A 64,522-nucleotide genomic window follows, 5' to 3' on the forward strand; every position below is an offset into this window, starting at 1 on the left:
TTGCCGAGTCTGTCCTGGCCCTGGGTATTCACTCTGAAGAGCGTTTATTTGAATCAGGTTTTGACATATTTGGTCTCTATTCTATGTAGGCTCAAAATGAACAATACAAGGAGATTCATTTTGTTCATCCATAGTTTCTAAACCGGAGGGGGTGTAGCTCAGTGGTAGAGCGCGTGCTTAGCATAGTTTCTAAACCTTTGGTAGTGGAAATGGTTTACTTGTGTAAAGAAAGTTAACAATACTAACAAAACTAATGGTAAAACACAGGGTGTTTGGATCCCAAGAAAACAGGAGTTTACTGTGGCCAGATGTCAGACTGACTGCACATAATCATTAGCTATAATTAACAATGCTTCCTCTGAAGACTGGGCTTCTGCTAAGATATATATATATATATATATATATTTTTTTTTTTTTTTTTTTTTTTTGAGACAGAGTTTTGCTCTGTCTCCCAGGCTGGAGTGCAGTGGTGCGATGTCAGCTCACTGCATCCTCCGCCTCCTGGGTTTAAGCAATTCTCTGCCTCAGCCTCCTGAGTAGCTGGGATTATAGGTGCCCACCACCACGCCCGGCTAATTTTTTTTTGTATTTTTAGTAGAGACAGGGTTTCACCACTTTGGCCAGGCTGATCTTGAACTCCTGACCTCGTGATCCACCCGCCTCAGCCTCCCAAAGTACTGGGATTGCAGGCGTGGGCCACTGTGCCCGGCCAAGATTTTATATATTATCAGTAGCTTGGGGTTTCCCCCTTTCTCTGACTTTCATTACTAAAGTCACCAAAAGGAACATTTACAACATTTTAAAAATAACAAGTTGCCCAGCATACTCCTATTTCCTCTAGTTTCAAACATAAAGGGGAACCCAGCCCAGACAAGAACAAGCCTTGCTGCATGCCTGCCAGCTCTTGCATCCTCCTTTTTATTCTGAGAGGTGCCAGCTCCAAACAAAGTTACAAGGTTAAGTGCAATGCCAAGTTCCTGACACAGCTAATCCCTGCTCAGTCTTCAAAAAATAGAGGTCTGTAATTCCTTTTTGAACATGCCTTCGAAGTGGAGGTCTTTGGCCATGAGCTCTTCTTCGACATCATCTAGTGCCCACTGGTGATCCGTCAGCTCCAAAGCTTCCCACTCTGTCTGTAATGGAAGAGAACACCCGGCAGGAAGAGGGAATTGTTACTGACAGCTGCGGCTAACCTTCAGTGACCACTTACTCTAGGCCAAAAGCTGGAGTGCGCTATCCACATGTATAAGCTCATTCAATCCTACAGGGGAAATGCTGCTACCCCCATCCTCCCCTCCCCCTCTTCGTGCCACCCCTCAATTTATAGATAAGGAGACTAAGGCTAAGAGGTCAAATAATTTGTTCAAGGCCACTGGCACTCGGAGCTAATGGAGCTGAGATTTAAATTTTGGTCTAACTGCAAAGTCCCCAGCGCTTAACCTGTCTATCAGCTCACGCTCACCAAGCACCTTTGTGCCCCACAGTACTCTTGAGGGATGTACAATAGACAAATTAGTGCTGATTTTCAGCTCTTTAATCAAGGGACTTGTCATATGGTTTAAATGGTGCATGGTCCACAATGCTTTGACATAAATGGCTGGGGTATTTTCAGTGGGCCTAAGAACACTTACTCCTTCCTTATGTCCAGATACACAATGGCACTTCATTACAGTTTGTGGGGAGTCCAGTAATTTTTAATCACTGGAATAAAGACTTTGATGGTGTGAACTAAAAAATGGTTTTGGCATATAATCATTTAGACGTAAACTAGTAATAGGTTGAGCAGAAATAAATTTGCAGAATTTTCCAAGAAATTACATTTCTCAAATATTCTATTAATCTGACTACTTTGCCTTAAATTAGTGAGTGTCTAAAAAATGCTTTATGAGGTGGGTGCAGTGGCACACATCTACAGTCCCAGCTACTCTGGAGGCTGAGGCTAAGGATAGCTTGAGTACAGGAGGTTGAGACTGCCCTGGACAACCTATCTTTAGATGAGCCTAGAGATAGTAAGACCTCGTCTTTAAAAATAAATTAAAAAAAAAAAAAAAAGCTTGCGAGGTGTGGTAGCTCACGCCTGTAATCCCAGCACTTTGGAACTCCCATCACTTGAGGATGGGAGTTCAAGACCAGCCTGGGCAACATAGTAAGATCCCATCTCTATACAAAATTAGTTGGGTGTGGTGGTGTGTGCCTGTAGTACTGGCTCCTCATGCACCAGTACTGAGGCTGAGGTGGGTGGAATGCTTAAGTCCAGGAGCTCAAGGCTGCAGTGAGCTAGGATTATACCACTGCACTCCAGCCTGGGTGACACAGTGAGACCCCAGATAGATAGACAGATAGATAGATAGATAGATAAAGTAAGCTTATTTAATGTGAAATACAAATGTTCGCTCATGAGTGGGTTTTTGAGATATAATTTACATGTCATAAAATTTACCCCTTTAATGTGTACAATTTAGTGATTTTTAGTATATTCGTTGTGTAACCACCACCACTAATATCTATATAATATCTAATAATAATTTTGTTATTATCTAATAACAAAAAGAAACCACATACCAAACAGTACACAGTTCCCATTATTCACCTCCCACAACCTCTGGCAACTACTACTTTATCTTCCATATCTTTTTTCACTTATTCTGGGCATATGTGGCCTTTTGTTATTTTCTTTCACTTAGCCTGTTTTCAGGGTTCTTCCCTGTTTAACATGATTCAGTATTCCACTCTTATTTATAGCTGAATAACACTCCATTGTATATATTCTACTGTATATACAACATACATTATATTCAAAAATATTCCATTGTTTATCCTTTCATTAGATGATGGGTATTTGGATTATGTCTACTTTTTGATTATTATGAATCATGCTCTGAACACATTCTCACATAAGTTTCTGTGTGGACATATGTTTTCAGTTCTCTTGAGTATTTACTTAAGAGTAAAACTGCTGGGTCATACAGTAATTATGTTTTAACTGTTTGAGGAATGGTGGAAAAACTGTTTTCCAAAGTGGCTGCACCATCATCAACAATAGGGTTCCAGTTTCTCCACATTCTTGCCAACATTTGTTATTGTTCATCTTTTTTTATTATAACCATCTGAGTGGGCACGAAGTGGTATCTCACTGTTTTTTTTGTTGTTGTTGTTTTGAGATGGAGTCTCGCTCTATCACCCAGGCTGGAGTGCAGTGGCACGATCTCGGCTTACTGGAACTTCCGCCTCCTGTGTTTAAGTGATTCTCCTGCCTCAGCCTCCTGAGTAACTGGGACTACAGGCACCTGCCACCACGCCAGGCTAATTTTTGTATTTTTAGTAGAGACGGGGTTTCACCATATTGACCAGGCTGATCTCAAACTCCTGACCTTGTGATCCGCCCACCTCGGCCTCCCAAAGTGCTGGGATTACAGGCGTGAGCCACAGTGCCTGGCCCTCTCACTGTTTTTTAGTTGTTTATTTTTTGAGACAGAGTGATCTCACTCTGTAGCCCAGGGTGGAGTGCAATGGTGCCATCTTGGCTCATTGTAACCCCTGCATCTGCAATGGTGCGATCTCCGCTCACTGCAATCTCTGCCTCCCGGGTTCAAGCGATTCTCATGCCTCAGCCTCCTGAGTGGCTGGGATTACAGGGGCGTGCCACCACGCCCAGCTAATTTTTGTATTTTTAGTAGAGACGGCATTTCATCATGTTGGCCAGGCTGGTCTCAAGCTCCTGACCTCAAATGATCTGCCTGTCTCGGACTCCCAAAGTGCTGGGATTACAGGTGAAAGCCACTGTGCCCAGCCACATTTATTTTTTTATTGTGGTAAAATATATGTAACATAACATACACCATTTTAACCATTTTAGATATAAAATTCAGTGGCATTAATGACATTCACAATGTATACCCATGTCTACTATCGTTTCCAAAGTTTTATGTCTCCTTAAACAGAAAATGCGCACAGTAAGCAACTACTCCCCACTGCCCCCATCCCATCCTCAGTCACCTCTAACCTACTTCCTTGTCTCTGTGAATTTTCCTATTCCAAATATTTTATATAAGTAAGATCATGCAATATTAAAGATTTGGGTCTTTGACCCATTTGATTTCTTTTTTCTTTTTGAGACAGGGTCTCGCTGTCACCCAAGTTGGTGTGCAGTGGCACAATCATAGCTCACTGCAGCCTCAAACTCCTCAGCTCAAGTGGTGCCCCCATCTATAGGCATGCACCACCACATCTAAGCTAACTTGAACCTAATTTTTTTTTTTCTTCTGCACTACCCATGCCTGTGGAACCATTTAGACTTAACTTTTGTACATGGTGTGAAATAGGTGCCCAGCTTCATTCTTTTGCATGTAGATATCCTTTTCCCAGCACCATTCATTGAATGGACACTATTCTTTCCCCACTGAATAGTCTCGGTACCCTCTTTGAAAGTCAATTGATGATAAATAGATGTGTTTATTTCTGAACTCTCCATTTTATTCCATTGACCTATATCTCTCTTTATGCCAGTTTTTATTTCTGTGCAGTTTTGATTACTACAGCTTTGTAATAGGCTTTAAAACCACAGCATCTAAGTTCTCCAATTTTGCCAACATTTTTGCCTATTTTGATTCCCTTGAATTTCCATGTGAACTTCAGGAGCAGCTTGTCAATTTCTGCAAGAAAGGCAGGTAAGATTTTGATAGTGATTGTGTTCAATCTGTGGATAAATTTGGAGAGTACTGCCATCTTAATAATATTAAGTCTTCCAATCTATGAACATGGATGTCTTTCCATTTATTTAAGTCTTTCATTTCTTTCAGCAATGTTTTGTAATTTTTCAGCATATCAGTTTAAATCTAACAAAAGGCCATTTCTTTTTTTTTTTGAGATGAAGTCTCGCTCTGTCACCAGGCTGGAGTCTAGTGGTGCAATCTTGGCTCACTGCAACCTCCACCTCTCAGGTTCAAGTGATTCTCCTGCCTCAGCCTCCCAAGTAGCTGGAACTATAGGCATGCGCCACCATGTCCAGCCAATTTTTATATTTTTAGTAGAGATGGGGTTTCACCATGTTGGCCAGGATGGTCTCGATCTCTCCACCTCGTGATCTGCCCGCCTCAGCCTCCCAAAGTGCTGGGATTACAGGCGTTAGCCACCATGCCCGGCCAAGGCCATTTCTTTTGTTAGATTTGCTTCTAAATATTTTATTCCTTTTGATACTATTATGAATAAAATTGTTTTACTTTCATTTCCAATTCTTCATTACCAGTATATAGAAGCACAATCGATTTTTGTATGTTGAACTTATTTATTAGCTCTGTTAGTTTTCTTGTGGATTGTTTAGGATGACCTATATACAACACCATGCCATTTGCAAACAGAGATAGTTTTACTTCCTTTCTAATCTGAATGACTTTTTATTTCTTTTTCTTGCCTAACTGCCCTGGCTAGTACATCCTGGACAATGCTGAATAGAAGTGGCAAGAACAGACATCCTTGTCTTGTTCTTGATCTTGAAGGGAAAGCTTTCAGTCTTTCACCATTGAGTATGATGTTAGCTGTGGGTCTGTCACAGATGCCCTTTATCAGGCTGAGAAACTTCTCTATTTGTTTTTGAGACAGAATCTTGGTCTGTCATCCAGGCTGGAGTGCAGTGGCACAATCTCAGCTCACTGCAGCCTCCGCATCCTGGGTTCCAGCGATTCTCCTGCCTCAGCCTTCTGGGTAGCTGGGATTATAGGCACATGCCTCCGTGCCCAGCTCATTTTTGTTTTGTTTCTTTCTTTTTTTTTTTTGAGATGGAGTTTTGCTTTTGTTACCCAGGCTGGAGTGCAATGGTGCAATCTCAGCTCACTGCAAACTCTGCCTCCTGAGTTCAAGCAATTCTCCTGTCTCAGCCTCCCAAGTAACTGGGATTACAGGTGCCCACCACCACGCCCAGTAAATTTTCTTTTGTATCTTTAGTAGAAAACGGGTTTTACCATGTTGGCCAGGCTGGTCTTGAACTCCTGAACTCAGCTGATACACTTGCCTTGGCCTCCCAAAGTGCTGGGATTACAGGTGTGAGTCACCACACCTGGCCCATTTTTGTATTTTTAATAGAGACAGGGTTTCACCATGTTGTCCAGGCTGGTGTCAAACTCCTGACTTCAGGTGACCCGCCGGCCTCGGCCTCCCAAAGTGCTGGGATTACAGGTGTGAGCCACTGTCCCTGGCCGGAACTTCCCTTCTCTTTCTAGTTTTTATCATGAAACACAGTGAGATTTTGTTCCACAAAAATCATGCTAAATTATGCAAATTCTAGAACCTTTTTGTGAAAACGCTCTTAGTATTGATTTTTTTTTTTTTTTTTTTTTTTTTTTTTGAGGCGGAGTCTCGCTCTGTCGCCCAGACTGGAGTGCAGTGGCGCAACCTCGGCTCACTGCAAGCTCCGCCTCCCGGGTTCACGCCATTCTCCTGCCTCAGCCTCCCGAGTAGCTGGGACTACAGGCGCCCGCCACCTCGCCCGGCTAGTTTTTTGTATTTTTAGTAGAGACGGGGTTTCACCATGTTAGCCAGGATGGTCTCGATCTCCTGACCTCGTGATCCGCCCGTCTCGGCCTCCCAAAGTGCTGGGATTACAGGCTTGAGCCACCGCGCCTGGCCTGATTTTTTTTTTTTTTGAGACAGAGTCTCGCTCTGTTGCCCAGGCTGGAGTGCAGTGGCGCAATCCCAGCTCACTGCAACCTCCGCCTCCTGGGTTCAAGCAATTCTCTTGCCTCAGCCTCCTGAGTAGCTGGGATTACAGGTGCCTGCCACCACGTCCAGCTAATTTTTTTTTGTATTTTTAGTAGAGACGGGGTTTCCCCAGGTTGGTCAGACTGGTCTTGAACCCCTGACCTCGTGATCCACCCGCCTTGGCCTCCCAAAGTGTTGGGATTACAGGCGTGAGCCACCGCGCCCAGCCAGTATTAATTTTTTTTAATGCAATTTATATCTGATATCTATGGGGTTCAAAAACGTTCAAATTATTCTAAATGTTTACCTAGCACCTCTGATTGGATTATTTTACGGCATCATTGATAGTGTGGATTAAATTCTGGTGAGCATTTAAAAACTGGTAAAAGTACTAAGAATTTCCAATTTACTCAATAGATGATTCTGTCTCAGGAAAAAGAGACGTGTAAACTATGTTTTTGCTAAGTTTAAATTAAAACGATGGAACCACACAACACTCCCTGCAAGGAAGCTATTTTTAAAATAGCTCTTGATAACACCTTTCAGAGCATTGCTGCGGCTTTGAATGGTGAATGGAGTGTACCTTGAAAGCTTTGTTTGTGTCTGCGGGCATGGCCATGGCTGCTCCCGTCATCTGCTCCTGCATCATTCGTGATTGGTCAGCGGCTGTAGCATAAGACACACGTACATGAGTGCCAGGACTCAGCAAGCACCCCAGGGGAAGAATGTGCTTAGATTAGAGAACTGGACTATAGCCTCACGACTGGCCCTGTCACCCACTAGCTATGTGACTCTAGGAAAGTCACTTTGTGTCTCCTGAAAAATGGGGATAGTAACAGCAAAAAAGAGATCACTAAAGGAAGCTCTAAACTTCATTTCAAATTTCAACAATAACAGGCACCAGTTACTGAGCAACTACTGTACGCCAAGTACTTTACTAAGTGGTTTGCATATTCTACCTCATCTGTTCCTAATAACCCTGCAAGTTAACTAATAAAGTCCTTATTTACAGATAAGCAAATAGAGAATTTGAAGTTAAGTAACTTGTTAAGTAACTTTTCTGAGGTCCCGGCCAGTAAACAAGAGAGCAAGGATTAGTACTGGCAAGGGCTCTAGTCAATGAAATGACTGACGCCGGGCGCGGTGGCTCAAGCCTGTAATCCCAGCACTTTGGGAGGCCGAGACGGGCGGATCACGAGGTCAGGAGATCGAGACCCTCCTGGCTAATACAGTGAAACCCCGTCTCTACTAAAAATACAAAAACTAGCCGGGCGAGGTGGCGGGCGCCTGTAGTCCCAGCTACTCGGGAGGCTGAGGCAGGAGAATGGCGTAAACCCGGGAGGCGGAGCTTGCAGTGAGCTGAGATCCGGCCACTGCACTCCAGCCTGGGCGACAGAGCGAGACTCCGCCTCAAAAAAAAAAAAAAAAAAAAAAAAAAAAAAAAGAAATGACTGACAAACCAGGCCTTCTTTAAGCTTTAGGTTCACAGGCTTACACTGCTGGTGCTGGATCCCTCACATGATGGTATCAGATTCTGGGGAATCAAATACTGTCCCAGTCATTGCCAGAGAGAATTGAGATCTTCAGTTTGACCCCTGGAATTTTTAAGAGTCTTTCAGAATACCTCAGAAACTGAAGGAAGGAAACATTTTATTTGACTATGGTAACAAACAGCATAACCTACAAGACTTTTCTGGCTCTAACATGGATGATTCATCTATGGAAGTATTTGGTTAGTAAACCTGACATGCTTCTTACCATTATCCTGGCCCAGAATCAGAGAGTAAATGCTCCGAAGCCCAAATACATTGAGGAAGTACCAGGATGCAGAACTCACCCTGGCAAAGTAAAAGGAAAATGGTGTGGTTAGTTATTATATCAGAGAGTAATGCAGTTCCCACTTCCCTACCACCCAAAGTTGTTCAGTGGTTGTAAAGAAGTCACCTTGGATGGGCTATATTCATCCAAAGCACAACCACAGAAGAAATACAAGTTGTTAAAGCAGTCTAAACAATACAGAACTATATTTTAAAAACTCCAAAGACGACTCCCATTCTGAATTCCATTCCTGAGAGGAAATCACAAGTGTTGGTGTGTTCCATACCTTTTTTTTTTGAGACGGAGTCTCGCTCTGTCACCCAGACTGGAGTGCAGTGGCACAATCTCGGCTCACTGCAACCTCTGCCACTGGGGTTCAAGAGATTCTCCTGCTTCAACCTCCTGAGTAGCTTGGACTACAGGCACACACCACCATGCCTGGCTAATTTTTGTATGTTTAGTAGAGACGGGGTCTCACCATGTTGGCCAAGCTGATGTCGAACTCCTGACCTCAAGTGACCTGCCCACCTCAGCTTCCCAAAGTGCTAGGATTACAGGCGTGAGCCACTGGGTGTGTTCCGTACTTACAAGAAGGGATGAGAGGTGGATTTCAGAAAACATAGTACCGAGGACTATAGCTACTGGGAGAGCCATTCCAAGTTTTGAACTATATCACTGAGGCTTCCTTTAGCTTATGTTTCCTACTCAACCTCCATAAAATAAATAGGCTTGCATATAGTAAAAGCTAAAACCAAAAGTGAGTATGGAAAATGATAAACGGAAAGATCCATAGTCATTCCAACAAGTGGGTCACATAAGGGCAAGAGTCTACTCTGGTTACTCCATAGGCTGCAGGTAAGTAAATGGCCTGTCGGAATACAATGTTGCTGATCTCACCACAGTGGTAATTGTACACTTGGGTTCCAGTCTCCCTTCTGTCCGTGGTATCATTTTAGTCACATGCCTCTCTGGATGCTGAGAAAAGATGAATAAGCTTTTCTCCAACCCGTGAAGTTTTTGTTTAGCCTAAGGAGACCGGAAGGTAAAAGTTGAATAGGCTCATGCTACTCATATAATGCACAGCTTTTCTTCTCTAGCAGAATTGTGCATGGCCCAGACTTCCCAGCCACTGGCCTGTCCTGCTCCTCCCACACATCCTAGAGGGCTCTGCTCAAACCAAGTAGTCAAGATGACCACTAGTAATCCCCATTTTGTCCATTATTCTTTTTCTCTGTTTTATGCCAGTCTTCGGGAAGCCACAGGCAAGAGTCTGGAGAGGCCACGTGAAGCAGCATTACTAGGTTCCAGGTACTGTAGCAGTAATTTCCTAAGAGCTTTTCAGATTTTAAGTTGTCTTATTCTGTCATTCAAAAAAAAATAGTGGTATTCAGAAGGAGAAATCTCTTTTTAAAAATTATAAAGAGTGGTAAATAACACATGGGTGCTGGATTTGGACAGACTGTCGTCAAATGTCAATTCCTACATAGGTTTCATAGGTTGCTATGAGGGTAAAATATGGAAAATGCTAAGCACAGTGACTAGAACTAATGAAAACTATTATCATTAATAGTAATGTACTTTGGAAAAAAAAATAATACAAACTTCCACTCTCATAAGCTCCAGGTATTACTAAAAATGATTGCATGGCCAGAACTCCTGGCTTAAACTTTTAACTTTCTGGGGGTTGATACATCCACCCCTGCATTTTTAAGCCCCCAATTGTGACAGAAAAGAGATGACACATTTTTTCCTTTTGCTAGACTTATGTAAAAGTTGCCATAAACCACCTATGACATTTTGAGTGGCGTTTCAAAGAAGAATAAAAAAAAAACTTTTGGCCGGGCGTGGTGGCTCACGTCTGTAATCCCAGTACTATGGGAGGCCGAGGCAGGTGGATCACTTGAGGTCAGTAGTTTGAGACCAGCCTGGCCAACATGGTGAAACACCGTCCCCACGAAAAATACAAAAATTACCCGGATGTGGTGGTGCATGCCTGTAATCCCAGGTACTCGGGAGGCTGAGGCAGGAGAATCACTTGAACCCAGGAGGCAGAGGTTGCAGTGATATCGCACCACTGTACTCCAGGCTGGATGACAAAGTGAGACTCAGTCTTGGAAAAAAAAAAAAAAAACCTTTAAAAACCGATTCCAATGAAGTACGCAAATTAGAAATCCTCAACTTTTTTTTTGTCTGAGATGGAGTCTCACTCTGTTGACCAGGCTGGAGTGCAGTGGCGCGATCTCAGCTCACTGCAAGCTCCGCCTCCTGGGTTCATGCCATTCCCCTGCCTCAGCCTCCTGAGTAGCTGGGACTACAGGCATCAGTCACCATGCCCAGCTAACTTTCTGTATTTTTCATAGAGACAGGATTTCACCATGTTAGCCAGGATGGTCTTGATCTGACCTTGTGATCCGCCCGACTTGGCCTCCCAAAGTGTTGGGATTACAGGTGTGAGCCACCGTACTCAGCCAGAAATCCTCATCTTTAAGGGGCACTGGTTATAGATTTTGGTTTGTGTGATTTTTGTTTACTTTTTTTTTTTTTCAGAGTTTCACTCTGTTGCCCAGGCTGGAGTGCAGTGGCCGATCTCCCCTCACTGTAAGCTCCGCCCACTGCAAACTCCGCCTCCCAGATTCACACCATTCTCTTGCCTCAGCCTCCTGAGTAGCTGGGACTACAGGCACCCACCATCATGTCCGGCTAATTTTTTGTATTTTTTTTTTTTTTGAGACGGAGTCTGCCTCTGTTGCCCAGGCTGGAGTGCAGTGGCCGGATCTCAGCTCACTGCAAGCTCCGCCTCCCGGGTTTACGCCATTCTCCTGCCTCAGCCTCCTGAGTAGCTGGGACTACAGGCGCCCGCCACCTCGCCTGGCTAGTTTTTTGTATTTTTTTTTTGGAAAGACGGGGTTTCACTGTGTTAGCCAGGATGGTCTCGATCTCCTGGCCTCGTGATCCGCCCGTCTCGGCCTCCCAAAGTGCTGGGATTACAGGCTTGAGCCACCGCGCCCGGCTTTTCTCTTTTTTTGAAACGGAGTCTTGCTCTGTCGCCTGGGCTGGAGTGCAGTGGCCGGATCTCAGCTCACTGCAAGCTCCGCCTCCCGGGTTCACGCCATTCTCCTGCCTCAGCCTCCCGAGTAGCTGGGACTACAGGCGCCCGCCACGTCGCACGGCTAGTTTTTTTTTTTTTTTTGTATTTTTAGTAGAGACGGGGTTTCACCATGTTAGCCAGGATGGTCTCGATCTCCTGACCTCGTGATCCGCCCGTCTCGGCCTCCCAAAGTGCTGGGATTACAGGCTTGAGCCACCGCGCCCGGCCGGTTTCACCATGTTAACCAGGATGGTCTAGATCTCCTGACTTCGTGATCTGCCCGCCTCCGTTTCCCAAAGTGCTGGGATTACAGGCGTGAGCCACTGCACCCCACCTGTTTTCGTTTTTTTGAGACAGGGTCTTACTCTGTTGCCCAGGCTGGTCTCAAACTCCTGGGCTCAAGTGATCCTCCCACCCTGGCCTCCCAAAGTGTGGTTTGTATTTTTACTAAACAAAAGAAAGTTCTTACCAGGATGCATCTAATGTGAGTAGCTCGATTCCTTGCTGTAACATAGGCTTAAAACGGAGGGTCAGTGGAAATGGGACCTTGGCTGCAGAGAAGAAAAAGTTCACAACCACTCTGAGCTGTTTTATTTTTAGAATAAGTGTGAATCTTTCCCAGAGGAGGTGGGAACTCTGTGCCACATAGCTTTTGGAAAACGACTTCCACAAGGAAATCTGTGGCAATTTCTGAAGAAAAGACAGTCAAAATGCTACTCTGCTCTAGTTTCCCTCAATAATACTTGCTTCTAGCTTACTGAAGAAGCAGAGACTCAAACTGAGCTGTGACCTGAAATTTGGAAAAAACTTGCACCAATCTGTTAAACTCTAAGTGGAATACAGAAGCATAGAACTATGTTACTAAGAAACCAAATGGATCAAAATCAAATCAACTTATAAACAAATAGAAAACTCACCCTAACACCTAGCAAATGAAGTCAAAATAGAAATATGCTTCCCTTTATCCTGCTCAACTAGAATACCATATTAGTTTTGGAAGCAAGCTAGCAAGTCACTTGCTTGAATCTAATCTGGCTAAAAAGCATCCACATCATGAACTTAGGAACATTTTTGGGCAAAAGCCATAAAAGTCATCACATAGTAAATTTTTTGTTCAAAGACTATAATCAGTTTACACAAGAAAACATATGACCTATGATATTAGTGTCTCAGTGGTACTTGAATTTCTCTGGGTAACATGAAGTCGACTGGGTCTGTAACTTACTTGTGACAAAGCCTGAGAATGTCATGTTGATCCATCCACCAATAAGAATCATAGGGAGTACATTTGTTACATTCCCTTTCATCATGTCTGTCAGCATAGTAGGATCTAAGACAAAAGCACAAATAAGAAACCACTAAGTTTTACCTCTGTTGCCAGGGACTTCCTCCTGATTTTCTGTAAATTTTTTTTTTTTTTTTTTTTTTTTTTTTGAGACGGAGTCTTGCTCTGTCCCCCGGGCTGGAGTGCAGTGGCCGGATCTCAGCTCACTGCAAGCTCCGCCTCCCGGGTTCCCGCCATTCTCCTGCCTCAGCCTCCTGAGTAGCTGGGACTATAGGCGCCCGCCACCTCGCCCGGCTAGTTTTTTGTATTTTTAGTAGAGACGGGGTTTCACCGTGTTAGCCAGGATGGTCTCGATCTCCTGACCTCGTGATTCGCCCGTCTAGGCCTCCCACAGTGCTGGGATTACAGGCTTGAGCCACCGCACCCGGCCTTTTTTTTTTTTTTTTTAAGACAGAGTCTCACTCTGGGGCCCAGGCTGGAGTGCAGTGGCATGATCTCAGCTCACTGCGAGCTCCGCCTCCTGGGTTCACCCCATTCTCCTGCCTCAGCCTCCCGAGTAGATGGGACTATAGGCACCTGCCACCACGCCCAGCTAATTTTTTGTATTTTTAGTAGAGACGGAGTTTCACCATGTTAGCCAGGATGTTCTCAATCTCCTGACCTCGTGGTCCACCCACCTCGGCCTCCCAAAAGTGCTGGGATTACAGGCGTAAGCCATTGCATCTGGCCCCGATTTTCTGTAAATTTTTAACGTACTTGATAATTAAAATAAGTTTATTGTAAAAAAAAAATCAAATGACATAAAAATGTATGATGTAGACAGTTCTTTTAAGCCCATTCTCTAAACACTTAACTATTTGTTGTATATCCTTCCATCTTTCTCTCTACATACACACATTACAAATTTTATGTATTTGTGTGTGTATATATATACACACACACATACACACACACACAAAACAGAGATACTATGCTACTACGCTTATTTTTAGTAATATATTGTGGATTGTATTTCCACACTGAATAGCTTCCTCTCAATATTTCCTTTTTTTTTTTTTTTTTTGAGATGGAGTCTTGCTCTGTTGCCCAGGCTGGGGTGCAGTGGCACGATCTCAGCTCACTGCAAGCTCCGCCTCGTGGGTTCATGTCATTCTCCTGCCTCAGCCTCCCAAGAAGCTGGGACTACAGGCGCCCACCACCACGCCCAGCTAGTTTTTTGTATTTTTAGTAGAGATGGGGTTTCACCATGTTAGCCATGATGGTGTCGATCTCCTGACCTCGTGTGATCTGCCCACTTTGGCCTCCCAAAGTGCTGGGATTACAGGGGTGAGCCACTGTGCTGGGCATTTTTGTTTGTTTATTTTGTTTTGCTTTTTGAGACATAGTCTCACTCTATCGCCCAGGCTGGAGTGCAGTGGCATGATCTCAGCTTACTGCAACCTCCGCCTCCCAGGTTCAAGTGAATCTCTTGCCTCAGTCTCCTAACTAGCTGGGATTACAGGCACACACCACCATGCCCAGTTAATTCTGTATTTTTAGTAGAGACGGGGTTTCACCAGACCAGGCTGGTCTTGAACTCCTGACTGACCTCAAGTGATCTGCCTGCCCTGGCCTCCCAAAGTGCTGGGATTACAGGTGTCAGTCACCGTACCCAGTCTCAATATTTTTAATGTCTGCATAGGATTTCACAGTGTGGTCACACCAATCACTTTTGAGTAGACCTATGGATTGTTTCCATTGTTTTTGCCAATAAATGATAAATGATGCTGCCGACAATTATCTTGCACATACATCTGCATGTTTTTGTGTTTCTGTAAGAGAACTTCTTAGAATTTCTAGGAAGTTCTAATAGAACCCCCTTCCTAGATGGTGGCAGGCACCTGTATTCCCAGCTACTCGAGAGGCTGAGGCAGGAGAATGGCGTGAACCCAGGAAGCAGAGCCTGCATTGAGCCGAGATCACCACCACTGCACTCCAGCCTGGGTGAGAGAATGAGACTCCCATCTCAAAAAAAAAAAAAAAAGATATCTTGTTTTAATTGGTATTCCATGGATTATTAGTGAGGTCAAGTAACTTCTCATATATTTAATGGTCTTTTGTTTCTTGTAAATTTTATTTAAAACTTGTTAAAAAATGAACTCCATACAACCTTAGTCACTCTTAAAAAAAAATTAATTATAATACCTTCCCTATGGGTTTAAAATAGCTGGCTATCTCACCTAAAGAAGTGAGTAGTACTAAAATGAGAGGAGAGTCAACACAAAACAACAAATTACTTTGTTTTCCTTTTTTTTTTTATTTTTATTTTTTGGAGACAGAGTCTTGCTCTATCACCAGGCTGGAGTGCAGTGATGGGACTTCGGCTCACTGCAACCTCCACCTCCTGGGTTCAAGCAATTCTCCTGACTCAGCCTGCGAAGTAGCTGGGACTATAGGCACCTGCCACCATGCCAGGCTAACTTTTGTATTTTTAGTAGAGACCGGGTTTCACCATGTAAACCAGGCTGGTCTCGAACTCCTGACCTCAGGCAATCCACCTGCCTTGGCCTCCCAAAATGCAAGGATTACAGGCATGAGCCACCATACTTGGCCTGTTTTACTTTTAACATGCTGTATTTTTCACATGACTGGGATCAGTGGAAGTAGAAAATGTTAGAGCCAAAACTGTAGGGTAGACCAAACAATCACATCTAACAACAAAATGGCACGTCTCGGAAGTAGCGCACTCTTCCTCATTTAGGCAGAAGCTGGGCAGCCATCTGTCGAAAGGGGATCCAGGCACTGGGTGAGAGCCAGGCTGGAATGCTTTTCCAACTGTGCTCCCTAGAACCCTGGGTCCTGAGAACAGCAATAAGGAGAGACCCAGGGACAACAGCTGTGGCCTCCCCACTCCATCAGCTGACAACTATTTTTTTTAATATACTTTATACATTAGGGTTCTCAGAAAATCTAACTGAAAAAGAGAATTCCACTTCCATAGATCCCTGTACTAGATGATTTCCAAGGTCTAAGATTACTATCTTCTGCAATTTAACATTTAAACAAAATGACACCCTCCCTGCCCTCTCTCCCACCCACCACACCCCACTCAATGACCTATGTTAAAAATCTTCCTTAAAGATGAGTGAAAGGAATAAACATACCAGTCATAGGAGAAGGCGGCACTACCTTCCGTTTAGTTTTTTTGAAAAATCCATCCTCTGGGTTGTTGAAGTAATATTTTCGTGTCAAGAAAGACTAGTAAGAAAAAAAAAAAAAAGCATTTTAAGTCTAAGAACTATGACACAGCAGATGGTCAAATTACTCCCCAGGGACTTAGTCAGACGACCTTTAGGATATGCTGTTCTGCTTAGAGCTCTCAGCCTACTTGGCAGGCGACCTGACACTTTAGACACTTTAGCTGAGTCACATTTAAAAACAACTTCCTAAGAAAGGTGAGGTCACCATGACAGCAAACACCACCAGGCCACAGCTTAATTACTAAGTTGCCAACCTTCAGCTTTCCCCAAAGTCCCCTTATAAAACATTCAGATATCTACTGCCCAACAGTGAATGGTCGAGCTTTTTAATGAAAGATAAATGAGTACCTGTTTGGGAATGTATTTTCCATTTTCCCTGAGGACTCTGCTTCGAATTAGGACTTGACTGAAAAATACAACCAACACAATGAGATTTTTAAAAGTGAAACACTAGAAGAAAATCGGAGAGTCAAGTAGAACAACTATTTAAACACAAGAGAGGGCCTATTTGGCAACAGCTCTGTGTGGAAACTTTCCAAAATACAAGTATCTTTGAAACCACCATAAACATATTTAACCTAACAATTAGGTTTTCAGAAAAGTATTTTTCAGAAGTGACTATGTTTCTGAACAAATAAATATTTCAGAGGAAGGTACATTTGGGACATTACATCCAGCTTTTGCTTATTTGATAATAAGCTAGGAAGACGCCTTCTCTGAGTGAAAAGAATAGCTGGACACTGCTCAGGAGATCTGGGGTCAGGACAAAGGGAGAAGAGTGAGGATAAAAGAAGGAATTTCTTATTACCTACAGAGAAATGAGAACAGGCCTTGAGAGGGTTGCTATCTGATGGACAAACAGAAATTCTACCTGGGAGTCAGACTGTTAGAAAGCTCTCAGTAAACATTTATTGAATAAATAAATGAAATTACTAGGGGAACTTAAATTAACTATTAGAGCCGTAGTTCATCATCAAATATTGTGCTAGGCCGGGTGTGGTGGCTCACGCCTCTAATCCCAGCACTTTGGAAGGCAAAGGCAGGTGGATCACTTATGCCCAGGAGTGTGAGACCAGCCTGGGCAACACAGCAAGACCCTGTCTCTAAAAAAAAAAAAAAAAAAAAAAAAAAAAAGAAATACAGAAATTAGCCAGGCTGGTGGCACGTGCCTGTAGTCCCAGCTACTCAGGAGGCTGAGGTAGAAGGCTCACCTGAGCCCCAGAGGCAGAGGTTGCAATGAGCTGAGATGAGATGGTGCCACTGCTCTGCAGCCTGGGGAACAGTTAAGACCCTACTTCCAAAAAAAAAAAAAAGAATATCGTGGTATGCAACAAATGAGTGTTGCTAAGACGCAAATGACAAATAAAACAGAGATCAAAATATTAATTTTTTCTAGGTACTCAAAAGTTCATTAAAGGAGGAAGAGATGAAAAGGCCCTTAAAGTAATGGAAATCTTCTTGAAACGTGAAAACAAATTATGGACAGAAATGAACATAATAAAACCTGTGCTTGGTAGGGGCTGGGCATGGTGGCTCACATCTATAATCCCAGCACTTTGGGAGGCCGAGACAGGCGGATCACGAGGTCAGGAGTTTGAGAGCAGCCTTGCCAACATGGTGAAACCCTGTCTCTACTAAAAATACAAAAATTAGCCAGGTGTGCTGGTCTGTGCCTGTAATCCCAGCTACTCGGGAGGCTGAGGCAGGAGAATCACTTGAACCTGGAACATGGGGGGGTGCAGTGAGCGTAGTCGACGCCATTGTACTCCAGCCTGGGGCGGGACTCCATCTCAAAACACAAACAAACAAAAAAACTGTGTTTGGCTTTCTCTCTCTACTCAATACAAACCACTTGTTCTAAGCAGTCAGTACCGCTGGGGTCTCCCTTTTCACACTACACATATTCTAGCTTCTCCACATGCTGGGAATGTTCCAGTGCCCTTTCCTTTCCAAGTTCTACACCATCATGCCTTAACACCTTTTTCAAACCTCAGCACCTCCACAAAGCTTTTCCCAATGTTTGGGGCCCTCATGGAATTCTCTCCACTTTCCTCCTGAGCTCATTATGCTATAAAGTTCTCTACTTTATCTACAGGGCTACAGAGGCAACATGTAATACATTCTGCTCCCTGGGTGCTAAAGATACTCAAAGTGTAGTCAATGTTCCAATGCTGGTCTGTGATAAGCACAGACATTGAGAGTAAGGATTTAGAGACTTTTATAATAATTTGACATTGTCACAACATCCAAATACATGATCAAAATATTTTATAAAAGTATTAGCCTACGAGAGATTAGAAATTTAAAAAACAAAAAACCCCAAAACTGGTCCTTCACCATTGACAGTCTAAGAAGCACTGGATCTAGAGTAATTGGTAAAAACTTAAGCTCTGGAGTTGAACACATGGGTTCAATCCCATCTCTGCCACTTATTAGCCATGGGATCTTGGGCAAGTCACTTAAATTCCCTAAGTCTCTATTCATATTCTGTACAAGGGTAGATTTATTCTTTCATTGAACAAATATTTCTTGAACTTCTAAGTGCCAGGTGACCTGAAGAACGGTGATCGAAATACACGTATCTTATGACGGTCAAAGTCTAGTGAGGGAGAAAAACATTAACCAAATAACCAGAGGAATAAATGTGAAATTCAATTATCGTGTCCTAGGAAGAGAGATGGATGGTATTGGAGGAGTGCATAAGCGGGAGGTGATGGAGTCTGGGAAGTCAAGATCTGAGAGATGGGTTTGCTGAGGATGTAGGATTAAGCTGGACTCTTCGGGATGAGTGAGGATTACCTTGGCAAAGTGCTGGTGTAAACAAAATGGGCAAAAGCCTCATAGAAGTAAACACTCTGCCTCTGAGGACCTGAGCAAAGGCCATATGACTGGGAGAAGGAGAAGTACAGAAAATGTGGTGAAAACAAGACTTCAGAGGTATGCAAGAGCCAGAATATACAAAATCATCTGGTCCCACTGCTTTTTTTTTTTTTTTTTTGAGACAGAGTCTTGCTCTGTCACCCAGGCTGGAGTGTAGTGGTGTGATCTCAGCTCACTGCATCCTCCACCTCCTGGGTTCAAGTGATTCTCCTGCCTTGTCCTCCCGAGTAGCTAGGGTTACAGGCACGCACCACCACACCCACCTAATTCATGTATTTTTAGTAGAGATGGGGTTTCACCATGTTGGCCAGGCTGGTCTCGAATTCCTGACATCAGATGATCTGCCTGTCTCGGCCTCTCAAAATGCTAGGATTACAGGCATGAAAAACCGTGCCCAGCCAGGTCCCACTGTATTTTATCATTGTCTTAAGAGCAAAAGGAAACTAATGAAGGATTTTTTTTTTTTGAGACAGGGTCTTACTTTGTTGTCCAGGCTGGAGTGCAATGGTACAATCTTGGCTCATGACAACCTTGACCTCCGGGGCTCAAGTGATCCTCCCATCTTAGCTTCCTGGGTAGCTAGGGCTACAGGCACACACCATGACACCTGGCAAACTTTTGTGTGTGTGTTTTTTTTTGTAGAGACGGGGTATCACTATGTTGCCCAGGCTGGTCTCTAACTCCTGGACTCCAGTAATCCATCTGCCTCAGCCTCCCAAAGTGCTGGGATTACAGGTGTGAGCCACCACACCCAGCCAAGTGGAGAATGTTAGGCTGAGTTCTTCATATATATGATCTTTTTTTTTTTTTGAGATGGAATCTCGCTCTGTCGCCCAAGCTGGAGTGCAGTGGCCGGATTTCAGCTCACTGCAAGCTCCGCCTCCCGGGTTCACGCCATTCTCCTGCCTCAGCCTCCCGAGTAGCTGGGACTACAGGCGCCTGCCACCTCGCCCAGCTAGTTTTTTTTGTATTTTTTAGTAGAGACAGGGTTTCACCGTGTTAGCCACGATGGTCTCGATCTCCTGGCCTCGTGATCCGCCCACCTCGGCCTCCCAAAGTGCTGGGATTACAGGCTTGAGCCGCCACGCCCAGCCCATATATATGATCTTATATGACTCTACCTGGTACATCCTAGGCACTAGATTAACAATGTCTACTATTTTTCCCTTTGCATATTTTATCACTTGAACAGAAGCTCTGAGAGCAGGGTTGTGACCTTGTCTTACACTGTACCCAATAGCATGCGGCAGAGTACAAGGCACATGGTAGGCCATCAAAAACCTTGTTCACAGCCAGGCGTGGTGGCTCTCGCCTGTAATCTCAATACTTCGGGAAGCTGAGGCGGGAGGATCGCTTGAGCCCTGGAGTTCGAGACCAGCCTAGGCAGCATAATGAGACCACTGTCTCCACAAAAAAATTTAAACATTAGCCAGGTGCAGTGGTGTGTGCCTGTAGTCCCAGCTACTCAGGAGGCTGAGGTGGGAGGATCACTTGACCCCAGGAGATCGAGGCTGAAGTGAGCCATGATCGCACCACTGTGATTGCAGCCTCAATCACTGCAGCCTCGACCTCTTTGGTCCACCCTGGGTGACAAAGCAAGACCCTGTCTCCAGAAAAATCAACGAGAAAACACTTATTCAGTCTACGATAACTCAAGACTTTCCCAGGCAGTGTAATCAAGAGGAATTCATCTAGATCTCCTACATTTACACTGCTGAACAATTTTGTAGAAATGAAGTTGAGTATCGTCACCCTGATGTATTTCAAGACCTAAATAAGCAATCGTAAATTATCCTGTATTTTCTAAACACTTGCTTTCTTAAGCTGAGATAAATAGCTATGTTCTCTGAAGTTAGAAAATTCTACAAGAAATTTTTAATTTTGTATTTTTATTTTCATGAATATCTAAAAATAAGTCTCTGTACTGTTATAAAGATAAAGCTTTGTAATTTGCAACTGAAGAACATCTTCTATTTATTTTGTTTTTTGCAGAAACAGGGTCTTACTATGTTGCCAGGTTGGTCTCAAATTCCTAGGCTCAAGGGATCCTCCCATCTCAGCCTCCCAAAGTGCTGGGATTATAGATATAAGCCATTGCACCAGGCCTGAAAGATATTTTCTTAGAATAAAACTTTAAAATCAGTACTTCTCAAACCAGAGTTCCACATTCTGAAGAATCAGTGTTTCTTCCTTTCCAAAAAGTCAGTAGAATATTTGTCAAGTCTGAGAACCATTTTTTACACATACTGTATCCCCAAACCTAGTCTAATATATTTTATTCATGTATTTTACAGCTTTCGCTTAAAACCTGTTAAAAAAAATTTTTTTTTTTTTGAGACATTGTCTCATCTCGCTCTGCCACCCAGGCTGGAGTACAGTGGCGTGATCTCGGCTCACTGAAACCTCTGCCTTCTTGGTTCAAGCGATTCTCCTGCCTCAGCCTGCAGAGAGCTGAGACTACAGGCGTGCATCACCACGCCCAGCTAATTTTTGTATTTTTAGGAGAGATGGGGTTTCGCCGTGCTGGCCAGCCTTGTCTCGAACTCCTGACCTCATGTGATCCACCTGTCTCGGTCTCCCAAAGTGCTGAGATTACAGGCTTGAGCCACCATGCCTGGTGCGAATGGAAATGTTCTTTTTTTGAGACATAGTCTTGCTATGTCGCCTAGGCTGGAGTGCAGTGGCACAATCTCGGCTCACTGCAACATATGCCTCCCAGTTCAAGCGATTCTCCTGCCTCAGCCTCCCGAGTAGCTGGGATTACAGGCGCATCCCACCATGCCCGGGTAATTTTTTGTATTTCTAGTAGAGACAGGTTTCACTGTATTAGCCAGGATGGTCTCAATCTCTTGACCTCGTGATCTGCCTGCCTCTGCCTCCTAAAGTGCTGGAATTACAGGCGTGAGCCACCGTGCCTGGCTGCTAATGGGCATTTATAGCATATTTAGAAAAATGTTTTATACCGCTGGGCACAGTGGTGCATGCCTATAATTCCAGCATTTTGGAAGGCTGAGATGGAAGGATCACTTGGACCAGGAGTTTGAGACCAGCTTGGGCAACAGAGGAGACCCCATCTTTGCAAAAAATTTAAAGATTAGCTGAGCGTGGTGGTACACGCTTATAGTCCCAGCTACTGGAGAGGCTGAGGGGGGAGGATCACTTGAGCCTGAGATGTTGAGGTTGCAGTAAGCCTTGACTGTGCCAGTGCTCTCCAGCCTGGGGGACACAGCAAGACTTGTCTCTTAAAAAAAAAAGTTTTACAACTAAAACACACCTTTTTCTTGGACTTAGGCTGGTTCAGAGTGTACAGCATTTTACAGAAGTCAAATGATGACTTGATGAGGCTGAGCCACTCCATGTAAGAGCCGGTATAATCCAGCTACCTCACTTAAGGGATGCAGCAATTATGAGCAGAGACATTGAGTTTTCTCTAGAGCGGTGGTTGGTTCCTCATGGGGGTGGTACTGCCCTCTAGGGGTACGTGTGGTAATCTGTGGATTTTTTTTTTTTTTTTTTTTTTTTTGAGACGGAGTCTTCCTGTCACCCAGGCTGGAGTGCAGTGCCAAGATCTCGGCTCTCTGTAATCTCCAGTCCTTAGGTTCATGTGATTCTCCTGCCTCAGCCTCCCGAGTAGTTGGGATTACAGGCACACGCCACCACACCCGGCTAATTTTTGTATTTTTAGTAGAGATGGGGTTTCACCATGTTGGCCAGGCTGGTCTCGAACCCCTGACCTTAAAAGATCTGCCCACCTCAGCCTCCCAAAGTGCTGGGATTACAAGCATGTGCCACTGTGCCCGGCTGTTACATTCCTTGTTACGGAAATGTTCTTGGCTGGGTGTGATGGCTCACACTTCGTCTCTACTAAAATACAAAAATTAGCTGGGCACGGTGGCGCATGCCTGTAATTGCAGACACTCAAGAGGCTGAGGCAGGAGAATCACTTCAGCTGGGGAGGCAGAGGTTTCAGTGAGCCAAGATTGTGCCACTGCATTCCAGCCTGGGCAACAGAGTGAGACTGGTCTCCAAAAAAAAACTAACTGTGAATTTCATTTTGGGGTTACAAAAGAGAGCTTCGGATCTGATATAATTCAGAACCATTGCTCTAATAGTGAACCATGGGCAGAAAATCGTGGTAGAGAATCTACGACAGCAGGAATCATGGTTCAAGAGGGTTTAAACTGGGAGTGAGACTGATCTGAGTTCAAGTACAGGCACAATATTTCCCTACTTTGGTTACTTTGGGAAGACTACTTAACTTTTCCAGGATCCCTTTTCTTCAATTGTAAAAATGTATTTAGGAGTATCTGCCTTAGCGCTAATTTAAGGCTAAAATAAGAAAAATTTATGTGCCAAAAAATGCTAAATGTCTGAGTTTTCTCTACTTTGTATTTTTTTTCTTTTTTTTGAGACGGAGTCTTGCTCTGTCGCCCAGTGGCGCCATCTCAGCTCACTGCAAGGGCCGCCTCCCGGGTTCACGCCATTCTCCTGCCTCAGCCTCCCAAGTAGCTGGGATTACAGGCACCTGCCACCACGCCCGGCTAATTTTTTTGTATTTTTAGTAGAGTCCGGGTTTCACCGTGTTAGCCAGGATTGTCTCAATCTCCTGACCTCGTGATCCACCTGCCTCGGCCTCCCAAAGTGCTGGGATTACAGATGTGAGCCACTGCACCCGGCCCACTTTGCATTTTTCTACAGCCTTTCTTTCTGTGATAAACAGACTTTTTTTTTTTTTTTTTTTTGAGATGGAGTCCTCCTATGTCACCAGGCCGGACTGCAGTGGCGTGATCACGGCTCACTGCAACCTCCGCCTCCTGGGTTCAAGTGATTCTCCTCCCTCAGCCTCCCGAGTAGCTGGGACTACAGGCACGTGCCAGCACGCCCAGCTAATTTTTGTATTTTTAGTTAAGACAGGGTTTCACCATGTTGGCCAGGATGGTCTTGATCTCTTGACCTTGTGATCTGCCTGCCTTGGCCTCTCAAAGTGTTGGGATTACAGGCGTGAGCCACCACACTCAAGCAGTAAGTTGACTTTTTTTTTTTTTTTTGAGACAGAGTCTTACTCTGTCATCCAGGCTGGAGTGCAGTGGCATGATCTCAGTTCACTGCAAGCTCTTGCCTCCTGGGTTCAAGGAATTCTACTGCCTCAGTCTCCTGAGTAGCTGGGACGACAGGCGCCCAGCATACCACGCCCAGCTAATTTTTTGTATTTTCAGTAGAAACATCCTAGCCAGGATGTTCTCAATCTCCTGAACTTATGATCCACCCACCTCTGCCTCCCAAAGTGCTGGGATTACAGGGGTGAGCCACCACAACACCCAGCCAGTAAGTTGACTTCTTAAGGTTCACTCCAGGGTGGGGTGCTGGCTCTGGTCAGTTCTAAAAGTAATGCTACAGAAAGATAGTGATCGCTGTGGTATAGTGGAAAAAGCCCAAGACCAGAAGGCTTGGTGTGAAGTCCTGAATGTCACCATGTGTGACCGTGGAACTTGTTAAAGCTTCAGTTTCTATAAAATGAGACAACAATAAGTACCTCATAGAGTTGTTTCGAGTTGTAAATAAGTTAATGAATACAAGTGCTTCGCATAGTGCCTGATAGAGTAAATGGTTACTATTCTTCTTGGCATAATTGGGAAATGTTACAGCAGTGCTTCCTAAATAAACTTCAGTCATTCTCATGCCATGGGTCAGAATTTTTGTCTAGCACTTGTATCATTACATATTTAATACTTTTTATATATCAACTTTTTCCCCATCTATATGATTTTAAAGGAATCTTTAAATTACTAGCAAATGGAAATACAGTATTGTCACAAAAAAGAAAGTAACTTAAAATAAGTACAGTAGAAACAAAACAACATTATTAAATTTTAACTAGATACTATTACCTATGGAAAGTTCTTAGCCTGAGGCTTACTCTCTTTATTAAAACAAGAAATTAATGTGAGAGGGGGGTGCTAAAGATATAGTAGCACTTACCTGAGATGATTTCTGAACGTAATCAGAACTGACTGAAAATTGCTTGTTTTTCTAAGAGACAATGTCTCCTTACGTTGCCCAGGCTGGTCTCCAACAATCCTCCTGCCTCAGCATCCCAAGTAGCTGGGAGAAAACTATTACTTTAATATGAAGGGGTACATGTCTAGATAACCATCTAAAATCATCTCAAATTCCTGTCTCTGTATATAAATATTGCAATGAGGGGCTGGGCGTGATGGCTCACAACTGTAATCCCAGCACTTTGGGAGGCCAAGGCAGGTGGATCACCTGAGGTCAAGAGTTCGAGAACAGCCTGGCCAAGATGGTGAAACCCTGTCTCTACAAAATACAAAAATTAGTCGGGTGTAGTGGTGTGGGCCTGTAATCCCAGCTACTCAGGAGGCTGAGGCAGGAGAATCGCTTGAACCTGGGAGACGGAGGTTGCAGCGAGCTGAGATAACGCCACCGCACTCCAGCCCGGGCCACGAGAGCGAAACTCTGTCTCAAAAATAAGTAAATATGTAGATAAATAAATAAATACTGCAATGAAATATGTGAAGAAGTTGCCTCCACTCTAGGGTGGAAATGATAACTACAATTCCTTACATCTCTAACAGCAGTTTTACAGACTGCAAAGAGCTTTGGTACTTAGCATCTCAGCTTACAGTCCCGCCAGGTCCGACTCCTGGTACAGTAATTTGGTAGAATGCAGATTATCACACTCACTTGACTGGATGTTACAAAGACTAAAAGCAGTAACGCACCTGGCACTCTTCTCAACGAAAGGGTAGGATGGGATAGTTCATAGGTAAACCCATCGAAGGTTGGCGACTAACGTAAAGGATTAACAGCACCGTTTTTTTCAAAACTCAATACGTCCTAGATCCTGTGCTAAGGGCTTTACAGACATCATCTAATTTGATTCCTACCTGTCTACGAAGCAGGTACTGTTATCATCCCCATTTCACAGAGGACAAAAGTGAAACACAGAGATAACGGGTAAGGTCATCCTGCCAGTGGGGACGCGACGTGAACCTAGGCAAATTGACACAACTCCTGCACTTTCTTGCCCAAGGTCACGGCGGTGTGAGGTAGGCAGGAGAAGGGAGGGCGCTGACCTGTCAGATACTTGTTCCTGGGTGAGCTTCTTGTCGCTCTGCAGCAGGATGGACACGTAGTGGCGGATCATGCCTACGAAGAAAGTGATGATAACGATGGGTAGAACCACCCAGAGGCGGATGTTAGAGTCGAGCAACAGTTCTGGCCCTGCCATCTTCACTGAAAGCTGGCTCCCAGTCGGGAATGGGCGAGCTTCTCTTCTCCAGGGCGCAGTTGCTTCTCTTCGACTTCGCCTCCGGGCCTTCTCACGACCCTTTGCCCCGGGATCCCAGCACTATCCTGCACCGGAAAGGCCAGCTTACTGCCTTCAGCTGGACTGCCCGGCCTTACACTTCCGGCGCGAAAGTTGACGTCACGACGTGGCGCGCCTCGGTGGCGTCAGAGCAGCGTCGGGCCTGGCGGGAAAATGGAAAACTACCCGCGGCGGGCCTTCGCCGTGGCTCACCCTTGTAATCCCAGCAGTTTGGGAGGCCGAGGCGGGCGGATCAGGAGGTCAGGAGATCGAGACCATCCTGGCTAACACGGCGAAACCCGTCTCTACTAAAAATACAAAAAAATTAGCCGGGCGAGGTGGCAGGCGCCTGTAGTCCCAGCTACTCGGGAGGCTGAGGCAGGAGAATGGCTTGAACCCGGAAGGCGGAGCTTGCAGTGAGCCGAGATTGCGCCACTGCACTCCAGGCTGGGCAGCAGAGCAACACTCCGTCTCAAAACAATAAATAAATAAATAAAAGAAAACTATGAGTGACGACCTCTTGGTGAGTAAGTGGAGCAGTGGTCATAGTCTCTCGAGGCCCCGCACCCTAATCTCTAGGCCCGGTCCGTGGTCGTAGTTCTTCTCTGAGACTCCGCGCCCGAAGCCTCGGTTTCCTCATCTGCCCTGAGATGGGATAATCCCCACAGGTATCTTTCTTCTGGGCTTGGTGGTATGCGCCTATCGTCCCAGCTACTGAGGAGGCGGGAGGATCACTTGAGCTCAGGAGGTCGAGTGTACAATGAGTCAATAATAGCACCACTGCACTGTAGCCTAGGCGACACAGCGAGAGAGACCGTGTCTCAAAAAGGGAGCGGAGGGCGGGGAGGTTGATAGTTCATTTATTGTTCTCGTCTACTCTATTAAAGCAGTTCTAACTTGATTTGTGTTGGTTTGTTTTTATTTTACTAGGTTTTTAGGGAACAGGTGGTGTTTGGTTACATAAACAAGTTATTTAGCGGTGATTTCTGAAATTTTGTTGCACCTATCACCTGAAGAGTGTATAGTGTACCCAATGTGTATTTTTTAATCCCTAAGGCCCCCAATTCTTTCCCTCGTGTCCCCAGAGTCCACTATATTATTCTTGTGGTGGTGGTGGTGGTTGTTTGAGATGGAGTCTCACTCTGTCACCCAGGCTGGAGTGCAGTGGCACAATCTTGGCTCACTGCAACCTCCACCTCCCAGGTTCAAGCGATTCTCCAGCCTCAGTCTCCCCAGTAGCTGGGATTACAGGCACCAGCCTCCACGCCCGGCTAATTTCTTTGTAGCTTAAGTAGAGAAGGGGTTTCACCATGTTGGCCAAGGAGGCGGGGGGTCCCGAACTCCTGACCTCAAGTGATCCACCCACCTTGGCCTGTCAAAGTGCTGGGGTTAACAGGTGAGAGCCACCACATCTGGCCCTTTATATCTTTTTTTTTTTTTTTTTTGAGATGGAGTTTGGCTTTTCTTGCCCAGTCTGGAATGCAGTGGCACAATCTTGGCTCACTGCAACCTCCGCCTCCCAGGTTCAAGCGATTCTCCTGCCTCACCCTCCCAAGCAGCTGGGTTTACAGGTGCGTGCAGGCATGCCTAGCTAATTTTTGTATTTTTAGTAGAGATGGGTTTCATCATGTTAGTCAGGCTGGTCTCAAATGCCTGACCTCCGGTAATCCACCCACCTCGGCCTCCCAAAGTGCTGGGATTTCAGGTGTGCCTGGCCTCAGTATGTCATTCTTTTTTTTTTTGAGACGGAGTCTCGCTCTGTCGCCCAGGCTGGGTGGGGCACAGTGGCCAGATCTCAGCTCACTGCAAGCTCTGCCTCCTGGGTTTACGCCATTCTCCTGCCTCAGCCTCCCGAGTAGCTGGGACTACAGGCACCCGCCACCTCGCCCGGCTAGCTTTTTGTATTTTTTGGTAGAGACAGGGTTTCACCGTATTAGCCAGGATGGTCTCGATCTCCTGACCTCGTGATATCACGCCACTACACTTCAGCTTGGACAACACAGCAGTGGCACGATCTCGGCTCACTGCAACACCTGCCTCCCAGTTCAAGTGATTCTCTTGCCTGAGCCTCCTGAGTAGCTGGGACTACTGGCGCGTGCCACCACACCCAGCTAATTTTGTCATTTTAGTAGAGACAGGGTTTCACCATGTTAGTCACGCTGGTCTTGAACTCCTGACCTCAGGTGATCTGCCTGTCTCAGCCTCCCAAAGTGCTGGGATTACAGGCGTGAGCCACCATGCCCAGCCAGGAATATACATCTTTCCAGTGATTCTAGTACGGTGATTTGCAGGCAACAGCTTGAGAGACACTGGCTAGTTTAGAATTTGGATGGAAAACATTTCCATGGGTTATTCTTGTTAGGCACTTGTTTGTTTGACTTTTAATTTTTTAGAGATGGGGATCAACTAGGTAATATTTTAATCTAATTTTATTCTCTGGGTTTAATGAAAGAGCTCAGGATTGAATCTGGTTTTCTTTTCTCTTTTTTTTTTTTTTTTTTGAGACGGCGTCTCGCTGTATCACCCAGGCTGGAGTGCAGTGGCACTATCAGAGCTCACTATAGCCTCAACCTCCTGGGTTCAAGTTATCCTTCCACCTTAGCCTCCTAAGTAGCTGGGACTACAGGTGCGCGTCTCCTCACCTAACTAATTTTTTGTGTGTGTGGAGATAGGGGGTCTTGCTTTATTGCCCGGGCTAGTCTTGAACTCCTGGTTTCAAGTGATCCTCCTGCCTTGGCCTCCTATATGCTGTGATTCCAGCGTAAGCCACCTTGCCTGGCCAGAAATCGCACATTTTGAATTCTTCAAATGCAAACTTAATAGGTGAAAATAATTCTATTTGTTGATATGAATTGTTTGTTTTGGAAGCCACTATTGCTGAAGATACTTTATTTCACTACAGCATCAATCCTAGTATAATTTTTAAGGAACACATCAGTTTTCCTCTCAGGATTATTATTCCTGGGTTTAAGTTTTCATTTTTCCTTTACTATTTGCCATATTCTTTAAAATTTTGCTAATTTTCAGAAACCAGGAAGCAACCACTTTCCTTCTCATATTCCTAATGAAGTTGAAGAAAATGACAGTGTCTCTAAAGCTTCTTAAGACATCAGGAATTATCCGTAAAACCAGAGAGAGAGTCAGAATCAACTAGGTAATATTTTAATCTAATTTTATTCTGTGGGTTTAATGAAAGAGCTTAAGATTGAATATGGGTTTTCTTTTCTTTCTTTTTTTTTTTTTTTGAGACGGAGTCTTGCTCTGTCGCCCAGGCTGGAGTGCAGTGGCGCTATCTCGGCTCACTGCAAGCTCCGCCTCCCGGGTTCACGCCATTCTCCTGCCTCTGCCTCCCAAGTAGCTGGGACTACAGGTGCCTGCCATCACACCCAGCTAATTTTTTTGTATTTTTAGTAGAGACGAGGTTTCACCGTGTTAGCCAGGATGGTCTCGATCTCCTGATCTCGTGATCCGCCTGCCTTGGCCTCCCAAAGTGCTGGGATTACAGGTGTGAGCCACTGCACCTGGCCAGTCATGGGTTTTCTAAACAGAGGCAATGAAGATTAGAAATGACAGGACCATCCATCTTGAGACAAAGTTGAAACTGCTTTTTAGAAAATGGTACAGCCAGGCCGCACGTGGTGGTTCACGCTTATAAATCCCAGCACTTTGGGAGGCCGAGGCAGGCAGATTGTCTGAACTCAGGAATCCCTGACCAACCTGGGCAACATGTCTCTACTAAAATACAAAAAATTAGCTCGGCGTGGCGGCATGCATCTGTAGTCCCAGCTACTCAGACGCCTGAGTCAGGAGAATTGCTTGAACCTGGGAGGCAGAGGTTGCAGTGAGCCAAGATCACGCCACTGCAATCCAGCCTAGCCGACAGAGTGAGACTCCATCTGAAAAAAAAAAAAGAAAAAGAAAATGGTATAGTCTTTGGTCCTCATTACTACCTGTTAAGTAAAGCATTTCTAATCCTTTTATTAGAAAAAATGTTATATACTATTATTTCTTTTGTGTTTTCTTAAATATCCAGAAAGCAACTATATCAGTGTCAGAGTAATTTCAAAAGAAAATTTATAGAGCCATATAAGATTGTGTTCTGGGAGAACAGATTATTCTAGCTTGCTAAGGTTATGGCAGGTCTTTTTTAGAGCACTTAGTGGCTATCTGCTATCAAAGCTAAGTCTTTTATGTAGGCTTAGAAGATTTGAGTCTGGGCCAGGCGCGGTGGCTCACGCCAATAATCCCAGCACTTTGGGAGGCTGAGGCAGGCGGATCATGAGGTCAGGATGTCGACACCATCCTGGATAATACAGTGAAACCCCGTCTCTACTAAAAATAGAAAAAAAGGCCGGGCGCGGTGGCTCAAGCCTGTAATCCCAGCACTTTGGGAGGCCGAGACGGGCGGATCACGAGGTCAGGAGATCGAGACCATCCTGGCTAACACGGTGAAACCCCGTCTCTACTAAAAACTACAAAAAACTAGCCGGGCGAGGTGGCCGGGCGAGGTGGCGGCGCCTGTAGTCCCAGCTACCCGGGAGGCTGAGGAAGGAGAATGGCGTGAACCCTGGAGGCGGAGCTTGCAGTGAGCTGAGATCCGGCCACAGCACTCCAGCCTGGGTGACAGAGCGAGACTCCGTCTCAAAAAAAAAAAAAGAAAGAAAAAAAAAAAGAAAAAAGAAAAAAAATTAGCCAGGCGTAGTGGCGGGTGCCAGTAGTAACAGCTACTTGGGAGGCTGAGGCAGGAGAATCGCTTGAACCCGGGAGGTGGAGGTTCCAGTAAGCCGAGATCGCGCCACTGCACTCCAGCCTAGGCGACAGAGCAAGTCACCATCTCAAAAAAAAAAAAAAAAAAAGATGTGGCTCTGAAATTGGGTTGAAAATATTTTTATTGGTTTTATCAGGAAGTAACTTGGGTTTTTAGAGAAGGAAAACTGTTGTAGGAGACTGGTGACCAGCTCTTCTTTTTTCTGCGTAGCTGTGGACCAAATAGCTTTCCAAAAGAAGCTCTTTCAGACCCTGAGGAGACACCCTTCCTATCCCAAAGTATGTATTTTTCCCCTGGTATTTTTGCTTGTGCCAGCATAACTCTAGAATTTGGAATTTAAGGACACTGGTATAAAGTTGAGTGGGCTAAAATGATTTTTAACAGCAAATATTAAACTAAAATATTTATTCTTTTTTATTTTTTTAAATCTCCTTAAGATAATAGAAGAATTTGTTAGTGGCCTGGAGTCTTATATTGAGGATGAAGACAGTTTCAGGAACTGCCTCTTGTCTTGTGAGCGTCTGCAGGATGAGGAAGCCAGGTGTGGAGAGGAGGCATGGAATCTTGCTGAAAGTCAGTCTGTTCCGCTAATTGCGTGGGGCTGGGGAGGGAGAGCACAGTTGTTTCAAATTTCATTTTTAGTGTAAGCTCTCTTTTCCTCAAAGTAAACCTAACTTTGAAATTCCTAAGCTTGTGGTTATGAGCCTAACAATCTGTTTTCTAGAGTGTGTTTCACCTGTGTTGACAGAATTTCTTTTTTTTCGTTGTTTGAGATGGAGTCTTGCTCTGTCACCCAGGCTGGAGTGCAGTAGTACAATCCTGGCTCACCGCAAGCTCCGCCTCCCAGGTTCGTGACATTCTTCTGCCTCAGCCTCCCAAGTAGCTGGGATTACAGGGGCCCGCTACTATGCCTGGCTATGTTTTTTTTTTTTTTTTGGTAGAGACGGTGTTTCACCGTGTTAGCCAGGATGGTCTTGATCTCCTGACCTCATGATCCACCCTCATGATCCAAAGTGCTGGGGTTACAGGCATGAGCAACCGCGCCCGTCCCCCAGAATTTCAAATCTCTACCTCTCCCTTGCTAAGAGCCATCTGCTCATTTCTGTATTTCTTGTATAACAGGATAGTTCCTCTTTAAAATTATGTATTTAACCAATTTTATTGAGAAAAGATGATAAAAGCATTAAAACAAGGAAAGCAAAGTGGAAGACAGATGTCTCTTTTTTTACAGTATGGGTGCATGTTATTCTAAGAGTCTCATCAAACTGCTTCTGGGGATTGACATACTACAGGTAGGACTGTCACTTTTTCTGTGAACATTTGATGGATGAGGTTTGTGGTGTATGCTCAAGTCTAAATGGCGGGAATATGGGATAGAGTAGGGTTAATCAGAGAATTGAGGTTTTTTTTTTTTTTTTTTTTTTGAGACGGAGTCTCGCTCTGTCGCCCAGGCTGGAGTGCTGTGGCCGGATCTCAGCTCACTGCAAGCTCCGCCTCCCGGGTTTAGGCCATTCTCCTGCCTCAGCCTCCCGAGTAGCTGGGACTACAGGCGCCTGCCACCTCGCCCGGCTAATTTTTTGTATTTTTAGTAGAGACGGGGTTTCACCGTGTTAGCCAGGATGGTCTCGATCTCCTGACCTCGTGATCCGCCCGTCTCGGCCTCCCAAAGTGCTGGGATTACAGGCTTGAGCCACTGCGCCTGGCCGAGAATTGAGGTTTGTAACAGCTTTAACACAGCTCTGTTGCTGTGATGAGTTTGGTAGGGTAATGTCTGTGTTTTAAAACTATGCTTATTAGCTTGGTTCATCCAGCGGTTGGTCCCATTTATTCCCTCTGCATCTGATTCCTTTTCTTTGTTTTTTTGAGACGGAGTTTCTCTCTTGTTGCCCAAGCTGGAGTGCAGTGGCGCAATCTCGGCTCACCACAACCTCTGCCTCCCAGGTTCAAGCAATTCTCCTGCCTCAGCCTCCTGAGTAGCTGGGATTATAGGCATGCACCACCACGCCCGGCTAATTTTGTATTTTTAGTAGGGACAGGGTTTCTCCATGTTGGTCAGGCTGGTCTCGAACTCCCAGCCTCAGGTGATCTGCCCACCTTGGCCTTCTAAAGTGTTGGCATTACAGGCGTAAGCCACCAGGTCCGGCCTGATTCCTCTTCTTAAATCTTCGTCCTGTGTACTCTGAGCACCTGGTAATCTATCATGTTCATATCTACATCATCTCCCATTTAGCTTTTTAGATGCTTATGTAACTTAATTTTGTCCTTTTTCTCCTTCTCTTTTAATATATTAAGTAGATAATACATTGATATGATTTGAATATCTCAAGTTATTCAAATATATATAGATCAGAAAACTTCCCTCCACACCCCATTCTCCATTTTTCCTCTTCTCTTGTCTCCTACTGTTAATCTTTTCACACTCTTTTCATTGGAAATCTTGAATATAATTTAGGTTTTTTTTTTTTTTGAGACAGAGTCTTGCTCTGTCGCCCACAGTGGCCGGATCTCAGCTCACTGCAAGCTCCACCTCCCGGGTTTACGCCATTCTCCTGCCTCAGCCTCCCGAGTAGCTGGGGCTACAGGCACCCGCCACCTCGCCTGGCTAGCTTTTTGTATTTTTTAGTAGAGATGGGGTTTCACTGTGTTAGCCAGGATGGTCTCGATCTGACCTCGTGATCCGCCCATCTTGGCCTCCCAGAGTGCTGGGATTACAGGCTTGAGCCACCGCTCTGGGCATAATTTAGTTATTTTAAGTCTAAGAGCTCCCTTATTCCTCTGGAGAGCTCCCCTTGCAACCTATTTGATAATCTTTTAAAGTCTGCATTTCATGGGTTAACAGCGTATTTAATAATATTTTGATTATCTGATTATTTTAACTTTGCCTTGATAACCATTTTCAGTTTTTCAGAAGACAGATTAAGTCTTTGTATTCCAGTAGCATATTCTAAAAATGAAGACATACTCATGTGAATATCCTTGTAATAAGATATCAACTTTACCAAAGTGTTTCCTCCAGGAGCTCTAGTTGGAAAGAGAATTATACATTTCTTTTTTCTTTTTTTTTGAGTCAGAGTCTCCTCTGTCACACAGGCTGGAGTGGAGTGGTGTGATCTCAGCTCCCTGCAACCTCTGCCTCCCACAGGTTCAAGCGATTCTCATGCCTCAGCCTCCCAAGTAGCTGGGATTATACATTTCTATTGTGTGTATATATATATATATTTTAGACGGAGTCTCGCTCTGCCGCCCAGGCTGGAGTGCAGTGGCACAATCTTGGCTCACTGAAACCTCTGCTTCCTGGGTTCACACCATTCTCCTGCCTCGGCCTCCAGAGTAGCTGGAACTACAGGCGCCCGCCACTATGCCCGGCTAATTTTTTGTATTTTTAGTAGAGACAGGGTTTCACCGTGTTAACCAGATGGTCTCGATATCCTGACATCATGCTCTGCCCACCTCAGCCTCCCAAAGTGCTGGGATTACAGGCGTGAGCCACCGCACCCTGCCTTGTATTGTGTATTTTCAGATCATCCCCTAACTCCCTATTTTAACCTCCCTTTTTTTTTTTTTTTTTTGAGACGGAGTCTCGCTCTGTCGCCCAGGCTGGAGTGCAGTGGCCGGATCTCAGCTCACTGCAAGCTCCGCCTCCCGGGTTTACGCCATTCTCCTGCCTCAGCCTCCTGAGTAGCTGGGACTACAGGCGCCCGCCACCTCGCCCAGCTAGTTTTTTGTATTTTTTAGTAGAGACGGGGTTTCACCGTGTTAGCCAGGATGGTCTCCGTCTCCTGACCTCGTGGTCCGCCCGTCTCGGCCTCCCAAAGTGCTGGGATTACAGGCTTGAGCCACCGTGCCCGGCCTTAACCTCCCTTTTTTAACCTGCCATTGTCAAAACCTTATTTGAGAAGATGCCAGAATATTTTTTTGAAAACATTCTGGAGTTATTATGGAATGTTCAAAGTATCCTGTTGTACTTAAGTTTCTCTCTGAAAAGTTTACTCTGAAAACTATTGGTTTCTCTAAAAGTCAATTTATCATGATGCTTCTTAAGTGACTACTAAAATTTTACTGGAGTGTCTTTGAAGTTTCATCTGTTAATATGACTTTGTAACAATAAATAGGATTACTGTTAAAAGTAACTGTTGGCCTGCTGTGGTGGCTGACACCTGTAATCCCAACAGTTTGAGAAGCCTAGGCAGGAGGATTGCTTGAGTCCAGGAATTCAAGACCAGCCGGGGCAATGTAGTGAGACCTTTTGTCTATTTAAAAACAGAAAAAAAAAAAAAGTTTTTTAAGTATCTATTGCTTATGCTCAGGGATAATCCCTAGTAGAAGGATACACAATATACTAGTAACAGTAGTTGTTTCCAAAGAGGGTAGCCAGTTGGTTGGAATCAGGTATTCTCTGAATACTTTTCTTTACCTTTTTAATTTTGTAGTGTATGTTGAGACAGAGTCTCACTCTGTCGCCCAGGCTGGAGTGCCATAGTATGATCACGGCTCACTGCGGCATCAACCACCCAGGCTTAAGTGATCCTCACACCTCAGCCCCATGAGTGCCTGGGACTACAGGTGCGTGCCACCCGATCTGGCTAATTTTCATGTTTTTTTGGTAGAGATGGGGTTTTGCCATGTTGTCCAGGCTGGTCTCAAAACTTCTAGGCTCAAGTGATCAACCTGCCTGAGCTTCTCATACTACTGGGATGTGGCCCTACCTGTTTTCTTTAATTACTATGTTACAAAAGAAATGAACAGCCTAATAGAAAAGTAGACAAAGGTCATTTGGTTGTGAACAGACAGTTTACAAAGAAGAAATACAAGAATATAAAATATTTAAAAAGTTCAATTTTGTTAGCAATCAAAGTCACAAATTTAAAACACTATATCAAAATAGTAAATAATAACTATTAAACAGTAAAATAAAGGCATTTTTTCCTACTCTCAAAGGGTCTCCTTGTTGATTGTAGTGAATAGGCATGCTCGTGCATTGCTAGTGAGCATATAAATTAGTTCAGGCATTGAGTCTGAAGAGCAATAGATTGTATGTGTCAAAAACCTTAGATTTTGCATACCCTTTAATCCTAATGTCATGTCTCCTAATTTATCCTAAGATAATAACTGTGAATGAAAATGAAATAACATTAGTTTAGTGCTTGCTTTGGCAGCATATATACTAAGATTGGAACAATACAGAGATTAGCATGGCCACTTTGCAAGGGTGACACGCAAATTTGTGAAGTGTTCCATGTATTGAAAAAAATTGGCCGGGCGCGGTGACTTACGCCTATAATCCCAGCACTTTGGGAGGCCGAGGTAGGTGGATCATGAGGTCAGGAGACCGAGACCATCCTGGCTAACACGGTGAAGCCCCAACTCTACTAAAAATACGAAAAATTATCCAGGTGTGGTGGCAGGCGCCTGTAGTCCTAGCTACTCCTGGAGGCTGAGGCAGGAGAATGGCGTGAACCCGGGAGGCAGAACTTGTAGTGACCCGAGATTGTGCCACTGCACTCTAGCCTGGGTGACAATGAGAGACTCCATTTCAAAAAAAAAGAAAAAGATTACTGTTTAAAATAAAGAAATGTAAATAATTGAGATTTTCAAAAAGGAATATTATATGCACATTAATAACTGTAAAAAGAAGTAGTTAGTATCATACATTTATTGAAAAAAACAAACCCAGGTTACACACAGCATTTATATTAGGTTGGTGCAAAAGTAATTGCGGTTTTTGCAATAAATAGTGCAGTTCAGTATTTTGTTAAAAAAAGAAGATACAGGCCGGGCACGGTGGCTCAAGCCTGTAATCCCAGCACTTTGGGAGGCCGAGACGGGCGGATCACGAGGTCAGGAGATCGAGACCATCCTGGCTAACCCGGTGAAACCCCATCTCTACTAAATATAAAAAACTAGCGGGGCGAGGTGGCGGGCGCCTGTAGTCCCAGCTACTCGGGAGGCTGAGGCAGGAGAATGGCGTAAACCCGGGAGGCGGAGCTTGCAGTGAGTGAGCTGAGATCCGGCCACTGCACTCCAGCCTGGGCGACAGAGCGAGACTCCGTCTCAAAAAATAAAATAAAATAAAATAAAGTTAAAAAAAAAAAAAGAAGATACAAACATATACATATGCATATTAATAGTGCACATTTCTGGAATGACAGGATTAGTCATTTTTATGTTCCCTTTTTAAATTTTTTTCAGAGTCCTGTGTACAGTAATAATAAATTTGAAGGTTTGTTTATTTATTTATTTTGAGAAAGAGTCTTACTCTGTTGCCCAGGCTGGAGTGCAATGGCGCGATCTTGGCCCACTGCAACCTCCGCCTCCTAGATTCAAGCAATTCTCCTGCCTCAGCTCCACGAGTACCTGGGATTACAGTGTTCACCACCACGTTTGTCACCCAGGCAGGAGTGCAGTGGTGCAGTCTCAGCTTTCCAGCCTCCTGGAACAAGTGTTAGTCAGTCATTGCCTTGGGAGAAATCTTGTGTAATGAGTATTTCATTTTGAAACCATAGTGAATCACATTTGATATCTCTCTCTCTCTCTCTTTTTTTTTTTAATTTTTCTCAATGAGTTTCAGATGCTATTCTGTGATAGATTCACAGATCTGTTTTTAAGCAGTAAGTTTTGAGTGGAAATTTTCTATATTGTCTGAATCATACCTGCTTCCCATAGGAATAATACTTTTTATGCCTTACTGTAGCCAGTTGAGAATTTTGGCTCTGAATGTAAGATAATAGCTCTGTTTCACATTTATTACCTGTCTGTTTTCGATGAAGCTGTGGTATTGACAACTAAAAGATTCTAATTTGGGGAAAAATCTAAAATTTTTTTTCCCCTAAATTATAAGTGGGAAAATGGAGTAAGAGAAGTGATTTTTTTCTAATGTTACCTAACAGTTCAGTACAAAGTTGAGGTAGTGACATTAAAACTTAATAAGTTTTTGTGCTTTTAATTTTTAGGTTTGCCAGTTGGTGATGGATAAGTTGTCATCTATTAGATTGGAGGATTTACCTGTGATAATAAAGTTCATTCTTCATTCCGTAACAGCCATGGATGCACTTGAGGTATGCTCTTATATCCCGTCACACCTAGATAAAGCAACTTAAGTTAATAAGTGCCAATTGCTCTTCTCTGTCCCCAGACTGAGAATACTAACTAATCCGGATAGCATTCAGAGGAGAGAATGGAGCTATTCAACATTCATTGATCTACATAAGCTGCTCTGAGTTACATTTACTCTTTCTGTGTAGTACCTCACAGAATTCTGAAATTTTGGGTATGACGTTCTATGACATTGCATTAACTATTCTCCCAACTCTATTTTTCAAAATGTCCAACATTTAAAATTTTTTCTTCCTCAGTCTTTCACAAGATTGTCATGGTTGAGAAACTGGAGTGTGCCTACCCACTATGAATAAGCAGAAAACCATAGTTAATATTTATTTTCTGCAGGTAATTTCTGAGCTTCGGGAGAAGTTGGATCTGCAACATTGTGTTTTGCCATGACGGTTACAGGCTTCCCAAGTAAAATAGAAAAGTAAAGGACAAGCAAGGTAAAGAGCTCATGGATAATTGCCACCCTTTTCCTCACATAGGGTGTCACAGTTTTCTGACATCCCACAGTCAGAATTGGAGCTTAATACTTACAACTACAAATAATGGTACTATTATGATATTTACATCTAGTGTTTCAAACTACATATATGTATGTGATTATGTATGTGTTTATATGTTTTCTTAGCCATTCAGATCAATCCCAGACAGACTACAGTGCAAGTTTATTAGCCATCTTATACATGAGGTTGTCATTTGCTCCAGGGTACATGGCTACGAAGCAGGAAATGAGATCTTGTAAGTTCTTTTCTGGTAGGTAGAAGACTAATTTTTTCCTCTCTGCTACTTGTAATTCCTCAGGAAATCAAGAAAGCAGCGGTCAGAGCTGCATTATTCTCCTTTTTGATGTAATAAAGTCAACTATTAGATATGAGAAAACCATTTCAGAAGCCTGTGATAAGGTGAGATCTTTGGAACTTTGATTATCAAGGAGAAAATGAGTGGCAATTAGTGACAGATGTATAACTGAGGTAGATTGAAATAAAAATCTCAAAAGTCATTCGAGTGGAAATGATAGCTGATGGCTGCCATATGGACACATTGGCTCTTAGATGAGATAACAGGGCATGCTGAGTAAGGTGAAACGTGTTTTGCTGATATGTGGTAATGTTTTTGTGACTCTTGTTTTTTTCAGGCAATTGAAGACACGGCCTCAGTGTCTGAACACAAGGTGATACTCAGGTACTATGCATTTTAAGTATTGCAGACTTGAGGCCGGATGCGGTGGCTCACGCCTGTAATCCCAGCATTTTGGGAGGTCAAGGCGGGCAGATAACGAGGTCAGGAGATCAAGGTCATCCTGGCGAACACGGTGAAACCCAGTCTCTACTAAAAATACAAAAAAATTAGCTGGGCATAGTGGCAGGTGCCTGTAGTCCCAGCTACTCAGGAGGCTGAGGCAGGAGAATGGCGTGAACCTGGTGAGCTTACAGTGAGCGGAGATTGTGCCACCACACTCCAGCCTGGATGACAGAGCGAGACTCTGTCTTAAAAAAAAAAAAAAAGTATTGCAGACTTAAAAGTAATGATGTTGGCTAGCTTGCCTTCCCGCTTTCTTTCTCCTCCGTCCAGTCACTCTTTTTTCTCTTCTCTAGTTGCTCTAATAAACATTAGCTGTTTGGGGAAGGTAATATGAGGTGTTGACTGGCCAGATGGCCTGCCCCTATTCACTCTGGCTATAAAATAAGCCTACAGTATCCATAAACGAAAATACAGTGTAACCAAGCACATCAAGATGCAGTCAAAGAAGCCAAGTCCCCACTGATGAGATGAAGAAAATAACCAGCTGAGTCTCAGGTCCCTGTATCTGCCTAATTGCCCTTCCTTCCACCCAGCACCACTGTCAAGATAATGGCATTCCATGTTTTACTTTACTTTGCCCATGTAGACCTGACTGGAGTAAATCAGTCTGACCACTGTCAAGGCAATGGTACTGGATCTTATGTCTCTATTAATTCTAGAACTACCTTCTATCAAAAAGCCAGATGATTGGCTGGGCATAGTGGCTCACACCTATAATCTCAGCACTTTGGGAGGCTGAGGCAGGCGGGTTTGAGACCAGCCTGACCAATGTAGCGAAACCCCGTCTCTACTAAAAATATTAAAAAAAAAAAAATTAGCCTGGCCTGGTGGCATGTACCACTGCACTCCAGCCTGAGTGACAGTGCAAGACTCCATCTCAAAAAAAAAAAGCCAGATGATTGAGTTCCTTAGGTGCTGATTGGTTGCCTTAAAGATTTTTCTTTGGTTGGAATCTGTTTTGTGGAGTTTTTGTTGTGTTAGCCAATTTTTGGATGACTATCTTAAAAGCTTTCATTATGTTGAATAAAGCAATGAAAAAATTGACAACTTTTTGTGGTGAAAAATATCAAAGTACTCCAAAACACTGTTTTTGGTTTTGGATAAACATAAATTTACCACCTTGGCTGCCTGCATTCCTATTTTTACATAGTTGTAATCATTTTATAAATATAATTTGTATTCTTTTTTCTCTTAACATTTTTTCTCCTATTATAAATATTTCATGTGCTTCTGCATTGTCTTCATTGTTATCTTTAATGACTGTATTTTGGTCTAATGACTCTCAATTTTGGTGTCCTAAGAAGTGGGGCATTCAGTTAAGAGAAGTAGTAAAATTTGTTTTGTTTTTTCTTTTTTGTTCTGCTTGCCTTTTTAACTTTTTTGTTTTGTTTTGTTTTTTCTTTTTTGTTTTTTTTTTTTTTCTGGAAGCATAGACTCAAGTTGCCCTGAATACATTCCCAGTGTTTTCTCTCTCTCTCTCTTTTTTTTAAGAGGCCAGGTCTTGCTCTGTCACCCAAGCTGGAGTGCAGTGACAGCATCATACCTCATTGCAGCCTCAAACTCCTGGGTGCAAGCGATCCTCCCACCTCAATCTTTGGAGTAGCTGGGACTACAGGAAGCACCACCAGGCCTGGCTAATTCTGTTAGGTAGTTATTTTGAGATAGAGTTTCGCTCTTTTGCCCAGGCTGGAGTGAAGTGCAACAATCTCTGTTCACTGCAACATCTGCCCCCTGGGTTGAAGCAATTATCCTGCCTCAGCCTCCCTAGTAGCTGGGATTATAGGTGCCCGCCACCACGCCTGGCTAATCTTTGTATTTTTAGTAGAGACGGGATTTCACCTTGTTGGCTAGGCTGGTCTCAAACCCCTGACCTCAGGTGATCCACCCGCCTCAGCCTCCCAAAGTGCTAGGATTACGGCCAATTATTTTATTTTTTTTATAGAGATGAGGTCTTGCTGTGTTGCCCAGGCTGGTCTCAAATTTTCAGCTTCAAGTGATCCTCCTGCTTGGGCCTCCCAAAGTGTTGGGATTATAGGCATCAGCCACTGCACCCAGCCCTCATATTTTTCTATTTTAAACTTAGGTAAACAAGCTGATTGTGGAGAAAAACCCACAAGGAATCTACAGATGTAAAAAATACAGTTTTTCTCCACTCTCTGTCCCATTCCTCAGGGATAATCATCCTTCCAAATTTTTTCTCTTCATATACAAGCTGTAATTGTGTGCAAGTACTGGTATGCTCTTATGCCTACACATATGCGTGTTTATATAATGTTTTTACAAAAACAGAATCTTAACTGTGATTATGCGTTATTGTTGTTGTTTAAAGAGACAGGGTCTCACTCTGTCACCAGGCTGGAGTACCAGTGGCTGAAGTACCAGTGGCTGGAGTACCAGTGGCATAATCATAGCTCACTGTTGCCTCCACCTCCTGGGCTCAAGTGAGCCTCCCTCCTCAGCCTTCCAAAGCAGTGGGATTATAGGCATGAACCACCATGCCCAGCCTGATTATCCTTTTGCAGGTTGCTGTTTTTTCCACTTCATATCAGGAATGTCTTTCCTGTGTCAAAAAATATAGTATGTCTCAGCAGTCCCTAACCTTTTTGGCACCAGGGACTGGTTTCATGGAAGACAGTTTTTCCTCAGACAGTGTCGGGGTATGATTTCAGGATGAAACGGTTCAGCCTTAATAGGCACTATGTAGATTCTCATAAGGAATGTGCAGCCTGGATCTTGTGCACATGCAGTTCACAATAGGGTTCACACTCCCATGAGAATCTAATGCAGCTGCTAATCTGACGGGACACAGGTCTCAGGTGGTAATGCCCACTTGACTGCCCCTCACCTCCTGCTGTGCAGCTTGGTTCCTAGCAGACCACGGACTCCATGGTCCAGGGGTTAGGGACCCCTGGTCTAGCTTATTCTTTTTAAAAACTATTTTAATTAAAAAAAATTTTTAGACAGAATCTCGCTGTGTCACCCAGGCTGGAGTGCAGTGGCATGATCTAGGCTTACTGCAACCTCTGCCTCCTGGGTTCAAATGATTCACCTGCCTCAGCCTCCTGAGTAGCTGGAATTACAGGCACTTGCCACCATGACTGGCCAATTTCTTTTTCTATTTTTAGTAGAAATGGGGTTTCACCATGTTGGCCAGGCTGGTCTCGAACTCCTGACCTCACGTGATAGGCGCACCTTGGCCTCCCAAAGTGCTGGGATTACAGGCGTGAGCCACCAGAATAAACCAGCCTGGCTTATTCTTTCGATGACTGTAATATTCCAAAATTTAAAATTACTCCATCATAATTTATTGGACCTTTCCCGTATTGGTGGGTATTTATAGTCTTTCCAACTTTTCACAAAGTAATTTTCCTAGTAATAGTGAAAATACATACTGGAGTTGGTAAGTGATTGAATCTTTCCTTTAATGAATGTCAAGATATTCAAAGTTACTTCTGTAGTAGAATCACTTTAATGTATATTGCAATGTATTAAGAGATACCAGTGGTTAATAATTGTGGCACTTTCTTTCTCTGAAAATTATTTCTGGGTTTTGTGAAAAGTGTAGATACTCCCAGGGGAGTGTGTGGAACAAATGAGCATCATCCATTCTGTGTTTTAATGGGGAAAAGCTGCTGTTTCATTGTAGCAAATGTACTGATTTGCTGTTTTTCTATTATTACATATTTATTGACAATAGGTTTTTGACCTGATGATGCTTTTCATCATCTATAGCACCAGTGCTCAAAGAAGTACATTGAAAGGTGCTAAGAAATAAGATTCGATCAGGCTGCATTCAAGAACAACTGCTCCAGAGTACATTCTCTGTCCATTAATTAGTGTCAGAGACTATTGATCTTTAATCTAAAATGGAAAGCTTTACAGCTCCCATGTAAAATTTCATCTTATTTCAGTCCATTGTTCAAACCCATAGAAATTTTTGAATTTTTGCATTAATCGTTTTGTCTATCTCAATGCATTTTGCAGCTATGACAGACTAGCCTTTCATATCCTATTCTAAGTAGCTTATAAAAACCTTGAGGGGAAAGGCCGGGTACGGTGGCTTATGCCTGTAATCCTAGCACTTCGGGAGGCCGAGGCAGGTGAATTACGAGGTCAGGAGTTCGAGAGCATGACCTTGAACATGGTAAAACCCCGTCTCTACTAAAAAAATACAAAAAATTAGCTGGGCATGGTGTTGGGCACCTGTAATCCCAGCTACTTCAGAGGCTGAGGCAGGAGAATCTCTTGAACCCAGGAGGCGGAGGTTGCAGTGAGCTGAGATCTGCCAGTGTACTCCAGCCTGAGCGACGGAGCAAGACTCCGTCTCAAAAAGAAATCCTTGAGGGGAATAGGACCCGCCTGTAGAAACTAGTAGAAACGTAAATATGAACTTATTTGAACTATCACTCTTTGGCTATTCAAAACTGTGGACTTTAGGTGATAATTCCTCTGGAAATGTAAATTATTCAAACTGGAATTTTATAAGCTGGGAATAGTGTTTTGCCTGAATGTTCAATATATTAACAGTATAGAACTTAGAATACTGGATAGGCCAGTAGTTTGGGGTTTGGGTCAGAAGCTAATGAGAATACCTCGTTGGATCTTAAATTTTATATTTAGGAATGGATTTAATGTTTGTATTATTTCATCTTGCAATTCTTTCTGTGTTTATTTCTGCCAATTATATATGTTTTGGGCTGTAATTTTCTAGATGCAGAAACCATATGTAATTTTTCATTGCATTTTCCCCAATAAAGCATTATACCCAGCTGAGTACTAAATGTGAGATTTTTAAAAACTATGGTATCAATAAGGAAGCTATGTTTATTAACTGGTTATTTACTGTGGGTCCATTAATGTCTGTGTATATTGTGTTATTGGTAGAGCATGATCACGTCTCTTCTTGATCTTCTTTTTAAAAAATCAGTTTAGGCCGGGCGTGGTGGCTCAAGCCTGTAATCCCAGCACTTTGGGAGGCCGAGATGGGCGGATCACGAGGTCGGGAGATCGAGACCACCCTGGCTAACCCGGTGAAACCCCGTCTCTACTAAAACATACAAAAAACTAGCCAGGCAAGGTGGCGGGCGCCTGTAGTCCCAGCTACTCGGGAGGCTGAGACAGGAGAATGGCATGAACCCAGGAGGCGGAGCTTGCAGTGAGCGGAGACCGCGCCACTGCATTCCAGCCTGGGCGACAGAGCGAGACTCCATCTCAAAAAAAAAAAAAAAATCAGTTTTGTTAGCATTGAACCTTATAGACCAACTTCAAATTATAACCAAGGTGGAACATCCCTGGGGGGTAGTGTGATTGCGTGAGGAAACTGGGATTTAGAAGATCTGGCCTCCAATGCCAAATTGAGCAGATAGGAACATACTATTTGGCTTATAATTTAACTTCTTTGAGCTTACAGGACAATTATTATCCAAATGTGGAATCCCATTGATGCTGAGAGAAAACTCAGAATGGTGAAGGATTATTCTGTGTAAAAAATATTAAGATTTCTTAAGTTAAAATGAGAGTTGGGGAGGAGAAGTCTGACATTCCAAAAGGATAAGCAACTCTTAGCTTGTGTACTGTTTCCTACAGCTTCTTTTCTCTCTCTACTCTTCCCCACTCAGGGTTCTTAAGGGTATGTGTTCATCCATTCTGTCTCTGGCTCAGAGTTTGCTTCACTCTCTAGACCAGAGTATAATTTCATTTGGCAGTCTCCTATACAAATATGCATTTAAGTTTTTTGACACCTACTGCCAGCAGGTATGTTGAAACATTTATTTTGGCAAGGAGGGAACAGGGGAAGGAAGAATCATCTGATGCTTATTTTTTGTTGGTTGGAACTTACTGAAGGGGAAAGAACTCTGAACTGGGTCTCAGGAAAAGTCAATTCTAGTCCCAGCCTTGACGAAATGAAGAGAGCTCAGACTGGTGGATCTAACTCCGTGTTCTGAGCTCTAAAATTCTCTGTCTGAAATTAAGATCCAGATCTAGTCTATTTCAAAACATGAGACACTTTTTTTTTTTTTTTTTTGAGACGGAGTCTCGCTCTGTCGCCCAGGCTGGAGTGCAATGGCCGGATCTCAGCTCACTACAAGCTCCGCCTCCCGGGTTTACACCATTCTCCTGCCTCAGCCTCCCGAGTATCTGGGACTACAGGCGCCTGCCACCTCACCTGGCTAGTTTTTTGTATTTTTTACTAGAGACGGGGTTTCACCGTGTTAGCCAGGATGGTCTCGATCTCCTGACCTCGTGATCCACCGGTCTCGGCCTCCCAAAGTGTTGGGATTACAGGCTTGAGCCACCGCGCCCGGCCTCCGAGACACTTTTTTTTTTTTCAAGACCGAGTTTCGTTCTTGTTGCCCAGGCTGCAGTACAGTGGCGCAATCTCCGCTGACTGCAACCTCTGACTCCCGGATTCAAGCGATTCTCCTGTCTCAGCCTCCTGAGTGGCTGGGATTACAGACACACACCACTACACCCAGCTAATTTTTCGTATTTTTAGTAGAGACTGGGTTTCACCATGTTGGCCAGGCTAGTCTCGAACTCCTGACCTCAGGTGATCCACTTGCCTCAGCCTCCCAAAGTGCTGGGATTGCAGGCGTGAGCCATCATGCCCAGCTGAGACACATTTTAATAGCATATCCAGAGAGAGAGGACTGTATTTGTGGAAAATGTTTATGAAAACAAGAATGGTGTCTTATTTTGTGTTTTTACATATATTCTTCCTATTATTAACAATGTTAAAACACATCTGAATGGAACTTTTAAAATGAAGATTTGTAAAAAATTTTAAACATTTAAAATAGAGCAGTAGTTGCAGCTGATATGAGGTAGCTGTTGCAATTGAGAATATAATTCTGTTATGACTATTACACAGTGACGGTATAAAGGGAGAATGGCATCCAAAACATTTTTGAACCCTCTTAATGTCTTAGAGACACTATCATGATCCATGTTTGCTTGGAAACATGCAAGTCTAGCCTGTACTATATAGAGAAAACCTTAAAAGCTTTTACCTCCTTGAGTGCCATCATTTTGAGAAATTTCAACTGATCTTGTACAACCTCAACTTAAAGGGTAAAATTTAACTCATGTGGGAAGAAGAAAGAGGAAAACTACGCCAAGGAGCAAAATCAGGAGGGCTTAGGTAGTGCTCACTGATAAAATATGGGAAATAGGTCAAGACGGGATGCTAAAGTTACACTGTCATATTGCTAAATCTCCTGAAGCCAACATTAATGAAAACTAGATGATAGATGATGGGATTGGGTTGATTGTGATTTTAACAAAGTAGAGATTGGAGAGGCCTCAGGGGTAAATTCCCTTAGAATGACCATCCAGTGCCAAACAGAATGAAGCCAGCAGTCACATCCAGGTAAGAGGCAATATGTTGAGAATGATTCTTTTTTTTGAGACGGAGTCTAGCTCTGTCGCCCAGACTGGAGTGCAGTTGGCACAGTCTCAGTTCAGTGCAACCTCTGCTTCTCGAGTTCAAGTGATTCTCCTACCTCAGCCTCCCAAGTACCTGGGACTACAGGCACATGCTACCACACCTGGCTAATTTTTGTATTTTTAATATTTGGTGTTTTTAAACCCCTATTTGAAATTTGCTGAAAAAAAAAACAAGCAAATGATAGATTTGCTAGTGTGTAGTAGTGGAAATGGCATACATAGCCATAGTTCCAGCATTTTTTTATTCTTATCACAAACATTAAGTGCCTATTCTGTGCCAGGCACTGATATATTAGATCATCTGCCCTCAAAAAGCGTTGTCTATTAGGGAAGAGATGGGTCTGTGATCAGATAACCATGAAACTGTTCAGGTTCTGAGTGCAGTGTTGCCTTGTTTCCTAAGAAACATCTCCATCTAATGTGAACTTCACGTGGGCTTGCTTTCGTTTGTGGACACCATTCACTGAAAAAGCCAGGCTCGGCCGGGCGCGGTGGCTCAAGCCTGTAATCCCAGCACTTTGGGAGGCCGAGACGGGTGGATCACGAGGTCAGGAGATCGAGACCATCCTGGCTAACACGGTGAAACCCCGTCTCTACTAAAAATACAAAAACTAGCTGGGCGAGGTGGCGGGCGCCTGTAGTCCCAGCTACTCGGGAGGCTGAGGCAGGAGAATGGCGTAAACCCGGGAGGCGGAGCTTGCAGTGAGCTGAGATCCGGCCACTGCACTCCAGTCCGGGAGACAGAGCGAGACTCCGCCTCAAAAAAAAAAAAAAAAAGAAAAAAGAAAAAAAAAAAGAAAAAGCCAGGCTGTAATCCCAGCACTTTGGGAGGCCAAGGCAGGCGAATCACATGTGTCCAGGAGTCTGAGACCAGCCTGGGCACCATGGTGAAACCCCATTTCTACAAAAACATACAGAAATTAGCCAGGTGTGGTGGCACACACCTGTAATCCTAGCTACTCAGGAGGCTGAGGCAGGAGGATCCATTGAGACCAGGGAATTGAGGCTCCAGTGAGCCATGATTGTGCCAGTGCATTCCAGCCTGGGCAACAGAGTGAGGCTCTATCTCCAAAATAAATAAATAAATAAAATAAAACGAAAGGAAGAGATTAGATTGGAATCATAACTTGTAACTCGTTTGTATCATTAGTGCTACCTTATGGCAGTAATTCATACTGGACTGTGACTTTGAACAACCAGCATGTTTTATCTTTTTTTCCCCTTTTCTTGGATCCCCAGTCAGCACATTTTTTTAACTAAAAAAAAATTTTTGGACTAGATAATATACATACGTCGTACAAAATTCAAAATGTATAGAAGGATATCCAGTGAAAAATAACTCTCACTTCTCAGTCCTGTAGGCACCTGGTTTGTCTCCCATAGGGACAATCACTTTAAAACCTTCTGACATGTTGAGAATTTACAAATTTGTATTACCTATAGTTTCCTTTCCCCTCTTGTTCTATATCATACCTTTTGCATTTAGCAGTTTATTTTGGAGACTGCTTCAAATCAGTAATATAAAGCTACTTCATTATTTTATTTTTGAATTTTGATAATATATCTATAACATAAAATATACCATTTAAAGTGTTTTTAAGGGTACAATTTGTAGCATTAAGTATATTCACAATGTATACAACCATTACCACTATGCACTTCTAGAACTTTCTAATCATCCCAAACAAACTTTGCACCCATTAGGCAATAATTTGCCATCTTCCTCTCCCCACCCCCTAATAATCACTAATCACATTCTGTCTATGGATTTGTTCATTCTAGGGGCCTCATATAAATGGAATCATAACAATATGTATCCTTGTGTCTTGCTTATTTCACGTAGCATATTATATTCTTTTCTTTTTCTTTTTTTTTTTTTTTTTTTTTGAGACGGAGTCTCACTCTTGCCCAAGCTGCAGTGCAGTGCCGGGATCTCGACTTACTGTAAGCTCCGCCTCCCGGGTTCATGCCATTCTCCTCCCTCAGCCTCCAGAGTAGCTGGGACTACAGGCTCCTGCCACCACACCCGGCTAATTTTTTGTCTTTTTTAGTAGAGACAGGGTTTCACTGTGTTAGCCAGGATGGTGTCGATGTCCTAACCTCATGATCTGCCCGCCACGGCCTCCAAAAGTGCAGGGATTACAGGCGTGTGCCACTGCGCACGGCCAGCTTAATATTTTCAAGATTCATGTATGTTGTAGCATGCATCAGAACTTTATTCCCTATTACAGCTGTAGTAATTCCATCTTTGTTTTTGTTGTTGTGTTTTGTTTTGTTGAGACGAGTCTCACTCTGTCACCCAAACCGGAATGCAGTGGCAACATTTCGGCTTACAGCAACCTCTGCCCCCTGGGTTCAAGCAATTCTCTTGCCTTAGCCTCCTGAGTAGCTGGGATTACAGGCGCATACCACCACACCCAGCTAATTTTTGTATTTTTAGTAGAGTTGGGGTTTCACCATGTCAGCAAGGCTGGTCTCGAACTGCTGACCTCAGGTGATCCACCCTCCTCGGCCTCCCAAAGTGCTGGGACTACAGGCGTGAGCCACTGTGCCCGGCCCCCATTCTTTGTTTATAACACATTTTGTTTATCCATTCATCCATTGATGGACTATTGGGTTGTTTCCACGTTTTGGCCATTTGAATAATGTTATGATGATTGGTTTACAAATATTTGTTTGAGTCTCTGAGGGTATATTTCTAAGAGTGGAATTGCTGGATCATATGATGACCATATGTTTACCATTTTGAGGAACCACCAAACTGCTTTCCGTAGCAGCTGCATAATTTTACATTCCCACCAATAACGCATGTAGACTTTAATTTCTCCATATTCTTGCCAACATTTATTTTCCTTAAAATATTTTTTCTTTTAATTAATAATTTTTTAAAAAATTTTATATAGGGTCTTGCTCTGTCACCCAGGCTGCAGTGTAGTGGCATGATCATAGTTCACTGTAGCCTGAAACTCCTGGGCTTAAGCAGTCTTCCTGCCTCAGCCTCCTGAGTACCTGGGAATATAGGTACCTACCACCTCTCCTGGCCCTACTTTTTAATTATAATCATCCCGATGTGTATGAAGTGGTATCTCATTGTGGTTTGATTTGCATTTCCTAATGACTAATGATGTTAAGCATCTTTTCACGTACTTCTTGGCTATTTCTATATTTTTGTAGAAATGTCTATTCAAGTCCTTTACCCATTTTTGTTTGTTTTGTTTTAGAGATGGGGTCTCACTCTGTCACACACGTTGGAGTGCAGTGGTGTGATCTTGGCTCACTGCAACCTCCACCTCCCAGGCTCAAGCGATCCTCCCATGTCAGCCTCCTGAGTAGCTGGGACCACAGGTGCACACCACCGTGCCCAGCTAATTTTTTGCAATTTTGGTAGACGTGAGGTTTCGTCATGTTACCCAGACTGGTCTCGAACTCTTGAGCTCATGAGATCATCCACCCCTGCCTCTCAAAGTGCTGGTGTTACAGGCACGAGCCACCGTGCTCAGCCCTTCGCCCATTTTTAAATTAAGTTTTTGTCTTTGTTGAGCTATAGGAGTTATTTATATATTCTGGATATTGATCTCTTATCAGATATATGATTTGCAAATATTTTCTCCCATTCTATGGGTTTTCAGTCCCTTGATAGTGTCCTTTGATGCACAAAAGTATTTAGTTTCGATAAAGTCAAATTTATCTTTTTTTTTTCTTTTTTTTTTTTTGGAGATGGAATATAGCTCTGTCGCCAGGCTGGAGTGCAGTGGCACGATCTCGGCTCACTGCAATCTCCACCTTGCGGGTTCAGGCAATTCTCTTGCCTCAGCCTCCTGAGTAGCTGGGACTATGAGCATGTGCCACAACGCCCAGCTAATTTTTGTATTTTTAGTAGACCCGGGGTTTCACGATGTTTGCTTGGATGGTCTTGATCTCTCGACCTCATGATTCACCCACCTCAGCCTCCCAAAGCGCTGTGATTACAGGCATGAGCCATCGCATCTGGCCTTATTTTTTATTTTATTATTATTTTTTGATCTGTGATTTTCTTAATTAAGTCGTTTGATCACACATAGTTTTAAAATTTGTATGTATCTCCTCTACTTTAATCATTTTAAGTTGGCAGAAGTACCATTCCCAATCACAAATACACAGCAGTTTTACAGTTTTATGTTTTTGAATTACTCTTTAAAGACAATCCTGAATTATAACTTAGTTTGAGTTCGATTGTAAATAATTCAAGAGTGAAGTTTAACTTGTTGCTCTTTTTTTTTTTTTTTTTTTTTGAGACGGAGTCTCGCTCTGTCGCCCAGGCTGGAGTGCAGTGGCCGGATCTCAGCTCACTGCAAGCTCCGCCTCCCGGGTTCCCGCCATTCTCCTGCCTCAGCCCGCCACCTCGCCCGGCTAGTTTTTTGTATTGTTAGTAGAGATGGGGTTTCACCGTGTTAGCCAGGATGGTCTCGATCTCCTGACCTCGTGATCCGCCCGTCTCGGCCTCCCAAAGTGCTGGGATTACAGGCTTGAGCCACCGCGCCCAGCCTAACTTGTTACTCTTTTAAAAGCATGTGACCTTATAGATCATGTATAAAATGTGAGAAGTGTTAAATAATATTTGATATTACACATAAACCACACTAAAATGTCTTTCATTAAGTTAAAGGAACCATTTTAAATACAGGGAATTCTAATTAGGTTTGCATAGATAAGGCCAGAAATATAAACTAGACATTGCTACCTTTACCTTCAACCCTTGCCTTTAAGAGGCGAATGAACACAAAACACAGGTGAGTCTTCCTTGGTTCTAAGACAGTGAAGGAATTTCCCCAGTATTTAAATATATTCACATACCCAGTTATATAAATCTAAATATAAAATCAATCTTCATTAAGTTTGTTTTTTTTTTTTAATTTGGTTTTGCTTTTGGTTTTGTTTTTGTTTTTGAGATGGAGTCTTGCTTAGTTGTTCTGGCTGGAGTGCAGTAGCGCGATCTTGGCTCACTGCAACCTCCACCTCCTGGGTTCAAGCAATTCTGTCTCAGCCTCCCGAGTAGCTGGGATTACAGGTGCCTACCACCACGCCTGGCTAATTTTTGTATTTTTAGTAGAGAGGGGGTTTCACCAGGTTGGCCAGGCTGGTCCCGAACTCCTGAACTCAAGTGAACAACCCGCCTCACCCTCCCAAAGTGCTGGGATTACAGGCGTGAGCTACTGCGCCCGACCTCCATTAAGTTTTAAGATGGCACTCACCATCTTTGTGAGAAGTTTAACATTACTAACGAATTCTAATCATAAATCTTTAGAAGGGGTAAACAGTGATACCATGTGCTAAATTGGAATTTCTATTAAAATTCAAAAACTGAACATTTAACCACAAGCCAGTCTTAGTTTTAAATCACAACTGCCCAACAAAATATTCTGTCATTCATTTATGATCTGAATTCTGGTGTATGAGATCTATTAAAGTAGGGTACACATAAAACAGTCATGAGATATTTGTTTTGTAATAAATAAGGCAATGGCCAATTATTACTCATTGGTAGTTTTTTTGAGATAACCTATCAAGTCTGCCCTTTCTGCCTTCTTCTTAATGCCGGCAAAGATCATTTTTCTTCCATACCCTTGCGATTCTCCAAATACTCCCTCAGTGTATCCTCTCCCCAAGTGATCCCTTTGTTCTTATTGGCATCTGTGTAAGATAATGCAACAGCTTGACCTGTCTTCCACCCAAAGAGACCATGGAGATTAGGCCCAGTTTTGTGCTTGCCTCCCTTTTCCACGGTGTGGCACTGGGCACACTTCTGAACAAAAATCTTCTTACCTTCTCAACATCACCCGTATTTAATTCTCTTTTTTGTTGCTGGGGCCATGAAGGTTGCCACTCCAAAGCTGGATGACCCACTCTCTTATTTTTTTGTTGTTGTTGCTTGTCCTTTTGGTATCATGCTTAAGATACCATTGCCGAATCTAAGGTCATGAAGGTTTTCTTTTACTTTCTTAAATTTAGGTCTTTGATCCACTTTGAGTTAATTTTTGTGTATAGTGTAGTTTAAGGATTTAACTTTTTCTTTTGCATATGAATATCCAGTTTTTCCAGTTCCATTTGCTGAAAAGATGATCCTTTCACCATTGAAATGATATTGGCAACCTTGTCAAAAATCAATTTGTCGCTGGGCGCGGTGGTGGCTCAGGCCTGTAATCCCAGCACTTTGGGAGGCCGAGGCGGGCGGATCACAAGGTCAGGAGATCGAGATCACAGTGAAACCCCATCTCTACTAAAAAAAAATACAAAAAATTAGCTGGGCGTGGTGGCGGGCGCCTGTAGTCCCAGCTACTCGGGAGGCTGAGGCAGGAGAATGGCGGGAACCCGGGAGGTGGAGCTTGCAGTGAGCCGAGATCGCGCCACTGCACTCCAGCCTGGGTGACAGAGCAAGACTCCATCTCAAAAAAAAAAAAAAAAAATCAATTTGTCACATATATGAAGGCTTATCTTTGAACTCTCTATTCTGTTTCATTGGTCTATATGTCTGTCCTTCTGCCAGTACCACATTGTTTTGACTACTGTAGCTTTGTATTAATACTGAAATCAGGGCCGGACACGGTGGCTCACACCTGGTAATCCCTGCACTTTGGGAGGTCATGAGGTCAGGAGATCGAGACCATCCTGGCTAACACGGTGAAACCCCATCTCTACTAAAAATACCAAAAAAATTAGCTGGACGTGGTGGTGGGCGCCTGTAGTCCCAGCTACTCGGGAGGCTGAGGCAGGAGAATGGTGTGAATCCAGGAGGCGGAGCTTACAGTGAGCTGAGATCGTGCCACTGCAGTCCAGCCTGGGCGAAAAGCAAGACTTTGTCTCAAAAAAAAAAAAATTGAAATCAGGAAGTGTGAGCCCTCCAACTTTGTTCTTTTTCAAGGTTTTGGCAATCGCGGGTCCCTTGAAATTCCATGTGAATTTTGGTATGGATTCTTCTATTTCTGCAAACTATGTTGATAAGGATTACGCTGAATCACTTTGAATGGTACTGTCATCTTAAAAATATTGAGTGTCTTCCAATCCATGAAGACAATAGCTCTTTCCATTTATTCATGTCTTTAATTTTTTTCAGCAATGTATTTTATTTTATTTTATTTATTTTATTTTATTTTGTTTTAATTTCATGGCAGCTTCTGGCTCTCTCACCCAGGCTAGAGTACAGTGACACGATCTTGGCTCACTCCTGCCTTGACCTCCCAGGCTCAGGTGATCCTCCCACCCCAGCTTCCAAGTAGCTGGGACCACAGGCATGCACCACCATAGCTGGCTAATTTTTGTATTTTCTATAGAGATGAGGTTTTGCCATGTTACCCAGGCTGGTCTTGAACTCCTGGGATCAAGTAGTCCACCCTCCTCAGCCTTGCAAAGTGTTAGGATGACAGGTATGAGCCACCGCACCAAGCCTTGCCTTTATGCTTAAATACATAAAGACCCTGTGGCCTCCCCCTCCACCCAGAGCAACAGCAGCGGTGAAGACCCAGAAACGTCCCTTGCTCAACAAGACCCTGAGCATCACCCTGTTATTTAGTAACAAAGTATGCAAGAGGAGGAGACAGACCTGCACAACCGGATGTACCCAGAAATGTCCCTGACTCAACAAGGCCCCCAGCATGACCCCGTGGCCTCCCCCTCCACCCAGAGCACCTGTAGCAGTGGTGGAGTCCCAGAAACGTCCCTGGCTCAACAAGCCTTCCAGTATCAGCCTGTGGCCTTCTTGTTGTTGTTGTTGTTGTTTTGTTTTTGTTTTTTTTTTTTCTTGAGACAGAGTTTCACTCTTGCTGCCCAGGCTGGAGTGCAATGGTGCGATCTCGGCTCACCACAACTTCCGCCTCCCGGGTTCAAGCAATTCTCCTGTCTCAACCTCCTGAGTAGCTGGGATTATAAGCACGCGCCACCACGCCCGACTAATTTTGTATTTTCAGTAGAGATGAGGTTTCTCCATGTTGGTCTGGTCTCGAACTCTGGACCTCAGGTGATCCACCTGCCTCGGCCTCCCAACGTACTGGGATTACAGGCATGAACCACCGTGCCCGGCCTGCCTGTGGCCCTCTCCCTCACCCAGAGCACCAGTAGCAGTGGTGGAGACCCAGAAATGTCCCTGACACAGCAGCAACCATCCCAGGAAGCCATCATCATTCAAGCTGGGCAGCCTGAGGCTATGACATCAGACTTGCCAACAAGAAACCCCGGAACTCTTCCTGGGCCAGGGCTACCAATGCCCTACCATGAATGTTTGGAGCCTCAGCGGGTAACGTTGCATCACATGGTGGCCAGGGTTCTGCCCTACTCACACAGCGTTAGGGTCCTCATTTCAGAAATTAAAAATGGAAGCTATTTTTCCCCAGTCTACTTTTCCCGAGGTCTTAAAAGCCTCATTTAAAATCTATTAGCAGTAGACCACAGGGAGCAGACCACACTCGAAGAAATGAGGGACCCGTGGGTAAACAGTGGCCAGGATTTGCCTTTGACCACGAATGAAGAACAAATCCTGGAATATCCGAACCACAAAACAACCCAGCTCGTGTGGCCGGGCACGGTGGCTCAAGCCTATAATCCCAGCACTTTGGGAGGCCGAGATGGGCGGATCACGAGGTCAGGAGATCGAGACCATCTTGGCTAACACGGTGAAACCCCGTCTCTACTAAAAAAAAAAAAATACAAAAAACTAGCCGGGCGAGGTGGCGGGCGCCTGTAGTCCCAGCTACTCAGGAGGCTGAGGCAGGAGAATGGCGTAAACCCGGGAGGCGGAGCTTGCAGTGAGCTGAGATCCGGCCACTGCACTCCAGCCCGGGCGACAGAGCAAGACTCCGTCTCAAAAAAAAAAAAATACAAAAAACTAGCCGGGCGAGGTGGTGGGCGCCTGTAGTCCCAGCTACACGGGAGGCTGAGGCAGGAGAATGGCATAAACCCGGGAGGCAGAGCTTGCAGTGAGCTGAAATCCGGCCACTGCACTCCAGCCTGGGCGACAGAGCGAGACTCCATCTCAAAAAAAAAAAAAAAAAAAAAAAACCCAGCTCTTGGTGGCCTTGGGATTGCAGGCTGAGAACATCTCCGTGGCAATCAACAAAAATTATTCAATTATCCCATAGCCACCAACCTTATTTTGGAATAAACAAACAAAGCAGTCCACTATCAGACCACAGACCCTTCCTCCTGGGGTTCACAACTTTTTTCCTCTATCCACAGAAGTTTCCACTACCCTTCTCCTGCTAAAGCAGGCTCACAGCATTGAGCAGAATAGCCTCTTACTGGCCAGTGCACCTGCCAGCCTACAGAGAAAGTCAGAGAGCTTTTTTTTTTTTTGAGACGGAGTCTCGCTCTGTCGCCCAGGCAGGAGTGCAGTGGCCGGATCTCAGTTCACTGCAAGCTCCGCCTCCTGGGTTCACGCAATTCTCCTGCCTCAGCCTCCCGAGTAGCTGGGACCACAGGCGCCCACCACCTCGCCCGGCTAGTTTTTTGTATTTTTTTAGTAGAGACGGGGTTTCACTGTGTTAGCCAGGATGGTCTCGATCTCCTGACCTCGTGATCCATCCGTCTCGGCCTCCCAAAGTGCTGGGATTACAGGCTTGAGCCACCGCGCCCGGCCTCCAGAGAGCTTTAATCAAGTTCCCCAGCATGACCCTTTGGCTTCCCCCTCCACCCAGAGCACCGGCAGCAGTAGTGGAGAGTCACAAATGTCCCTGGCTCAACAAGCCCCCCAGCATGACCCTGTGGCTTCCCCCTCCACCCAGAGCACCAGCAGCAGTGGTTCAGACCCAGAAACCTCCCTGGCTCAACGAGCCACCCAGCATGAGCCTGTAGCCTCTTCCACCCAGAGCAGCAACAGCAGTGGTGCAGACCCGGAAACCTCTCTGGCTCAACAAGCCCCCAAGCATGACCCTGTGGCCTCCCCCTTTACCCAGAGCACCAGCAGCAGTGGTGGAGACCCAGAAACCTCCCTGGCTCAACAAGCCCTTCAGCATGACCCTGTGGCCTCCCCCTCCACCCAGAGCAACAGCAGCAGTGGTGAAGACTCAGAAATGTCCCTGGCTAAACAAGCCCCCGAGCATCACCCTGTGGCCTTCTCCACCCAGAGCACCAGTAGCAGTGATGGAGACCCAGAAATGTCCCTGACACAGCAACAACCGTCCGAGGAAGCCAGTGTTATCCATGCTGGGCAGCCTGAGGCTTTGACAAATCAGTCTCGCCAACAAGAAGCTGGGGCTGCTGCGGGGGTGCCAGGAGATGCATTTCCATTCTATTGAAGTGTTTTTGCCTGTGTCCACCACAGAAGAGGAGGAATTAGATGACCCCCACATAGTTGCACGGCTTCAGGGAAAAATCAAGTAGGTGAGATCGGTACTATTAGCATAGTCAGTAGACTTAGAGTAGTTTTATAGTCAGTATAGAGAGGTGGCACCATGCAGCAGGGATCGGCCTCCACACCTGACCAGGAGCTCTAGAATTGTAGAATTCTGGACACCATCGGCCGTGGCATGTTCAGTGCGGTCCAACTGGCCCATTACGTGCTGACTGGGACCCAGGTGGCCACAAAATCATCCCCAAGGCTGGCTCCCCCAGCATCACTCTCTAGAGAGAGAGAAGTATTTTGAAGTCTCTCTGCCACTTAAGTATTGTACAATTATATCAACTGATGGACACCTCTGTCATGAGTTATTTATTTAGTAATGAAGTATGCAAGAGGAGGAGACCTGCACAACTGATACACCGCCACGGCCTCATGAGGGAGAAGGCCTGGACCACATTCAGGCCGATTCTGTCGGCCATGCAGTAGTGCCATAGCAAATAAATTTCACATAGAGACCCGAACCCGGAAATCATTGTTCTTGATGAGGACAGTAACATTAAGATCACGGACTTTGGCTTCAGTACCACATTCCATGAGGAACAGAAGCTGACAGCCCTTTGTGGCACCTACTCCTGCATGGTCCCAGAATTCTTCCTGGGCCAGGGCTACCAGTGCCCCGCCATGGATGTTTGGAGCCTCAGTGTCACATGGTGGGTGAAACTCTGCCGTTCTGCTTACTTAGCGCTAGGATCTTCACAGCAAAACGTTAAAATGGAAGATATTTTTCCCCAGTATACTTTTCCCGAGGTCTCAAAAGCCTCAATAATAAACTATTAAGAGTAGACCCCAGGGAGCAGACAGGACTAGAAAAAGTTAAGAGGGACCCGTGGGTAAACAGTGGCCAGGAGTTGCCTCTGACAACATATGAAGAACAATTCCTGGACCACTTAAACCCCAGTTCAACTCTTGGTGGCCATGGGATTCCAGGCTGAGAACATCTCTGTAGCAATCTAAGAATTATTCAATTTTCTCATGGCCTATCTTATTTTGGAGCAAACAAAACGAAAGAGGCAGTTTACTATCCGATCACAGTCCCTTCCTTTTGGGGTTCCCAACTTTTTTTCTCTATCCATTGAAGTTTTCACCTTTTTTCTCTTACTGAAGCGGGTTCATAGCATTCGGCAGAAGAGCCCCTTTCTGGCCAGTGCACCTGCCGGCCTGCAGAGGAAGCCAGAGAGCTTCAGTGAAGCCTCCCAGCATGACCCCCTTTCCACCCAGAGCACCAACAGCAGTGGTGGTGACCCAGAAATGTCCCTGGCTCAACAAGCTTCCCCAGCATGACCCTGTGGCCTCCCCTTCCACCCACAGCACCAGCAGCAGTGGTGCAGAACCAAAAACCTCCCTGGTTCTCCAATCCTTTTAGTATGACACTGTGGCCTCCTCTATCCAGAGCTCCAGCAGCACTGGTGGAGACCCAGAAACCTTCCTGGCTCACCAAGCCCCCCAGCATGACCCTGTGGCCTCCCCCTCCATCCAGAGCATCAGCAGCAGCAGTGGAGACCCAGAAACTTCCCTGGCTCAACAAGCCCCCCAGCATCATCCTGTGGCCCTCTCCACCCAGAGCACCAGCACCAGTAGCAGTGGCGGAGACCCAGAAATCTCACTAACACAACAACCATTTCAGGAAGCCAGCGTTTTTCAGGCTGGGCAGCCCGAGGCTTTGATGCCAGCCTCACCAATAAGAAGGTGAGGCTGCCACAGAGCTGACAAGAGATGCATTTCCATTCTATTAAAATATTTTTGCCTGTGTCCACCACCGAAAAGTAGGAATAAGATGACCCTAACATAGTTTGATGGCCGAAGACAAAAATCAAGTCGATGGGGTCATTATTGTTAGCTTAGTCAGTACTGCTAGGGTAGTTTTATAGTCAGTGTAGAGAGGTGGCACTTTGGAGAAGGGATCGGCCTCCACCCCACCTGGCCGGGAGCTCCAGAACTGTGAAATCTTGGACACCATCGGTTGTGGCACATTCAGTGATATCCAACTGGCCCATCATGTGCTGACTGGGACCCAAATGGCCATCAAAATTATCCCCAAGGCTAGCTCCCACAGCCTCACTCTCCAGAGAGAGAGAGAAGTATTTTGAAGTCTCTCCATCGCTTTAGTATTGTACAAATATATCAACTGATTGACACCCCCAACACCAGTTTGTTTAGTAACGGAGTGTGCAAGAGGAGGAGAACCGCACAACTGATACACCACCACTACCTCACGAGGGAGGAGGAGGTCCAGAACACGTTCACGCAGGTTCTGTCGGCCATGCAGTACGCCACAGCAAAAATATTGCCCATAGAGGCAGGCTTGAAGCCAGAAAACATCGTACTCGATGAGGACAGTAACATTAAGATCGCAGACTTCGTCTTCCATACAACGTTCAATGAAGGACAGAGGCTGACAGCCCTTTGTAGCACCTACCCCTACATGGCCCCAGAAGTGTTCCTGGGCCAGGGCTGCCAATGCCCCCTTATGGATGTTTGGAGCCTCGGAGTAACATTACATCACATGGTGGCCAGGTTTTCGCCCCTCCACTCAGGCAGCCTTGCTGTCCTCATGGAAAAAATTTAAAATGGAAGATATTTTCCCCCAGTATACATTTCCAGAGGTCTTAAAAGCCTTCATAAAAAACTATTAACAGTAGACCCCAGGAAGCAGAACACACTAGAAGTTATGAGGGACCCATGGGTGAACAGTGGCCAGGAGTTGCCACTGACAACGTATAAAGAACAAATCCTGGAACATCCGGACCCCAAAACAACCACGCTTTTGGTGGCCATGGGATTCCAGGCTGAGAACATCTCCATGGCAATTAAAGAAAAATTATTCAGTTATCCCGTGGCCACCTACCTTATTTTGGAACAAACAAAATGAAAGAAGCCATCCACTATCAGACCAGAGACCCTCCTGGGGCTCACAACTTTTTTCCTCTATCCACTGAAGTTTCCACCACCTTTCTCCTGCTGAAGAGGGCTCAGAGCAGTAAGCAGAAGAGCCCCTTTCTGGCCAGTGTACCTGCCGGCCTGCAGAGGAAGCCAGAGAGCTTTAATCAAGTCCCTCAGCATGACCCTTTGGCTTCCCCCTCCACCCAGAGCACCAGCAGCAGTGGTTCAGACCCAGAAACCTCCCTGGCTCAACAAGCCCCGCAGCATGACCCTGTGGCCTCCTCCTCCACCAAGAGCATCAACAGAAATGATCCCAGCCCAGAAACCTCGCTGGCTCAACAAGCCCCTAAGCATGACCCTGTGGCCTCCCCCTCCACCCAGAGCACCAGCAGCAGTGGTGGAGACGCAGAAATGTCCCAGGCTCAATAAGCTGCCCAGTATGACCCTGTGGCCTCCCCCTCTACCCAAAGCAACAGCAAAAGTGGTGCAGACCCAGAAACCTGTGGCTCACCACTTCCCCAGCATGACCCTGTGACCTCGCCCTCCACCCAGAGCACCAGCAGCCGTGGTGGAGACCCAGAAACATCCCTGGATCAACAAGCCCCCCAGCAACACCCTGTGGCCTTCTCCACCCAGAGCACCAGTAGCAGTGGTGGAGACCCAGAAATGTCCCCGACACAGCAACAACCATCCCAGGAAGCCAGTGTCATTCAAGCTGGGCTGCCCAAGGCTTTGACTTCAGCCTTGCCAGTAAGAAGGCTGTGACTGCTGCAGGGCTGCCAGCAGATGCATTTCCATTCTATTAAAATGTTTTTGCCTGTGTCCACTACTGAAAAGGAGGAATAAGATGACCCCAACATAGTTGCATGGCTGAAGACAAAAATCAAGTCGGTGGGGTCAGTATTAGCATAGTCACTACACTTAAGAGTAGTTTTATAGTCAGTGTAGAGAGGTGGCACTATGCAGCAGGGATCGGCCACCACACCTGACCAGGAGATCCAGAACTGTAAAATCCTAGACACCATCGGCCGTGGCACATTCAGTGAGGTCCAACTGGCCAATCACGTGCTGATTGGGACCCAAATGGCCATCAAAATCATTCCCAAGGCTGGCTCTCCCGGCATCACTCTCCAAAGAGAGAGTATTTTAAAGTCTCTCTGCCACTTCAGTATTGTACAGTTGTATCAAGTGATTGACACCCCCGACACCAGTTCTTTATTTAGTAACTGAGTATGCAAGAGGAGGAGACCCACACAACCGATAGACTACCATGGCCTCACGAGGGAGGAGGAGGCCTGGACCATATACAGGCAGATTCCGTTGGCCATGCAGTAGTCATAGCAAATAAATTTCACATAGAGAGAGACCTGAACCCGGAAATCATCATTCTTGATGAGGATGGTAACATTAAGATCGCGGACTTTGGCTTTGGTACCACATTCCATGACAGGCAGAAGCTGACAGCCCTTTGTGGCACCTACCCCTACATGGCCCCATTCCTAGGCCAGGGCTACCAATGCCCCACCTTGGATATTCGGAGCCTCAGAGTAATTTTATACCACATAGTGGCCAGGGTTCTGCCCTTCTGCTCATGCAGTGTTAGGGTCCTCTCAGCAAAAATTTAAAGTGGAAGCTATTTTTCCCCAGGCTACTTTTCCTGAGGTCTTAAAAGCCTCATTAAAAAACTATCAGCAGTAGACCCCAGGGAGCAGACCACACTAGAAGTTATGAGGGACCAGTGGGTGAACAGTGGTCAGGCGTTTCCTCTGACAACATATGAAGAACAAATCCTGGACCACCTGAATCCCAAAACAACCCAGCTTTTGGTGGCCATGGGATTCCAGGCCGAGAACATCTCTATGGCAGTCGCAGAAAGAAAATTCAACTATGCAGTGGCCACCTACCTCATTTTAGAGCACACAAAACAAGAGAGGAAGTGCTCCACCATCAGAGAACATTCCCTTCCTCCTGGGGTTCCCACCTGTCCTTCCCCATCCTCTGAACTTCCCACCTTCCCTCTCCCACCAATGCGGGCTCATAGGGAGCCAGCTTGTCAGACATTCAACATTCAGCCTGTCGAGGAAGGCCAGATGTCTGGGCAGAAGACCGCCATTCTTGCCAGTACACTTGCCAGCCTGCAGAGGAAGCCAGATCGGGGAAGCCAGGAAGTTTTAGTGAAGCCCCCAGCATGACCCTGTTGTCTCCCCTTCCACCCAGAGCACCAGCAACAGTGGTGAAGTTTTAGAAACGTCCCTGATCCACCGAAAACCATCCCAGGAAACCAGCGTCGTCTAAGCTGAGAAGCCTGAGGCTGTGACGTCAGCCTCGTCGGCAAGAAGCTGGGGCTGCCGCCGGGCTGCCAGGAGATGGATGTCTTTGCATGCTATTAAAATGTTTTTGCCTGTGTCCACCAAAGAAAAGGAGGAATAATATTGCCCCAACATAGTTGCATGACTGAAGACAAAAATCAAGTCGTTGGGATGGTCAAGCCACAATTCCTGCATTTTACTATATTTCTTCTGTCTTTATTGTATTGTTTCATTTGGCAAATCATGCTTGTATTCATTCACGGGGTACAATGTGAGGATTGGATGAATGTGTGCACTGTGGAATAAGGAAATCCCGCTACTTAGCATCTCCACCACCTCAGAGAGACCAAGAGACCAATTCCACGTGAAGTCCCGGAAGTGTTGATCTAAAAAAGTTGACCCCATAGAAGTATCAAGTATATCGATGGTGACCAGGGGCCAGAGAGCGGCAGAGGGAGGGAATGGGGGGGTTGTCAGTTAAAGGACCAAAGTCTCAGGAAGGAGGAAGAGGTTTTGACATCTAGTGCACAGCAGAGTGACCAGAGTCAATGAGAATGTCTTGCATTTTGCAAAACACCTGAAAGAATCCATGTCAAGTGTCTCTCTGCATTTAGATTGGAGAGGATGAAGGCTCTGAGGTCCAAGAACATTGAAACCTGACAGTGTATGCCAATGGCTGTAGGGAGGAGCTGGGTGAGACGCCCAGGCTGCCGTCTGCCCAGCAACGTGGGAGCCTGCAGTACTTTCCTGCAAAGCTCTATTTTATCTTTTCTTTTTTTTTTTTTTTTTTTTTTTTTGAGACGGAGTCTCGCGCTGTCACCCAGGCTGGAGTGCTGTGGCCGGATCTCAGCTCACTGCAAGCTCCGCCTCCCGGGTTCACGCCATTCTCCTGCCTCAGCCTCCCGAGTAGCTGGGACTACAGGCGCCGCCACCTCGCCCGGCTAGTTTTTTGTAGTTTTTAGTAGAGACGGGGTTTCACCGTGTTAGTCAGGATGGTCTCGATCTCCTGACCTCGTGATCCGCCCGTCTCGGCCTCCCAAAGTGCTAGGATTACAGGCTTGAGCCACCGCGCCCGGCCTATCTTTTCAAATAAAAATGGTTACTGATTACCAGTAACCATTACCAGTTCTTGCAAATCTTGTAGTAGCATTAGGTGGCAAATAGGTCACAGATACTCTGCTGCTTTGTGCCCTCCCTGCACAAAATAAGGGCTGTGCACACCCTAGTTCAGGTGGCATGCAGTCAAGTGGTCCTCTCAGTTACTCAGAAAAACAGAAGGAGACCTCAGAGAAGTATCAGGGTGACCCCACCCAGAGTAAATCATTATTAGTGACTCTGAAGGGCTGAGGCTCTGAGCGGGTGCAGGACAGAGTCTCACATTGTGCGTGGCCTCCCTACGTTCATACTGCCTGGTGAACATTTTCAGAAGGACCAGCGACCCCTTCAGGTCTCGTCTGCCTGTGGGACGCTGAGCGGTCTCCAGGAGGACCCTGAAGCCTTGGGAACCAGACTGTGCTGGGGTCAGAGTGGTATGGGTGTGGTCCCCAAAGCGCCTTAGGGGGCCACTTGTGCTGCTGGGCTCCTGGCTGTCTAGTGTGGCGCTGGCCTTTGTGCTTCGATGGTTTCCCCTTTTGATAACAGCAGCATGAAGCGCTACCCCTCAGAGTCCTGACGGAGGAGTGCTTCTGGGTGAGGCAGGCATCCTGGGTGTCAGGGGAGGGTTGATGGCAAGACAGCAGCAGCCCCGAGGGATGGAGCAGGTGGTACGAATGGGGCTTTCATAAGGCAAGTTCCAGCTTCCTAGGAACCTGGTCTTTCTATGTCAGGCAGTGAATCTACGGGTGTAGATGTCCATCAGCACCCACCAGGGAGCTTCCTTGTGGGTTCCTAAGGAGCTTGAGGTAGGTCCAGAAGGCCCCATCCTTGTGCATGGCCGGCATCTCAGTGTGCCAACCTTGAACATGCGGTACCCACTACTGATGGTGGCCAGGGTGGGTCCTGGAGTTCCCCCAGT

General features: G+C 44.9%; 2 protein-coding genes, 1 long non-coding RNA gene, 1 other non-coding gene and 1 pseudogene across 6 annotated transcripts; 3 read left to right on the plus strand and 2 right to left on the minus strand.

Annotated features, from left to right (window-relative positions):
• Positions 1 to 887: 887 nt before the first annotated feature.
• Positions 888 to 26,714, minus strand: EMC3 (ER membrane protein complex subunit 3). Its single transcript, XM_033210644.1, has 8 exons — positions 26,101 to 26,714; positions 16,472 to 16,529; positions 16,028 to 16,121; positions 12,825 to 12,929; positions 12,069 to 12,150; positions 8,452 to 8,531; positions 7,277 to 7,359; positions 888 to 1,133 (listed from the first exon to the last, which is right to left on the minus strand). The coding sequence occupies exons 1-8, from the start codon at positions 26,253 to 26,255 to the stop codon at positions 1,005 to 1,007; spliced, it is 786 nt and encodes a 261-aa protein (XP_033066535.1). The 5' UTR covers positions 26,256 to 26,714; the 3' UTR covers positions 888 to 1,004.
• Positions 26,715 to 26,808: 94 nt separating this feature from the next.
• Positions 26,809 to 39,513, plus strand: LOC117083236. Of its 3 annotated transcripts, none has more exons than XR_004437008.1 (8): positions 26,809 to 26,856; positions 29,361 to 29,487; positions 31,312 to 31,379; positions 32,333 to 32,393; positions 38,052 to 38,156; positions 38,545 to 38,645; positions 38,834 to 39,107; positions 39,341 to 39,513. It is a non-coding gene; the product is annotated as an uncharacterized LOC117083236 (long non-coding RNA). The 3 variants fall into 3 exon arrangements; XR_004437007.1 differs by having other exon boundaries at positions 39,007 to 39,107; XR_004437009.1 differs by lacking the exons at positions 26,809 to 26,856; positions 29,361 to 29,487; positions 31,312 to 31,379; positions 32,333 to 32,393 and adding an exon at positions 33,171 to 33,291 and having other exon boundaries at positions 39,007 to 39,107.
• Positions 36,242 to 36,345, plus strand: LOC117084607. Its single transcript, XR_004437537.1, has one exon. It is a non-coding gene; the product is annotated as a U6 spliceosomal RNA (small nuclear RNA).
• A 12,526-nt stretch (positions 39,514 to 52,039) lies between the features above and the next one.
• On the minus strand, positions 52,040 to 55,281 carry LOC117078103 (annotated as a pseudogene).
• Positions 55,282 to 58,783: 3,502 nt separating this feature from the next.
• LOC117083234 (flocculation protein FLO11-like) lies at positions 58,784 to 63,257 on the plus strand. The gene is given in 1 exon segment (XM_033210645.1): positions 58,784 to 63,257. A coding segment is annotated over 1 exon segment (780 nt). The 5' UTR covers positions 58,784 to 60,184; the 3' UTR covers positions 60,965 to 63,257.
• Positions 63,258 to 64,522: the final 1,265 nt, after the last annotated feature.

Source organism: Trachypithecus francoisi, unplaced genomic scaffold, assembly GCF_009764315.1.
Source record: "Trachypithecus francoisi isolate TF-2019V2 unplaced genomic scaffold, Tfra_2.0 Lachesis_group0, whole genome shotgun sequence".
Classification (NCBI taxonomy): domain Eukaryota; kingdom Metazoa; phylum Chordata; class Mammalia; order Primates; family Cercopithecidae; genus Trachypithecus; species Trachypithecus francoisi.

Excerpts from the sequence above, each read along its gene's own strand:
- EMC3 (XM_033210644.1), bottom strand. The coding sequence starts at position 26,255 with ATGGCAGGGCCAGAACTGTTGCTCGACTCTAACATCCGCCTCTGGGTG. Across the intron at positions 12,151-12,824 it reads ATTCTCAGGCTTTGTCACAA|CCAAGGTCCCATTTCCACTG; the intron begins GTAAGTTACAGA and ends TCTTCTCTGCAG. Across the intron at positions 7,360-8,451 it reads GATTCTGGGCCAGGATAATG|CCGCTGACCAATCACGAATG; the intron begins GTAAGAAGCATG and ends CTTATGCTACAG.